Source organism: Podarcis cretensis (genome assembly GCF_951804945.1).
Source record: "Podarcis cretensis genome assembly, chromosome: 16".
NCBI classification, from domain to species: domain Eukaryota; kingdom Metazoa; phylum Chordata; class Lepidosauria; order Squamata; family Lacertidae; genus Podarcis; species Podarcis cretensis.
In genome coordinates, this window is record NC_137186.1 from 24,624,550 (window position 1) to 24,696,177 (window position 71,628).

General features: G+C 47.7%; 1 protein-coding gene across 6 annotated transcripts; it reads left to right on the forward strand.

The window, feature by feature from the left end:
* The first annotated feature begins 25,828 nt into the window (after nucleotides 1-25,828).
* On the forward strand, nucleotides 25,829-47,747 carry CIDEC (cell death inducing DFFA like effector c). 6 transcript variants are annotated; one of them, XM_079957229.1, is made up of 7 exons: nucleotides 35,864-36,019; nucleotides 37,975-38,042; nucleotides 41,555-41,638; nucleotides 43,001-43,109; nucleotides 43,198-43,347; nucleotides 45,717-45,904; nucleotides 47,188-47,747. In XM_079957229.1, the coding sequence occupies exons 3-7, from the start codon at nucleotides 41,586-41,588 to the stop codon at nucleotides 47,354-47,356; spliced, it is 669 nt and encodes a 222-aa protein (XP_079813355.1). In that variant the 5' UTR covers nucleotides 35,864-36,019; nucleotides 37,975-38,042; nucleotides 41,555-41,585; the 3' UTR covers nucleotides 47,357-47,747. The 6 variants fall into 6 exon arrangements, with proteins under 6 accessions (XP_079813354.1, XP_079813355.1, XP_079813352.1 ...); XM_079957228.1 differs by lacking the exons at nucleotides 35,864-36,019; nucleotides 37,975-38,042 and adding an exon at nucleotides 25,829-25,855; XM_079957226.1 differs by lacking the exon at nucleotides 37,975-38,042 and having other exon boundaries at nucleotides 35,866-36,019.
* Nucleotides 47,748-71,628: the final 23,881 nt, after the last annotated feature.

Sequence of the window (71,628 nt, forward strand, 5' to 3'; positions counted from 1 at the left end):
AGCGGTCCCTATTTATCTACTTGCACCCGGAGGTGCTTTCGAACTGCTAGGTTGGCAGGCGCTGGGACCGAGCAGCGGGAGCGCACCCCGCCGCAGGGATTCGAACCGCCGACCTTTCGATCGGCAAGTCCTAGGCGCTGAGGCTTTAGCCCACAGCGCCACCTGCGTCCCCTCCGCTTTTTCTTAGGACGTCCCTATTTTCATCAGAGAAATGTTGGAGGGTATGGAGTTATGCAACCACCAAGTCAAGGAGATAAGTAACTATACAACGTTTAGAAGACATCTGAAGGCAGCCCTGTACAGTGGTACCTCAGGTTACATACACTTCAGGTTACATACACTTCAGGTTACAGACTCCACTAACCCAGAAATAGTGCTTCAGGTTAAGAACTTTGCTTCAGGATGAGAACAGAAATTGTGCTCCAGCGGCGTGGCAGCAGCAGGAGGCCCCATTAGCTAAAGTGGTGCTTCAGGTTAAGAACGGACCTCCAGAACGAATTAAGTACTTAACCCGGGGTACCACTGTATAGGGGAGGTTTTTTTTTAATGTTTAATGTTTTATTATCTTTCTGTATACTGTATGTTGGAAGCCACCCAGAGTGGCTGGGGCAACCCAGTCAGACTGCCGGGGTAATAATGCTAATACTACTACTACTAATAATAATAATAATAAATAGGATGTCCCTGTTTTATTTGAGAAAGGTTGGAGAGTATGCATACCAGTGGTGGGTGGGGCCAGAGGCAAAAGTGGGCAGAGTGATGTGGGCACATTTTATTTTGGTAGAGTAGCTAGTTTCTACACACCCCTCTCTGTCCTCCATCCATCCAGTCAAGTGAGTCACACTACCAGGGCTCAAAACAGTAGCTGTGGTTGGACTACAACTCCCATCATCCCTAGCTAGCAGAACCAGTGGTCAGGGATGATGGGAGTTGTAGTCCCACAACAACCAGGGACCCAAGTTTGAGAAGCACTAGAAGGACGCATTCCTAGTCAGGCAAAAACATTCACCAAGGACGTCAAGCGAAGTTGGTGATGGGTGTGGCCTGGGAGGAAGTGGGTGTGGCTAGAGAGAGGTTTGTGGCCAGGGAGGAGGCGTGGGCTACGGAGAGTCACAAGAAGAGAGAGAGGGAGATCAGTGTGCAGTACACATCCCACGACTGTACCAAGCAATGCACAAATATTGACACTGCCTATCGTGTTTGCATTCCGAGCATCTCAGAAAGCAGATTTCTAGCCCCGAAGGCTGGGAAGACTTCGGCTTTTCTTGGCAAGGCACTCTGCGCCAAGACTGCAGATTATACACACAGCCAGGAGAAAACAATTAAAATAGTAGCAGGACGCCAAATGCATTTTCCTCCAGCCGGCATCCATGCTCAGAAAATAGATGTGGTACAGCTTTGCTGGGACTGTACCACTTCAAGATGCCAGTGTGGGAACCCATGTTTGACACCCCCCCAAATGCCTACTTTGTGGAAAGGTAGCATGCATGGGGGAGAAGAGTGATAAAACTAGATTTCTTCTTCCTGACATGCTAGTTTGGTACACACAGGGAGTCAGTGAAAGCTGGCTAAGTAGAGAGAATGGGGTCACTGCCCCAAGCAGCCTCCACATGCTCTCAGCCAGCCTACTTGCCTTCTCACTTTAATCCAGACGGGGACAAATAGAAGAGGACACCTTCACCCCCGTAGGTCTCCCCTTTATCACATACGCAGCCTGTCAGATGGCTGTTGCAGTTGCTCGAGAGTAACCAGGCAGGACTCCAAACCTGTGTTTTACAGGTTTTATTTTGGTGCAAACTATTTACAGTGAAGAGCCCCAAAGCTCATGTCTGGCTCAATCGCTAGCAGAATCCAGGAGTGGTCTTTTTTTGGACCTCCCCCAACATAAGAGTTTCGTTACCCCCAACCTTCTCCTTCCCTCTTTGCGCCTTAGGCTACTGCGCAGGATGGACGATGGCAAGGGCGGGCGTGTTTCCCTCCTTGCCCAGGAGTGGTGTTAAGGTTCCCACAAGCATCCTCTGGTCCTTGCACCTCTCCCCCACTAGAGGTGGGGCTTTCCTCCTCCCCGGAAGAGGAACTGCTTCTCAAGATTTTCGGAGGCTCCCTGTAACACAACTGCCCTTCTATTCCTCCCCTCTGAGCCGATGGCAGTTCCCTGACACAGCCCAACAAGAAAACGACAAGAATCCATATGAATCAATCTGGCTAACCTGACCCAACAAGCTGTCCCACCCCCCTCAGAAATGCAAACAGACCCCACTGCAGCCAACTGCAGACAACCAATCACACCTTGCCCCCCCATACATCTCACTACAAAGGCAATGTAATAAATGGATAAAAAGAGAACCTACCCAGTTGACGCTGACACAACCCCCCCCCCACATACACTATATAAAAGAATATAAGCCTTGCCACCCTACCCCTCCTCTCCCCCTCCTCTTCTTCCCCAACCTTATACAGCAGTACCACGGGTTACAGATGCTTCAGGTTACATACGCTTCAGATTACAGACTCCCCTAACCCAGAAATAGTACCTCGGGTTAAGAACTTTGCTTCAGGATGAGAACAGAAATCGCGCGGCGGCACGGCAGCAGCAGGAGGCCCCATTTGCTAAAGTGGTACTTCAGGTTAAGAACAGTTTCAGGTTAAGAATGGACATCCGGAACGAATTAAGTACGTAACCAGAGGTACCACTGTACTGTACTCAGCACTAACATCTCACAACAATGCAACCGCTTTGTAAGAAAGAATGTACAACCTGAAAAAAGAGACACAAGGCACCTACTTTTGTAAACCAAGAAAATAATTAAAAAACAAACAAGCAACAACAACAACAAATCCAGACTAGAGGATGGTCTTAGCTGACCTCTTCCTTCTCCTTAGTTTCAGTGTTGCCCTTGTAGAACTCAGCAGGGAGGAGAATGGGGACAAAACTAGAATCAACTGGCTCTGCCCATCATTGGCTCTGTCTATCGTCAGATCTGGCGCCACCTACTGCTGAGCTCCCAGCAGATTTGTGACATACTAAGGGGCAATCCAACTCTCACCTGGATGGTGTGTTGTTGTTTTTTGTTTGTTCGTTTGCAAGAGGGACAGAGCAGCAGATGTCTCCGCCGCCCGAGTCTGAGGAGCGAGAAGGAATATAGGACAGCGGCAAGTTTGGCACATGAATAATTCATGGCCCGAGCGCATGTAAAGGTGGTGGCTGCCTTTTAAAATAACAAGGAAAGAGTATCAAATTAAAGCCATAGTCTGAGCTGTCCCACTTTAGATCTGATCCATTCTGACATGCACCGGGCACAGAGAGGGAGGCAAAGCCCAAAGTGGAGAAATCAGGATGCGTTTGCCAAAAGAAAAGGAGTGGGGAGGGAGGGGAGGAGTGAGAGCAGAGAAGGGACTCCAGGCAAGGGGGGGCTTAGTCCCTATAAGGCCAGGATGGGAAGCAGGTGCTTGGCTGATGCTGCAGAGAATCCTCCAGAATGAGCCACCTCTAGAACATCCCACTCCACAGTGATGAGCAGGTATGTCATTTTCGGTGTCTTGAGTCTTTATGATCACCAAATGGTCCCATCTACACTATATATTTAATGCGGTATCGTACCACATTAAAGAGGCGTGTGTTCCCCCAAAGAATCATGGGAGTTGTAGTACGTTAAGGGTGCTGAGAGTTATAACAACAACAACAACAACAACAACAACAACAACAACAATAATTTATTTATACCCCACCCATCTGGCTGGGTTTCCCCAGCCACTCTGGGTGGCTCCCAACCGGATATTAAAAACACAATAAAACATCAAACATTAAAAACTTCCCTAAACAGGGCTGCCTGCAGATGTCTTCTAAAAGTCAGATAGTTGTTTATTTCCTTGACATCTGATGGGAGGGCGTTCCACAGGGCAGGTGCCACTACCGAGAAGGCCCTCTGCCTGGTTCCCTGTAACCTCGCTTCTCGCAGGGAGGGAACTGCCAGAAGGCCCTCGGCGCTGGACCCTGGTGCCCGGGCTGAACAATGGGGATGGAGATGCTCCTTCAGGTATACTACGCTGAGGCCGTTTAGGGCTTTAAAGGTCAGCACCAACACTTTGAAGTGTGCTCAGAAACACATTGCTACAGTTCACACTGCAGGTTAATGATCAGTTCCTCTTCGCAGGGAACACTAATTCTGTCACACCCCACCTTCTCAAAGGATGCCTGATTTTGTTTGCTGTAGCAAATCCACAGAGGACTCCAATGGCACCTTAAAGACCACTAAATGCATCACAGAATCAAAGGTTGTACACACGCCATACATCTAAAGGACCCCAAAGAATCCTGGGAATGGTAGTTTGTTCAGGGTGCTGGGAACTGTAGCTCTGCTAGGGGTAAACTACAGTTCCCAGCATTTTTTGGGTCAGAGGAATGGACTTCAAATTTATGTCAAAGTGCGGCCAAGCCCAAATGTAGGTGGCAGAACCAGCAAATTGGTTGACCACCTTACGCAAAGTACAAAAGAATGTTATTTGCAGAGAAATGTTTTGCAGTGAGGACTGGTGGCTGGAAGATACTTTCTAAAATGAGCAATCACGGCTGATAGTTCCTAGCTATTGAGTGCATCCCACTTGCTTGCATGGCGGCTGGAGAGGAATGGTTTGGCAACTGGAACGTAGACAGACGTCTGAATCTTTACCTCCAGACGACAAGCAGCAACCTTTGGATGGTGGGAGGGTAAGGCTAACACGCCCTGGCTACTTGAGGGAGTGTGGTGTAGTCTCTCTGCTCCCCATTCCCTGCGCTCCATTTATCTGCAAACGTACAGAAGTGGAAGGACCTGCAACCAAATGCTACTGTACATCCTCAAGTCGGATCCTGCCAGTGACTCCTTCCTCCATAATACTCCATTCTCACCCCAACCCCAGTTTAATCTGCTGGTATGCAACAGTCTATGGGGAAAAATAGCTCAGCTGGTAGAGCCTCTTAATCTTTGGGCGATGGGTTCAAGTCCCATGTTGGGCAAAAGGTTCCCCGGCACTGTGTGGTCCCTTCCAACTCTATGATTCCTGAGCATAATCAGTCTTCATTGGGCCTTTTCCCACACACACACACACACACACACATCCCTGAAAACCTTCAGGTTGCCCTGAGTGTTATGTATTCAGCATTCTGTGTTTGGCTGAGCTTGAGTCTGGACTAAGGATTCTGAGCCCATGTTGTCCAATCACAGAACATTTCAGGATTTGGGCCTCTGCCATTGGCGCTTGAATTCTGAGTCGTGATTTGCAGTTTGGAAGTTTAGACAGCCAATCATGTTGGGAGTGGGAGTGGCCCAGGCTTTCAGGAATGTATATAAGTGTCAGGGGTTCAGGAGCAGAGGCACAGGGGAGAGAGGAAGCGGAGAGCGACTCCCAAAGCAGCAGCTGGAGATCGGGACCAGCTTCTCCACCAGGGCGTAGCGGGGGGGGGGGGAAGAGTCCCATGAATCAGGGCCAGCGTCTCCTCCAGCAGGGAGAGAAGATGAGTCAGAGCTGGCCACGCCTCCATCGCAGAGTGAGGGAACGGAGGGGAAGTCAGGTCCAGCTAGCCCCCCCCCCCGAGGGGGGAAGCAGTGACAGGAGCAGTGTAACGGTCAGGAGAAAGGTTGCTGGCTGGGCGCGCGCGCCAAGTTCAAATGTACAGGTGCGCGGGACAGCAGGAAGCACGGATTGGGAGCCAGGTCCTAAAGCCCGCCGGAGGGAGGGGGAAGAATCCGGGGACTCAGCATCAGAAGAGTCCAGAAAGGGCAACACCCCAGCGGACAGGCGGACCCAGAGGAGGAAAGAGCAGAGGAGGAGGTGGAGCAAGGCTAGAGTCTTAAACTGGTGTCTGGGGGGTGGAGATTCAGACGGAGCTTCAGCGGTCTAGGGTCGAGACGTAGAGCTGCGCGCCGCGGCTTTGAAATGGAAACTGAACCTTAATAAAGACTTTTGTATATAGCAAGAACTGGCGTTGGTCCTTTGTGAGCTGGGACCTTGGGCAGCTCTGACAATAAGCAATTGCTTTGCCTCTGTTTCCTAGTTATGTAGTTCAATAAAAGTTCTTGCTGTTGTTGCTGTGTCTTGCCTCATGGGAACCCACCCACACTTCACTGAGCACGTTGATAACTTCTCGTTTCTCATTTCTGGCTGGGAAAAACTTTTGGCACGCACCACCCATCTTTGCTTATTAGAGGGAATGATTTGCATTATTATTATTATTATTACATTGCCATGAGGCTTCAGGACTGCTGCCTTGCAGGCAAACCTACCATGCCAGAAGACAGCTTCTGGAACTTTCCGCGGCTCACAGAAAGCCACAAAAGGGTTCCGTCTCTCACTTACTATGTGTTGTGTTCAGTTGGACTGATGCAGCTGCGACTTTGATGTATCCCTGGTATGCTGCTGGTGCCTTTTCTTATTATTCAGGGGCCATTTGTCGAGAGCAATCAGCTCTTTCGGGAGTGAATGGCAGACCATTTCCCACATGCTGTAGTGCCTTTGTCATCGCTGATTGGTGAGAAACTTAGGGACATTTTCTTTCTTTTGCTCATCTCCCCCCCCCCTTTCCTTCCTTCCTACTTTGGAGCTCCTGATTAATTTGTGTACCTACCGCATCAGCGCAGGTGTGAGCAAAGGCCTGGCATTGCAAATGAGAGCTGGGAATCCTTCAAGGTGAGCACTGCCTTACTGTATAGAAGATTAGCCCCTAACTAGACGTAATTGGACATGACATTAGATACCTCTGGTGAGGCGTGCATTAAGACAACTTGTGAATGGGGTGGCCGGTGGGGGAGAGTAGAAAGGAAGCTCAGCTGCGCAGTCCTAGATAACTGACTGGACCACAGTCTGGAATATGCTGGGAGAATCATAGAATCACAGAACTGTAGCATTGCAGAGAAGTCCATTCCACCGTCGAATGGCTCTTCATGTCACAAAGTCCTGCCTAAGTATGTCACATGATATCTACTCTCAGGCTGCCAGCTAATGAAGGAGCTATTAGCTAATTGGGCAGTTCATCAATTAAATGCTCATGCACACTGCCAAATCCTCAACTGGTGCCCAAGTCAGGATTTTCTAGAGGCACCCTCATAGCTAGAGATGGAGGCAAGACTCACAGGTCCAGTGTGTGCTGCAGGGCATGATAGCTCAGTAGCTTTGGGAAATGCAGTTTTCCTAAGAACTGCTGACCTTGTAGTTTGCCCTGGGGAAATTGCATTTCCCAAGGGCTTCTTGTACTTTGTTTCCTACATTACTGGTTGGATCTGATCGAAATTCTCAGTGACTAAAGGAATTATTATTATTATTATTATTATTATTATTATTATTATTAGTATTATTATTTTAAAAATAAGAACATAAAAATAAAAATCAGGCCAAAGACCCACACAGCCCAGCATCCTGTTCTCTTATGACAGGGCCCTGCAAGATTATCCATCCAATTAATCAGTAGATTAATCTACCATAATCACTGGGTTAGTCATATGAAGCTTTAGTTGATTAATTGGGAGAGGCGGGGAGTGAAGGGCTTGCTCGTTTATTTTTGATGCCTTGTTTTGTATCTAGAGAGTCAGTGCAATGGGAAATGGATCCAGCAAGTTAATGGAACGAAATGTAATTTACAGATGTCCTTTCCTCTTAACAGTGATTGGCAGTTTTGACTTATGGCATTTCAAGTCGCATTGCTCCCACAAAGAGGGAGCGATGCCACCAACCTAGATGGCTTTAAAGCAGGGGTAGACAAATTCTTGGAGGAGGAGAATAAGGATATTATTGGCCACTAGATACATTGGCTACGTTCTGCATCTACATATGCATATACCTCAGATGCATATACCTCCAATTAGCCGTTGGGAATTCTAGGTGGTGAAAGTGCTGTTGTACTCTGGGACCTGCTTATAGGCTTCCTGTGGGCATCTAGTTGGCCACTGTGAGAAGAAGATGCTGGACTAGCAGACCCTCCAAGTGCCCCTAAGTTCCAGGGACAGTCCTGGATTTACAGAAGTCATCCCAGTTTCCAATTTGATCCGAGATTGTCCCGCTTTTCCTTGGGACATTCCTATTTTCATCGGAGAAATGTTGGAGGGTATGGAACAGGATATTCCTATTTTCATCGGAGAAATGTTGGAGGGTATGGACCAGATGGGCTGTTGGTCTGTTCCAGCTTTTATGTTCTTAGAATTGACTGCCTCAGGCGGTGTCCTAGAACTGAACACATCATCAAGATGTGTTTTCAGGTTTGCTGAAGTATGCAGCCAGATCCCACTAAGTTCATTGGGCTTACTCCCTTACTTAGGAGTACACCTGAAGTCTTCTTGGGGAGCCAGTGTGGTGTAGTGGTTAAGAGCGGTGGCCTCATAATCTGGGGAACCGGGTTCGCGTCTCCGCTCCTCCACATGCAGCTGCTGGGTGACCTTGGGCCAGTCACACTTCTCTGAAGTCTCTCAGCCTCACTTACCTCACAGAGTGTGTGTTGTGGGGGAGGAAGGGAAAGGAGAATGTTAGCCGCTTTGACACTCCTTCGGGTAGTGATAAAGCGGGATATCAAATCCAAACTCTTCCTCCTCCTCCTCCTCCTCCTCCTCCTCCTCTTCTTCTTCTTCTTCTTCTTCTTCTTCTTCTTCTTCTTCTAAAACTCTTTTTCCATCTTATAAATTACAGTGGCTTGGCTCCCGAACACAAACCCGGAAGTAAGTGTTCCAGTTTGCGAACCTTTTTTGGAAGCTGAACGTCCAGCACGGCTTCTGTGGCTCCCAATTGAGTGCAGGAAGCTCCTGCAGCCAATCAGAAGCTGTGCCTTGGTTTTCAAATGGTTCTGGGAGTTGAAAAGACTCCTGGAAGGGATTAAGTTTGGCAACCAAGGTGCCACCATATTGTCCAAGTCTGGTCCATTCTACTTATTAGTGAGTCTTCTTTGAACTCTCTAGCAACTCATGTTTCCAAAAGTATATTTTGCAAAGCAGCTGAGGTCTTGCAAGGGATGCTTTGATGTTCAGCTGCAAATTTACAGGAGACTTTCAAGAATGAAACCTTGCACTCTTTCTTTACCACATTCTCTGACTCCAATAACAATGCACATCTCTCTCTCTCCAGCATATGGCTGTGGCTGTGGTGTTGGCTTCCCAGTCCACCCACCACAGAAACATTCTTGTCCCTCTGCATATTTCATCAAGGTTGCTGATGAGTCTGGAAGTGGATCACTTGCATTTTATAAATGAACTGCATACATGTGTACCTATAAATCATTTACAAAGTACACACCATCTGCATTCATTATGTAGTGTTTGGATAGTGTTTTTGGATGTGGAGCGCATTGCTTAAGTGGTTCGATGGAGAAAATGAGGAAGGAATAAGCAATGGTGGCTGGTGCCCATCGTAACTGGTAGGGCAGAAGGCAGGGAGCCCAATAGAAGGTGGCGCCAGAGAGCCAGTGACAGATGGAGCCAACTAAGTCTAGCTTTGTCCCTCTCCCTGTCTGCTGAGTTCTACAAGGGCAACCCAGAGACTAATGGGGAAGAGGAGGAAGCTGACAGACAAGCTTGTAACCAAGAAAGCAAGCTGGTGAAGGCAGGCAGAGGTTGATGGGACAGTGCCATCTCAATGGACCTGGTGCCCTCCAGATGTTTTGGACTACAACTCCCATTAAGCCCCAGCCAGCAGGGGAGAGTGCCAAGTTGGGAGAAAGCTCCTTTAGATGTTGGAGAGTCCATAACTAACCAGAGCCTGCATTAGAATTTGCTAAGTGAATTAAATGGACTTAACATTCTCTTTTTGTGGTTCCCCAAGGAAACGATTCTCACCATTCATCAAAGGAAGCCCAAGATTCACTTGACTCACAAACTACAGGGCTACAGTTTATGTTTCAGCCTAATTCAGTTTCCAGGGGAAAGCCGAGTGTCTCTTATCCATTCTTAAGACTCTTTCCTTCCTCACACTGAATTTTTTTGATATTAAGCAGGCAAGTTCTCTACTGCTTTCAGCATCAGCTAAAATATTTTTTTTTTTGGTGCTGGTTTAAGCAAGGCTACCCAGACATCTTATTTTATTATGCACATCTGTTAGTAAAAATCTGTGTATATTACCTATATTGTGTCAGCTGCTATTAAAGTCTGTTTTTATTTCTGTTCTTAATAAATATTTCATACCATTTTAGGCAAACTGCTTGGGGATTTATTTTCAGTTACAATAGAAGGACCAGGAAGCAGCCAGGATTATGGGACAGGAATGAACACCCCCTGCACGTAGGTCCGTATATAAAGGGATGAGAGTGGGTCTATGAGAGTGGGTAACATGTTCCCCTAAGGGGTTTTAGGGTCTCCCCCATCCCCATTTCATCCTCACAACAACCCTACAAGGTAGGTTAAATTGAGAGGCTGTAACTGGTGGCACTGTGGGTTAAACCACAGAGCCTAAGACTTGCCGATCAGAAGGTCGGCGGTTCGAATCCCCGCGACGGGGTGAGCTCCCGTTGCTCAGTCCCTGCTCCTACCAACCTAGCAGTTCAAAAGCACGTCAAAGTGCAAGTAGATAAATAGGTACCACTCCGGTGGGAAGGTAAACGGCGTTTCCGTGCACTGCTCTGGTTCGCCAAAAGCGGCTTAGTCATGCTGGCCACATGACCCGGAAGCTGTCTCCCTCGGCCAATAAAGCAAGATGAGCGCCGCAACCCCAGAGTTGTTTGCGACTGGACCTAATGGTCAGGGGTCCCTTTACCTTTACCTTTAACTGGCCTAAGGTCAACCCACTGAGTTTCATTGCTACGTGAAGCACTGGATTTCTAATGGCTACACTGCACTATTTCTGTTTTCCTATTGTGTTGAACTGTACACATGATTTGTGCTGCTTTAGAAAACCCACCCCCTAAAAAAACTCCAGATCACTCAGGCCAATGATGAGGTTAAACATTAAGAGGAATGGGGGGGGGGGGGGAGAGAAGAACTGGCATGATTAGCACCCAGCCTTGGTTACCTTGAGCAATATTCTTCCATTTTCTTACACACTTACACACGTAGATGCACGTCTTGCCTGCCTTCTTGGCAGGTCCAGCGGACACAGAACAGCCAGTTCTTTCATCGAAATGTATTTCCTCTTTTAACGGGAGAGACGTGAGGGACACTGCGTTGCCAGGGGTTGGGGGAAGCAGCCACCAGAGCAGACCTTTATTGCACTGCACTTTGCAACACAACTATTAATATCAGCGGCCAGGAAAGCATTTCAAGAACAACTAAGGTGAAGCCACACAGACTTAGCTGCCTGCCATGATGCTTGTGTGGCCATTATATTCCAAGCCAGGTCATTTGTCAAAGGGTTGCAGAAGGATGGCATGTCTGGGCTTTTCAGCACCTTGGAGAGCTCCCCAGAAAGGCAGACGTTGCTCCATTGGTCAGGGCTGTAACTGAGTGCTTAAATACTGAAGCATGCCTTCTGATTGGCTTAACCCTGCCCCTAAGCTGAGAGCTAGCAAGGGTTTCAAAGGGGCAGATCCCCATACGGTTTTAGTTTAGCATTGCAAGCCACCTTGGATAAAAGTTATATTTTTAAAGGCAAGATAAAAATGGCATGAAACAACAAACTGTCTTTCTTCCAGGGAGTTCAAGGGGGTTCTCAGCCCTTTAAACCTATAACATTAATACAGTTATTATATCAAGTGCTTATATGTTTATGAACGCTGCATTGCTGTGCAAACAATATTTGATCTATTTCATAGAATCATGAATGTAGAGGTCTCAGCTAAAGCATCCATGACACATGGCCATCCAACCTCTGCTTAAAAACCTCCGATGAAGGAACGTCCGCCACTTTTTGAGGGGATTTGACTTTTAGCTGTGTACAGATGCAAGAAAGCAGGGTCCTTAATTGTGTAGTAGGTTTCACTTGTGCTCAAGCAAATGCAAAAAAGAAAGGAAGAAATAATCTCCCCAGTGCAGAGCAATAACACAGGGCAGATCCACAAACTACATTGAAAGCCTAGTCAATGCACATGGCCTTCCCAAAGAATCCTGGGAACTGTAGTTTGTTAAGGGCGCTGAGAGTTATAGTTCTGCAAGGGGTCCCAGGATCATTTGGGGGGAAGCCATGTGCTTTAAATATGCATGGAATATTATTTAAATGTATAGTGTGGCTCTGCCCATAATCATCCCCTTTTTCTTATTTCACCACCACCACCTTATATCCTCAGTTGAGCAATTAATGCTCATTTTTCTGTTCCCTTGCTTTAATTAATAAACATTGCAAAGCCCCCACAGAATGCAGCCTTTGATCTGTGCTGATCCCAAGTCAGAAAGGCCTCTGGGGTCTCTTTACCCATCAACAGGCAGGGCTTTGATCACCAAGAGAACTCAAAACACATCCCAGCCCCACGTCCAACGTTTCCTCCTCCTCCTCCTCCTTTATGCTTTTGGACTCTGCTCCCTGGGGATTCAAGAGCTGTGAGCTCCAGGGAGCAAAATGTCAGGTTTGGCCCTTGACTCAGATGTTGGTACACTCAAGTTTTTTGGGGAAAGAGATGGGCTGACCCCATGAAAAATCCAATGGGGGGAAACCCACCAGATAAAGTGGGAAGTTAGAATTCTCTTTGAAGCAGGAAGAGGGTGCCGTTAGGGCTGCTTTGTAGTATATTCCATTTTTAATGACTGTTTTGGGTTTTAATTGGTTGTTTGATGAGGGTTGTAAGCTTCACTGGAAGCTCTTGTGATGGAACGACGGGGAGAAAGGAATGTAATGGTCAAAACAGCAACCAGGAGGGATGCCAGCGGCATCGTACACAGAAATTCAGGAGCAAGGGAGTGGATTTGGAAAAGCGACCCTGGCAGCGAAGAGTGGCTGTGGATCACATTCACCAGGGGCAGAATCAGTGGGGACTTCTCTGTTAGGGAAATCAGGATAGCGCACCACCAACTTCAGCCTACCCTCACCTGCCTGCAGGTGTGGGAGAAGACAGGTCGGCAGGTCAGTGAGGTTGGCAAGTGAAGCATGCGGGGGCAGCAGCCCCTAGGCAGTGGTTCTCAACCTGTGGGTCCCCAGATGTTGTTGGACTACAACTCCCATCATCCCTGAGCTCTGGCCTTGCTAGCTAGGGGTGATGGGAGTTGTAGTTCAACAACATCTGGGGACCCGCAGCTTGAGAAAGGCTGCCCCTAGAGTATACACATCTCAGTTTAAGAGAACGACACACTACATAGGCAAAATCAATTCAAATCCAATTCAGGTACCAGCTGGGATAAAGATCTCCACTCAGAAGGCTTGTTAAACGGCGATTGTGCTGCAAGCGTTGCGTACAACTTTGCAAATCAGCTTCTTTTTTTTATGGTGCCTTGGGAGTTCTGCAATAAAGGCATTCACTAGAAGACTAGGCTGACCTTTGCGGTGAAGAGTTCTAATTAAGAGACCAGATGCAGCTTGAGTTTGTTTTGATTGATAGCTTGCAGAGTAGCTATTTAGGCCCTTCATGCCAGAGTTGCCACCAGCAGGTGGCCTGTTGGTGGCAGCAGTGCTCACTTGACCTCCAGGTCAAGTTACTGGTTACTAGAGCTGGTTACTAGAGGTGGAGGGGAAGCGGGGACGTTGGAATGGTGCTGACATACCAGCGGGATAGCCAGGTTGGCGCAGTGCACATGCCAAGCCAGGCTCCCTTTGCCTCCCCCTCCTCCCTCCCCTCCCCACAATGGAGTAATGGTCCAGGGTCAAGGGGAGGGCCAGGGTCGAAGACCCGGTGCTATTTCTGCAGTGGGGTCCCTGTCTCCAGAATCCTAGAGGTGCCCAATCAGCATGTACGCAGAGCTTTTTAGCCAATGAGAGGAAGTCTTCTCACCCTTTGTGCTGATTGGAGCCAATCAGAGTGAAAGGAGGTACCGTATTTTTTGCTGTATAAGACGCACCAGACCATAAGACGCACCTAGTTTTTGGAGGAGGAAAACAAGAAAAAAAAAATTCCGAATCCCAGAGACATGTTCTGTTGCATATGCTGACTATGTGTGTGTGTAAGTGTAAGTAAGTGGAATACATACACACACATATAGCCACGCGAAGCCTCTTCAGGGCAGGGGGAGCCTTCATCCCACTGCCCTGAAGAGGCTTCGCACGGCTAAGCCAGAAGCTAGAACAGCAAGAGGGATTGCTGCGCAGCAATCCCTCTTGCTGTTCTGGCTTCTGGGATAGCTGTGCAGCCTGCATTCGCTCCATAAGACGCACACACATTTCCCCTTACTTTTTAGGAGGGGGAAAAGTGTGTCTTATAGAGTGAAAAATACAGTAAGTCATTCTCTGATGATGGGCTCCTGGGCCAATCTAGGGAAAGGTACATAGGAAAAACACAGAGGAGTTGTTGTTTTGTATGCTCCAAAGCTTAGCATTTAGGAACCCTGAAAACACAAGGTGCTTCAGTTTCACGAGAATGAGGTGCAACTTCTGTTATGTACAATAGGAATTCGAGGAAAACGCAACCTAAAGGAAATATTGGGGCACTCCAAATCATTTGCCCATGTATATGTGCAGAAAATAGAACTACAGTCGTACCTTGGTTTTTGAACAGCTTAGTTCTCAAACGTTTTGGCTCCCGAACGCCACAAACCCGGAAGTGACTGTTCCAGTTTGCAAACTATTTTTGGAAGCCGAACATCTGATGGGGCTTTCACTGCTTCTGATTGGTACAGGAGCATCCTGCAGCCAATCAGAAGCTGCGCTTTGGTTTCCGAACATTTTGGAAGTCAAATGGACTTCTAGAATGGATTTTGTTCAACTTCCAAGGTACAACTGTGTCTAAAAGGCAACACAGGCATGCACCCCTTATTATTATTACTGCATAATAATAAGACGATTGTATAATCCTAGAAAGTTGTATAATTTCAGAAGGGGGTGTGGCTATGAGAGCGCGTGGGTGAAGGCACCCAGCACCTCTGAATCTGCCCACTACACTACTGCCCTCTATTGTCAGGCAAGCAGCAGTGCCATGACTTAACAGATGGTGAACGCAGTGTTGCGATTGGAGGCCGCTCTTGATGGAGGAGCGAGGCTCAGCCACCACACCTCCCATCTGAGAGCCTGACCAGGACACTGGCTTCAAATGACCAGTCTGCTCTCCTCCCTCCATCCTGGACTTTAAAAGTTCAGTTGCAGATGTGCCACCAGCTCTTAATTAACAGATCACGCGCTCCCCTCTGTTCTTAAGTGTCTTACATTATTGAAGACATTTTCAGAGCCTCGGGCTGCAGCAGAGAAAAGCCTGGCACAGTTGTGTGTCAAGGCAGAAATGGATTAACGCTGCCGTCCCTTTGCGTGGTTTGTGCCATGAATTATGGACAAAGGCCAAACCCTCAGCTTGACAGTGATCTGTCTCCCAGGCCAGATGTTCCCAGGAATGAGTGGATCAACTAATCCATACATCAAGTCAACTATTTCCTCCTCTCTCTCTCTCTCTCTCTCTCTCTCTCTCTCTCTCTCTCTCTCTCTCTCTTATTGGCCTCCTTCCTTGCAGAACTGTCAGGCAAGTGCATAGGCTGACACAGCTATCCTTAAAAATTCCCTGACGTTTGCAACGTTGTTCTCCAACCCAACTGTACAAAAAATGTGTACGTTAGAGAATACGATGTACAAAAATGTTATTATATTACAGGACGTGATTTGTGAAATGAATATGTATTTGTCAAAACTGCACACAAATGTATTTTTTAGGGGAAACACACAGTATTCATTCATTCATTCATTCATTCATTCATTCATTCATATCCCACCTTTTCCTCCAAGGAGCTCAAGGGGGTGTACATGGTTCTTCCTTATTTAATCCCCACAATAACCCTGCAAGGTAGATTTGGGTGGAATCTACACTCATATAAAAAACCATGTGAAGATGCTTTTTTTTAAAAAAAAAAAGTTTTGAAAAATACATTGAATTTTTGCATCGCTCACTGTCGCCACCTAGCGTCCCGTTTGTATATTGCGCTTTACAACACATTTAAAATGTTTTAGTTGTAACTGTGTAGCTGAGTCCTAGGTTGAAAAAGGCAGCGACTGGCCTCCAAGGTCACACAAAATGAGTTTCATGGCTGAGTTGGGGGGGACTTGAACCCTGCTCTTCCAGGACTTAGCTCAACATTCTAACCACTACATACAGCACCACTGGCTCTTTAAAATGTTGATGAATTTTCATGGGGATTTTTTTTTAAAATCATGTTAGCACTGCAGAAAAAGGAACGAGAAACCAAGATAAAGTGAAATGGGCAGCTGGAATAGCTGGGATAGCAGGCTTGTTGGTTTTTGAATGTCTGATATAGATTTTTTCAATTTCGTTGTATTGTATGGGACAATGACAATAAAAATTATCGTATCGTATTGTCTGGAGCCATCCCTCTCTCCGAAGGCCGCCCCTGAAAAAGAGGAAACATCAGCAGACCATGTCTGAGAAGCAGGAACAGGTTTTAAGATGAAAAGAAATTGAGACACATGTGGAATGGGAGGAAAAATCATTCAAAAGGGGGTGTTCTTGGCTGCCTCTGAAATGGGGTGTTTGCTAGCCATCAGCACAGCACAGAGTTACATGCCAGAGCAGTAAGACCTGGCTATTTCTGTCTCCAGATTAGAAGCTTGCTCTTAGAAGGAGCCAGGCAGGGGTTTCAGTAATTAAATGTGCCGAGTTGGATGTGAGCCTTTGGGCAAGCAAAGAGCTGTGTTTCAATCAAGCGACTCCACTCACTCTAGTCGATGAAGAAGTTCCAAAGGGACCTGTATCAAGCGCTCTCTTTCTCTCTCTCTCCACACAGAGACACTTTGCACACTTCACTCTGCTTTCCCTGCCACTGGAATTAAAGTGAACATACTGTACAGGGAGAGAAACCAAAAGTAAGCAATGCCTTATTTTTCACACATCCTGTCACCTCAGGCAAAAGCGCCTCTGTTCACACGCAGTAGGCCTTGTGAAGGGGACCAGCTTCTTCACCGGTGGTTAGAGCTGTGGTTCCCACCATGGGGCACATGCCCCACAGGGGGGCAATTTGATTTTTTTTGGGGGGGCAACAATTTGAGAATGAGTTATTAAGCATGATTTCTTCTTCTTCTTCTTCTTCTTCTTCTTCTTCTTCTTCTTCTTCTTCTTCTTCTTCTTTAGCGATTTCTTAGTGATTTCTTCCTCAGTACTTCAACTGTCCTCTCGTTCTTTTATTTTTCTCTTTCATGGATGCCATGTTCCTTTGGAAGCTTATTTTGACCAAGTTAATAGCCTTTTAGACTTCCTCCACTTGAATAGTTCACTTTTCGAATAATAACAATTATATGTCATGGGGAGGTGGCATCAGGATTTTAGAGATGCTTAGGCAGGGTAGGGCCAATAAAGGTTGGGAACCACTGGTATCAGAGTAGGACCTGGGAGACCAGGCTTCGAATCCCCTTTGGCAATATGAAACTCACTGAGTGGGTGATTTGGGGCCTATCATTGCCTCTCAGCCTAAACCAGGGGTCAGCAAACTTTTTCAGCAGGGGGCCAGTCCACTGTCCCTCAGACCTTGTGGGGGGCTGGACTATATTTTGAAAAACAACAAATTCCTATGCCCCACAAATAACCCAGAGATGCATTTTAAATAAAAGCACACATTCTACTCATGTAAAAACATGCTGATTCCTGGACCGTCCGCGGGCTGGATTTAGAGGGCTATTGGGCCAGATCCGGCCCCCGGGCCTTAGTTTGCCTACGCACGGCCTAAACCAGCCTTTCTCAACCTGTGGGTCCCCAGATGTTGTTGAACTACAACTCCCATCACCCCTGGCTAGCAAGGCCAGAGATCAGGGATGATGGGAGTTGTAGTCCAACAACATCTGGGGACCCACAGGTTAAGAACCGTTGGGCCCTAAACCAACCCCACGGGGCTGCAAATAAAACCGTATTTCCTAAAGATGACACTGTCTACATCTCCACCAACTCGCTCCTATGGTGATGGCACTAACTCGGAAGTCTTTAAAAGAGGATTGGACAAATTCATGGAGGAGATGGCTATTGATGGCTAATAGCCAGAAGGCCCATGCTCAGCCTCCTGGAGGCAAAAATGCTTCCAACAGCCAGTTGCTGGAAACCGCAGGAGGGGAGTGGGCTCTTGTGCTGGAATCCTGCTTGCAGGTTTCCAACAGGACTCTGCTTGACCACAGTGAAAACAGGATGCTGAGCAGGTTCTCTCGATGTCCTTAAAAGGTAAAGGGACCCCTGACCATTAGGTCCAGTAGTGGCCGATTCTGGGGTTGTGCCGCTTATCTCGCTTTATTGGCCGAGGGAGCCGGCGTACAGCTTCCGGGTCATGTGGCCAGCATGACTAAGCCACTTCTGGCGAACCAGAGCAGTGCACGGAAATGCCATTTACCTTCCCGCCAGAGTGGTACCTATTTATCTACTTGCACTTTGACGTGCTTTCGAACTGCTAAGTTGGCAGGAGCAGGGACCGAGCAACGGGAGCTCACCCCGTCGCAGGGATTCGAACCACCGACCTTCTGATCGGCTAGTCCTAGGCTCTGTGGTTTAACCCACAGCGCCACCCAATGTCCTTATGAACAGCTAATTCTGAAGACGGTTCGCTATTCCTTCTTGCCTTTCCAATCCACCACTGAAATCGCATCACACCTCCTCCCAATTCAAGTTAGAATTGATTGTCTCAGCCGCAGGTACTCTCTCCATCTGGGATGTGGAGAGTGAGAAGGTCCTGTGCCTGGCGCTTAGATACCAGCCCCGATAAGCATCTTCTAAATGCTGGCAGAGAGATCCGATGGATTGTGACATTGTCTCATGCAACAGGCAAGCCGTTCAAGGGCAAGGAGATTCGCCGGTTGGAGAAATTGCTGTTATTTGAAAGCCAGACACGACTCGCTGTCATTGGAACTGACAGGGCAAAGGCAGTGTTGGCAGAGAGTTATGGAGAAGCCACCAGTGACTCTGTAGTTAAAGGTGTACAAAGGACTGCAGCTGGAGATTTACAAGGGAGGAAAAAAAAAGAACTGCTGCCCTTTCTGGATGTGTCCTCGACGCAAGAAGGGCTCTAGTCGAAGGCTGGCAGAAGGATTCAGCCTCTTGGTTGAATATTCTGTCTGTAAAAGAGGTTTTCAGCACAAATCTCTCCCCCTCTTTCTGTCACTGGGTTTGGGAGAAATCCCTCACCTGTCGTGTTTTATTCTCAAGAAAGAAAGGGTTGGGATGTGCAGCTTTTCAAAAGTTCAGGGAATCCAATATTGAAGAAATACCATCTTAGACGAAATACAGTCTTTCAGACATAATGGGTGATGTGTGTTTTTTTTATTATTATTTTAAAAACCTGGATTTTAAATACAGGAATTTTTTAAGGGATCTTCACTGGTGTTGTATAAGATACCATTTTAGAAGGCAGTCCTATGCTGCAGGGAAAGGGGCCATAGCTCAGTGGTAGAGCATCTGCTTTGCATGCAGAAGGTCCCAGGTTCTAATCCTGACATCTCCAGGTAGGGTTAGGAGAGAGACCATCCTATGAAACCCTGGAAAACTGCTGGCAGTCAGTATAGACAATACTGAACAAAATGAATCAATGATCTGACAGTCAATGAGAAATTGCTTTGCATGCAGACAGCCTCAGGTGACATCCCTGGCAACTCCTGGTAGGGCTGGGAATGTCCCCTTCCTGAGACCCAGGAGAGCCAGTGCTAAAGCCAATGGACTGATGTTAAAACTAGCAATGGCTGCTAACCCTGAAGAATATGTGCTGCCTCCATGGCTTGAAGCAACGTACCTCGGAATCCCAGTTGCTGGAAGCAACAGGAGTGCAGAAGGCTCTTGTGCTCAGGTCCTGTTCGCTGGCTTCCAAGAGACTTCTGGTTGGTCTCTGTGAGAACAGGTTGCGTATGAAGACCCCATAGCCGCCCCCTCATTGGGAAACAACACACACAAGGACACAGATATTAAAATGGTAAAGGGACCCCTGACTATTAGGTCCAGTCGTGACCAACTCTGGGGTTGCGGCGCCCATCTCGCTTTATTGGCCGAGGGAGTCGGCATACAGCTTCCGGGTCATGTGGCCAGCATGACTAAGCCGCTTCTGGCGAACCAGAGCAGCGCACGGAAACGCCGTTTACCTTCCCACTGGAGCGGTACCTATTTATCTATTTGACTTTAATGTGCTTTCGAACTGCTAGGTTGGCAGGAGCTGGGACCGAGCAACGGGGGCTCACCCTGCCACGGGGATTCGAACCCTGATCGGCAAGTCCTAGGCTCTGTGGTTTAACCCACAGCGCCACCCACATCCCACTCCCTCGTTGGGAAATAACACACACAAGGACACGGATATTAGGTTTATGTTATTGGGCAAATTTGGCCACAACTTTATTGAATTACAGAATGTGAGCGGTATTGGCTTAGGCATTGATTGGACCCGACTATATCTGACTCCTGCCCAATGTGCAGGAAGTCCGGTATGGGTAAACCACTGGATGGAGGAGCCCTGTCAATGCGTACCAACTCGAGCTCCCCCTGGTGTTCCCGTCGGGGTTGTGTCATGGCCCTAGCCCCCGACCTGGGCTTCGGACAAGATCAACACCACCGGATTCCTTTAATGGAATACCCTTAAGCTTGGAGGGGCAGATGATGGCCACACCTCCCCTCCCCCCCACAAGGTCAAACAATGCCTAACCGCAACCCTAACTAAGTTGTGACGATTGCTACGAGGTAGGCGAAAACCAAGTGGCCAGTGCCAATTTGGCAAGTGGAAAAATTCCTACCAAGCCCCTCGGACAACCAAGGCGACCAACCGAAGTCCATAGCAAGGCCAGTGCCTAACCTGCAAAATAGGGAAGGAGGGCAGGTGATTGAGGAAGCGAGCCAAAGAGGAAACCTCCGGCTCGCTCCTCCAGTTTAAACGGACCTGGTCACACACACACACCCCAGCCAGCCAATCCGCTGGCCGGGCTCTGACGTGGCCAGGATCCACCGGGCAACGGGGAACAGAGCCAGTGGGGAGTGGGTGGTCCATCGCAACTCCTCCCCACTGGGAAGTGGAGCGGATATGCTGGACGAGATAGGCCACTGGGTTAATCCAGGAGGCCCCTCTTATGTTCTTAAATTTATGCTCTGCCAGCATTAGGGAAAGATGGGTGTGGGTTGCCAAAAAAACTCCAAAAAAACAGCCTAGCAGGCCAACCTCCTATACAGTGGTACCTCGGGTTAAATACTCTTCAGGTTACATACGCTTCAGGTTACAGACTCCACTAACCCAGAAATAGTACCTCGGGTTAAGAACTTTGCTTCAGGATGAGAACAGAAATTGTGCTTCAGGATGAGAACAGAAATTGTGCTTAGAACTGAGGCTGTCAGCTTAACCATGTCTGCTCAGAAGTAAGACCCACTGAATTCTTTTTCTTCTTCTTTTTATTTTACAGGTTTTTTTTCCAAATTTCATTTGCATTCAAACATAAAAAAGACAAATATTGGATTCCAGGAATCCCCAGACCTCCCCTGTCTCACTCCTGGTTTCAAATATATATCTTTTCCCACTGCATCTAATTACACTTATCCAAATTTTGTTTATATCCACTTTCAACCTTAAAAATATTAAACTATGTGTCATATCAATCCTGCCAACGTTTTTAATTGTTTACAGTGTTATTTAAGGTACTCTATAAATTTATTCCTACTGAATTCAATTGAATTTACTCCCAGGGAAGTGAGGCTAGGATTGCAGCCTAAAGCCCACCTTGTCCAATGGGACTTTCTCATGAGTAAGAGTAATGGATTGCAGCCTTTAGGCTCTTCTCTTTCTAATTTAGGCTGCAATCCTTACACTTCTGCCCGAAAATAAGTGGCCCATGTGTGTGGGGGGGAATCCCAAACTCATTAAAACACAATATTTGTTGTTGTTGTTTAGTCGTTTAGTCGTGTCCAACTCTTCGTGACCTCATGGACCAGAGCACGCCAGGCAATATTAAAGCACAATATTAAAAGCAGCTTAAAACTACTTAACATTCACATATACAAGGTGGGTCCTGAAAATAGACTCCTCATTTATCAAATGCCAGGGTAAAGAGGTGCATCTTCAGCAATCGCCAGAAGCTGCATAAAGAAGGTGCCATTTGCACCTCTCTGAGGAGGGAGTTCCATAACTTAGGGGCCACCACAGAGAAGGCCCTCACCCACACCAGCACCTGTTGAGGGTGGCGAAAAAATTACCATGACGGCCCCCTGTGCTGATCTTAGCACCTGAGAAGGTCCATAGGAAAGTGATTTGTCTTTCAGGTATTTGAGTCCTTTCAGGATTAGAACACTAACATTGCCTTGAAATTGGGCCTGGAAACGAACTGGCCACCAGTTCCACTGTTTTAAAACAGGGGTTGTGAAGATCTAAAGGGAACCCGGGTGAGTTTTCTGGCTGCTGCAATTGAATTTTCTCAGTTGTCTTCAAGGGCAGCCCCACGTAGAATGCATTGCAATAATTCATAGTGGAAGTTTATACACACACACACACACACAGAGAGAGAGAGAGAGAGAGAGAGAGCGAGAGAGAGAGAGCTTTTTTTCTTTAAAAAATGTTTAGGGGTACTCTCATTTTGACTCAAGAAAATCACCATTTGATAGTTCAGCTTGGGGAAAATAAATACAGTAAATGGACAAAAGTACAAAGGTTCACAAAATGTTTGTATGCGTCCCCCTGCGTCCCCCCAGAATAAAGCACTGTACACACACACACACACACACACACACACAATGTATATGTGTGCTGTTTACAACCCTGTGTACCAGTTCCTGCCAACACACCCAACGAAATACAAAGCACATTGACAAATATACATCAATGTACTCCATGCACCTTAGAAGTGGATGCCAGCTCTCAAAAGCTTATTTTGCCAGTTCAAAATTGTTGAACTAAGGTCTTTGTCACTGCTTTGTTGCGCAACAATCTCCTTAAACGGACACAACCCTTGTGTGCAATTCTTAAAGGCCCAAGACCCCTCTGCATCTGAAGAAGGCAGAGAACATCTCCTGCACACAGCTTCTTTCTTTAATCTGCTCCTTCCTTCTCACTGGAGGAGAGTTAAGCTGCTTTCCCAAAGGGGCTTGATCCTGACATATCTGTGTGGAAACAGAGGTCGGAGTAATCATTTCCACTTTGAGCCAAACTTGCTTTTTTTTTTATAAATTTTTTTATTAAAAGTTTTGTTAATACAATAGAGAAAAGACAGAATAAACAGATAATAGACAGAAAAAGGAACAAACATAAAATTTAACATCTTATAATACCCATCTTTTCTTCATCCTTTAGACTTCCTCACATCTCCCACTCTTGCGTTCCAAATTATAAAACTTTAACAAGCAACTTATCACCCTGTTTCAATTCTTATTGTGCACATTTTCAATGTTTTGTCCCTAACTTTGAATACTTTTATCTAGGTCTTACATACCCAACTTTAACACAATGTTCATTCAAAATTTGTTTTTCTCATAAAATTCACTCATTCTCATAATCTTATCTACTAACTTTATGGGCCCTGTTATTTTCAAATCTCTCATCCTTCTTAGCACTCATACAGTTTACAACGTTTTTGTAGATAGTCCTTAAATTTCTTCCAGTCCTCTTCCACGGCTTCCTCTCCCAGGTGTCGGATTCTGCCGGTCATTTCTGCAAGCTCCATGTAGTCCATCAGCTGCATCTGCCTTTCTTCCAGCGTGGGCAAATCTTGAGTTTTCCAATACTTAGCAACGAGTATCCTTGCTGCTGTTGTTGCATACATAAATAATGTTCGATCATTCTTTAACACCTTCTGGCCGACAATACCCAAAAGGAAGGCCTCTGGTTTCTTGGGAAAGGTGTACTTAAGTACCTTTTTCAGCTCATTATATATCATTTCCCAGAAGGCCTTAACCTTAGGGCAAGTCCACCAGAGGTGAAAGAACGTTCCTTCAGTTTCCTTACATTTCCAACACTTATTATCTGACAAGTGATATATTTTTGCTAGCTTGACTGGGGTCATGTACCACCTATATATCATTTTCATAATATTTTCTTTCAAGGCATTACATGCCGTAAACTTCATACCGGTGGTCCATAACTTTTCCCAGTCAGCAAACATGATATTATACCCAATGTCCTGTGCCCACTTTATCATAGCTGATTTAACCGTTTCATCCTGTGTATTCCACTTCAGCAGCAAGTTATACATTCTTGAAAGTAATTTAGTCTTAGGTTCTAACAGTTCTGTTTCCAATTTCGATTTTTCCACCTGGAATCCTAGCTTTTTATCCAGTTTAAAAGCCTCTTTAATCTGAGCATAATGTAGCCAGTCTCGCACTTTGTCTTTTAGTTTCTCCATACTCTGCAATCTCCAGTTATCTCCATCTCTTTCTAATATTTCCCAATACTTTGGCCATTTGACCTCCATGTTGGGTCTTTTCACTGCTTTAGCTTCCATAGGTGATAGCCACCTCGGGGTCTTATTTTCTAATAAGTCTTTATATTTTGTCCAGACATTAAACACTGCTTTCCTTACAATATGGTTCTTGAAATTCTTATGAATCTTAACCTTGTCATACCACAAATATGCATGCCATCCAAAAGCATTATTAAATCCTTCCAAATCTAAAACATCAGTGTTTTCAAGAAGCAGCCAATCTTTCAGCCAGCAAAAAGCTGCTGATTCATAGTACAACCTTAAGTCTGGCAGGGCAAACCCCCCTCTTTCTTTAGCATCAGTTAGTATTTTAAACTTAATTCTGGGCTTTTTGCCCTGCCAGATAAATTTAGAGATATCTCTTTGCCACTTCCGGAAACACTCCATTTTGTCCACAATCTGTAAAGTCTGAAAAAGAAACAGCATCCTTGGCAATACATTCATTTTTATAGCAGCAATTCGGCCCAACAAGGAAAGTTTCAGTCTTGACCAACTTTCTAAGTCCCTCTTGATTTCTGACCAGCACTTTTCATAATTCTTTGCTGTTATATTCACCCCTAGATATTTTACTTTTTTAACCACATTTAACTCTGTTTCTTTCTGAAACCTCTCTGACTCTGAAGTTGTCAAATTTTTTTCCAGCACCTTAGTTTTTTGTTTATTTAGTTTAAATCCCGCCACCCGACCAAAGTCTTGAATCAATTGTAATGCCCTTTTTGTACTAGATTCTGGCTCCTGTAAGGTCAAAACTAGGTCATCGGCAAATGCTTTAAGTTTGTACTGTTTCGCTCCGACCTGAATTCCTTCCACCAACCGGTCCCCTCTAATCATATTCAGGAGCACCTCCAGGACCGAGATAAATAACAGAGGGGAAATAGGGCAACCTTGTCGTGTTCCTTTTTCCTTTTTCAATTTTAAACTCTTCTGTCACCACATTGTTAACTATCAGTTTGGCCTTTTGTTCTGAATAGATTGCATCTATCCCATTTTCAAATCCCCGTCCCACTCCCATCCCTTCCAAGTTTTTCTTCATAAACTTCCAAGAAATATTGTCAAAGGCCTTCTCCGCATCTATAAATATTAACACTGATCTTGTATTAATATTTGTTTGCAGAAGTTCTAAAATATCAATAATATTCCTTGTGTTAGCAAACAAATGTCTTCCTGGGAGAAAGCCTGCCTGGTCTTTGTGGATCACATCACTTAAAACCTTTTTAAATCTATTTGCTAGAATGTCTGCAAAAATTTTGTAATCCACATTAAGAAGGGAAATGGGGCGGTAGTTCTTAAGTTGTGTCACATTAAGAAGGGAAATGGGGCGGTAGTTCTTAAGTTGAGCCAAACTTGCTTTTGCCCCGCCCCTGAGTGCTTGTCTATAGGATGGGAGGCTGGCTTAATTTAGGGGAGGCGGGATTTGTCCAGGTATATAAGCCAAGCCTCTGTCCTAAAAAGTAATCAGCAAAATATTCTCTGCCTGGGACCAGGAAGCCTGGTAAGTGACTGAAAGGCTGTGACTGAGTCATGGTTTGTGGGTTTGCTAAGCTCTAGTGACCTCTTGTTCTTATCGTTGCTTCCTGACCACAAATAAGCTTTTTCTTTTGACTTCTGGGCTTGTTGCTAAAGAATTTGGGGGCTGGTTGCCAGAACTTTAATAAAGCTGCAATCCTTTGCCTTGCTATAAGAAAAAAACTGCTCCTTTTCCCTTATGGGGTATCCAAGAGCCCATATAGAGTCCTTAAGTGGGTCCCCTATCGGAAGGGGAAATAACAGAGGACAACCAGAGTATATTGAGAAGCAAAGCGGCTAGTAAGCCTGATCTTTATTCAACTGTTGCAACAGGGTCCCCATTCACCACATGCAGGAGGAAGGAGAGGAACCCAGAACGTTGGTGTGCAAGCCCTTAAATAGACTTTTGAAATTGCCCACCCTGTAGCCCAAGACCACCTCCCTAAAACATCCTACATACATCACAGAAGGAGGTGGTCTACAGCAGAGGAGGCAGTCTACAGCAGAAATCCTGTCTGCCATGATACCTGATAATGGTCATTGATTGCATTACCTGGGCAGCCTGGCCATTCTTTGGTGATGGTTAATACTTTAGTTCCTGAGTCCCAGGTCACAGGCTCACCCTATTCATACACAAATACACCCTTGAGACAGGATTTGCAAGCAAAAGGCAATGGGCAGGCTTTCCCCATTTCCTTCCTCCCTGCAGTGAAATATTTGAGGTCAATTTGGGAGAGCTTCAGGATTGCTCTCCTGTACTAGTTCAGACACGTGGTTTATATACTTGTTTGCCTTGTACATTCATGAACATTTTATCTGTATTTGAGACCTTAGAGTTCTTGTAATGGCCTGCATCTGTTCCACTTGTGAGGAAGCTCTAACGATTGGCCCTAACCCCCCCCCCCAATTATTTTTGTTATAATTATTTTGTTTACTGCATTTTATAGCCAATCTTTTCCTCCAAGGAGTTCAAGGTGGCTTAAATGATTCTCCGCTTCCTCGTTTAATCCCCACAAAAACAGGTAGGCTAGGCTAGGAGGTAGCAATTGGCTTAAGAGAGCCTTCTTGGCTGACTGGAGATTTGAACCCTGGTTTCCTAGGTCCTATGCTCTAACCACTAGGCCATACTGGTTCTATATTGCCGTACTGTGAACTTTAGAGCTTGTTGTTGTGGACCAACATGGTTGCCTTTGCTTATTATGCGGTGTAGTGGCAGACCAGGACAGGCAGTGTCGTAGCGTGGGGGGTGCAGGGGGGCCCGGCCGCACCGGGCGCAACATCTGGGGGTTAGGGTTAGGGGGCGCAAATCCACGGGTTAGGGGGCGCAAATCCATGGGTTAGGGGGCACAAATTACTTGCCTTGCCCCGGGTGCTGACAACCCACGCTACGCCACTGAGGACAGGGGAGGCCTGGGTTCAAATCCTTATTTAGTCATGGATGGGGTTTGCAGCCTGACCATGGGTTAGTTGCAACCTCTGAGCCTAGCAGAAATCAGCCTGGTGTCCTGTAAATGTTACTGGGTTTCAGCTCTGATCACTCCCTGGGAAATGACTTATCCTTTAAAAATCAAGGAGCAGAAATGTCAATCTCAATAATAATAATAATAATAATAATAATAATATCATCATTTTTCATGTGTAAAATGGCTGTCTGCTAAAACACAATAACCTGACTGACCGACTGACCTATGGTTCCCATATTTCAAAAAGGTAAAAACTGGGACATCCTGATAGTTCATGAGCTTTTTCTGATTTTTTTAAAAACCAATTTTTTGATTGACTTGCCTAAGATCCAGGACAAAGCGCCGCCCACTTTTTGAAAGCTAAAAACTTCCATCTCTAGCTTTTCTGCATTCTCCACTTGCCCTTTAGAGAACTCAAAAGAATGACTTAATGTCCCCCTCCCCCGCCTTATCGATTATATGCCCTTTTTATAGTGCCTTGATTTGTGTTACGGAATTTGTATGATTTAGCAAGCTTGCTGTGTTTTAACATTTACTTACAGTGACTGTGACATTTACTTTATAATTGCTTTTAAGGTAGTCTTATATAGAAACTTTAGTGTACTGAAATAATAATAATAATAAAAATATTTATAGAAGCTGGTAACTTTGACGTTTGCAAGTCTGTGAGCTAGTTGACGCAAGGACATCTCTAGGCCTCGGTTGATCACCTTTCCTATTTTGGCCGTTGAATGTATGGCTTGGAAGCCTTGGGAAAAGGCTGGTGTGTGGATGAGATGGCGTAATATAAAGTTCTCTCTGACTGTGGCGTTTGATCCGTGGTCTCGCAGCGCACAGTTAAACTGTGGAACTCACTCCTGCAGGAGGCAGTAATGTTCGCAATCTGGATGACTTGGAAAAAATTAGGCAAATTCATGGAATCATAGAATTCTAGAGTTGCAAAGGGACCCCGGGGCCATCTTGTCCAACCCCCTGCAATGCCGGAATTCTGCGCATAGCCATCCGGGGGTGGGCTCAAACCATAGACCTTCTGGTTGACCACCAGAATGAATTATGACTATAGTGGTACCTCGGGTTACATACGCTTCAGGTTACATACGCTTCAGGTTACAGCCTCCGCTAACCCAGAAATAGTACCTCGGGTTAAGAACTTTGCTTCAGGATGAGAACAGAAATTGTGCTCCGGCGGCGTGGCAGCAGCGGGAGGCCCCATTAGCTAAAGTGGTACTTCGGGTTAAGAACAGTTTCAGGTTAAGAATGGACCTCCGGAACGAATTAAGTACGTAACCAGAGGTACCATTGTATTATTCTTTGATGGTATATTAACCTTTATCCAAAGATCACATGGCGCTTCACAACCTAACAGTACAAAACAAGAACACTAAACACACACAGACCCTCCTCCCACAAACACATTTAAAAGGTCATCAGCCAAATCCTGGTTATTAAAAAAAACAAAACATTTTTGCCTGGCACCCAAAGATATGTAATGAAGGAGCTTGGTGAGTTTGCCTGGTGAAAGCATTCCACAGTTGCACTGAACCATTGGAGGAGAAGGCTATATTCCACCTCAACTGTAAGAGGCAGTATGCTTCTGAATATCAGTTACAGTGGTACCTTGGGTTAAGTACTTAATTTGTTCCGGAGGTCCGTGCTTAACCTGAAACTGTTCTTAACCTGAAGCACCACTTTAGCTAATGGGGCTTCCCTCTGCCGCTGTGCCGCTGCACGATTTCTGTTCTCATCCTGAAACAAAGTTCTTAACCCGAGGTACTATTTCTGGGTTAGCCAAATCTGTAACCTGAAGCGTATGTAACCCGAGGTACCACTGTATTGGGAACCGGAAGTTGGGAAGACAGCTGTTGCACTCGGGTCCTGCTTGCCGGGTTCCCGCAGGCATCTGGTTGGCCAGTGAACAGGATTCTGGAGCAGATGGGTTGTACATGCCTGATCCAGCAGAACTATTCATTTGTTTTTATAGTGACATGTTCACTGACCATTATACTAGATATAATCATTCAGATGGGACGCAGGTGGCACTGTGGGTTAAAGCCTCAGCGCCTAGGACTTGCCGATCGAAACGTCGGCGGTTCGAATCCCTGCGGCGGGGTGCGCTCCCGCTGCTCGGTCCCAGCGCCTGCCAACCTAGCAGTTCGAAAGCACCTCCGGGTGCAAGTAGATAAATAGGGACCGCTTACCAGCAGGAAGGTAAACGGCGTTTCCGTGTGCGGCTCTGGCTCTGGCTCTGGCCAGAGCAGTGATGTCACGCTGGCCACGTGACCCGGAAGTGTCTCCGGACAGCGCTGGCCCCTGGCCTCTTAAGTGAGATGGGCGCACAACCCCAGAGTCTGTCAAGACTGGCCCGTACGGGCAGGGGTACCTTTACCTTTACCTTTAATCATTCAGCTGTGCTCTGTACGTTTCCGAGCCCAATTCAAAGTGTTGGTGCTGACCTTTAAAGTCCTAAATGGCCTCAGACCAGTATACCTGAAAGAGTGTCTCCACCCACATCGTTCAGCCCAGACACTGAGGTCTAGCTCCGAGGGCCTTCTGGTGGTTCCCTCTCTGTGAGAAGTGAGGTTACAGGGAACCAGGCAGAAGGCCTTCTCGGTAATGGCGCCCGCCCAGTGGATTGCCCTCCCATCAGATGTCAAGGAAATAAACAACTATCTGACTTTTAGAAGACATCTGCAGGCAGCCCTGTTTAGGGAAGTTTTTAATGACTGATGTTTTATTGTGTTTTTAATATCCGGTTGAAGCCACCCAGAGTGGCTGGGGAAACCCAGCCAGATGGGTGTGGAAGAAGAAGAAGAAGAAGAAGAAGAAGAAGAAGAAGATTTTATTATCATCTGTGTGATTGGACTCAAATGCAATTCCATAAGAATATAATAACCTTACCCGGTCAGGTCAAAGGACCATCTAGTCCAGCATCCTGTTCTTCAGTGACCAACTAGATGCCTCCAGGAAATTCACAAATGGGTCCCGAGCACAACAGCACTCTAACTCCTTGCAGTTCCCAGCGACAGGTACCCGGAGGCATCCTGAGAACGTTATTCTCCTCCATGACTTATCTAAACCTCTTGGAAACCCACCTGACTTGGTGGCCATTGCAACATCTCGTGGGAGCAAATCCCATCCTTCTCACTAGGTGCTGTGTTCAGAAAACTTTTTCTCTGACCTGGGTTCTCCAGCGTTCAGTCTCATTGTGTCTTCCAATATTTTGCGATAAGAATTCTTGCTGCAGTTGTTGCATACATAAAAAAAGTTCTGTCCTTCTTTGGTACCAATTGGCCAACCATGCCCAGGAGAAAGGCCTCTGGTTTTTTCAAGGCCGAGCTCTGGGATTATTGGGGGGGGGGGCGCATGACTTCTCCCTATCCGCCTTCTCACACGGTGCACAACTTCAAATTCAATTTTAAGCTGCAGTATGCATTGGATGTCTTTGAGTCACACACATCCTGAATTATTTCAGCATTTGTTATCTTCAACCTCTGTGCTGCTGCCTCTGCTTCTTGCAATTAGCTATTTCGCAGCTATATCGCTGCTGCCGCTTTGCCGTGCATTTGTGGGGAGGGCTCTTCCCCCTGCAGGCCCACTCTCCACCTTGGGCCTGGGGGCGGGCCCCAGACTCCACCTCAGCATATAAGGCTCCAAGGAGGCCCGGGACACTGCTGCTGCCGCTTTGCCGGTGAGTCTTGGGGAGGACCGCTCCCCCTGCAAGCCCATTCTCCACCTTGGGCCTGGGGGCGGGCCCCAGACTCCACCTCAGCATATAAGGCTCCACAGAGGCCTCGGAACATCACTGCTGCCGCTTTGCCGTGCGTTTGTGGGGAGGGCTCTTCCCCCTGCAGGCCCACTCTCCACCAGGCCAGGGGGCGGGGCCCACGCTCACCACCGACGCAACCTCGGGGACACTGGTGCTGCTGCAGCGGTTGTTGGAAGTGTTCTTATATGTTTTAAACTGTTTTTTTTTTTTTTTGCTTTGTTGTACCACCATAAGCGGTGGTTTTTATCCATGTACTTTTATTTTGTTTTGATTTATTTTGGGTTGGGGTGGGGTGGTTGGGGAGTGGGGTGGGGATTGGTTTTGTTTTCATGTAATTGTTTTGTTTGTTTGCTTTTATATTTTGTAAATGGAGGCAAGTATGAGGCTTGGGATTCCTACTGTGGAGGGGCGAGGGAGGTATGGCGGTGGGGGCAGATGTCATAGGCGAAGGGGATCGAGATACGGATATGCTCGTACCCCTTCCAATCTGCGCCCCATCCCGAGGGACGAGGGTAGGGTGAGCAAGGATTACTCACCTCCGTCACTGGTGTTGTGCAATGCCAGGTCTATAGGCAACAAAACCGCCACCCTGCGAGATTTCTTCACCTCGCAGGGGGTTGACCTGGCATGTGTGACTGAGACCTGGGTGCGCGAAGGGGATACTGTTACCTTACGAGAGATGGCGCCCCCGGGTTTCTCCGTCCTTCACCAGTCGCGGACTGTGGGCCGGGGGGGAGGGGTGGCGTTATTAATCCGGGAAGATTGTTCTTTCAGGGCTCTACCATCGCTATCGATCCCCGGCCTTGAATGTGTTGGCCTAGTGTGGGGCTCCGAGGTGAGCTTGGCTGTCTGGCTGGTGTACCGGCCACCTAGCGCACCAGCAGCCACTCTGTCAGGCCTGCTGGAGGCGGTGGCCGGCTGGGCCTTGGAGTTCCCTAACCTATTGGTATTGGGGGACTTCAACATCCATGCTGATGCCACTCCCTCCTCACAGGCTCTGGACCTGGTGTCTTCGATGGCGACACTAGGGCTCTCCCAGTTTGTTTCGGGCCCCACACATCAAGCAGGCCACACGCTGGATTTGATCTTTGGCGTCGGTATAGATGTGATCATGTTTCCTTCGATGAAGGTGCCATGGTCTGATCACTATGCTCTGAAAGCCAGGATTGACGTTCCACCCCCACCCTGCTTGGGTGGCGAGCCAATTTGGGCTCGCCCGCAGAGGCTGATGGACCCTGATAGATTCCGTCAAGCCTTGCGGGACCTTTCTCCCCCTGGCAACTCATTGACTGAGCTTGTTGAGGCCTGGAATACCCAGCTCCTGGCAGCCATCAATGAGATCGCACCTAAGCGCCCTCTGCGACCCCGCAGAAACCGGGCTCCCTGGTTTACCGAGGAGCTCCGGAAAATGAAGCGGGACCTCAGACGGCTAGAGCGAGTATGGCGGGGTGCCCGTGACGGAGCCTCAAGAACATCTTATAGGGTTTTTATGAAAACCTATGAGATGGCAGTGAAGGCCGCTAAAAAGTCCTACTTCTCGGCCTCCATTGCATCCGCTAGCTCTCGCCCGGCGCAATTATTTAGTATAATTCAGTCTTTAACGTCCCTCGAAGGACAGCCAAATTTAAATAACAATTTGACACACAGCTGTGAGGCATTTGCGAGCTTTTTTGCGGAGAAGGTCTTGTTGCTCCGCCATGACCTCCCTGCCAATTTGGATACAATAAAGGAACTGGAGGCCCCTCGACTGTCCTCGGGTTCAGTATTGGACCACTTTGACTGGATATCCCCAGCTGATGTAGACAGATTCCTCTGAGCTGGAAAGCCCACCACCTGTCCTCTCGACCCGTGCCCGTCCTGGCTGATTAGAGCGTGTCCAGAAGAGGTGCGGGCCCCCCTGGGGGATATCATCAATCTGTCCCTTGGCACCGGGACATTCCCAGGGGAACTGAAGGAGGCAGTGGTGTGCCCGCTCTTAAAGAAAACATCATTAGATCCCTTAGATCTATCCAATTACCGCCCGGTCTTGAATCTTCCATTCCTGGGTAAGGTGATTGAGAGAGCGGTTGCTGAACAGCTTGGTAGGTTTCTGGATGAAACATCAGCTCTGGATCCATTCCAGTCCGGCTTCCGCGCTGGTCATGGGACCGAGACGGCTCTGGTCGCCCTAACAGATGATCTCCGCAGGCAGCTGGATCGAGGCGGGTCGGGGCTGCTGATTCTTCTAGACCTGTCAGCAGCCTTCGACATGGTCGATCACGAACTCCTGGACCACCGCCTTGCCGACGTGGGGATCCAGGGCACAGTCCTTCAATGGCTGCGCTCGTTTCTCTCTGGTCGGGGACAGAGGGTGGCGCTTGGGGGGGAATTGTCATCCCGCCACTCCTTGGTGTGTGGTGTGCCTCAGGGTGCAATTCTCTCCCCGATGCTTTTTAACATCTTTATGCGCCCCCTCGCCCAGCTTGTCCGGAGTTTTGGGCTGGGCTGCCATCAGTATGCTGATGACACCCAACTCTATTTGTTGATGGACGGCCACCCGGACTCGGCCCCAGAAACACTGATCAGATGCTTGGAGGCTGTGGCTGGATGGTTACGTGGGAGCCGGCTGAAGTTAAATCCTTCGAAGACAGAGGTCCTCTGGCTGGGACGGGACGACATGGGACTGAGGGGGCAACTCCCATCTCTTGCGGGGGTGCAATTAGTGCCAGCACCGTCCGTTAAGAGTTTGGGTGTAATCTTCGATACCTCCCTCTCCATGGAGGCGCAGATTGCAGCTACAACAAAGGCGGCATTTTTTCATCTCCGCCAAGCTAAGCAGTTGGCTCCTTACCTCTCTCGCCCTGACCTAGCCACTGTGATCCACGCGACGGTCACCTCCAGACTAGATTATTGTAACTCGCTCTACGTGGGGCTGCCCTTGAGACTGACCCAGAAACTCCAGCGGGTGCAGAATGCCGCAGCGAGACTCCTTACGGGGTCTTCGCTTAGAGATCACATTCATCCGGTGCTATATCAGCTGCACTGGCTCCCGGTGGAGTACAGGATCAGGTTTAAGGTGCTGGTTTTAACCTTCAAAGCCCTATATGGCCTAGGGCCCTCGTACCTACGGGACCGCCTCTCCTGGTATGCCCCACAGAGGAACTTACGATCTTCAAATAAAAACACCTTGAGGGTCCCAGGCCTCAGAGAGGTTAGGCTGGCCTCAACTAGAGCCAGTGCTTTTTCGGCTGCGGCTCCAACCTGGTGGAACGCTCTGTCACAAGAGACAAGGGCCCTGCAGGACTTGACATCTTTCCGCAGGGCCTGCAAGACAGAGCTGTTCCACCTGGCATTTGGTCAGGGCGCAGCCTGACCCCCTCCTCTGGCAATCTTTACAAAGCTTTAGTTTATGGTTGCCATCAATTTTGATTTTAATTCATTTTTATAATGTTTTATAATGTCATACTGTTTTAATGTTGTTAGCCGCCCTGAGCCCGGCTTCGGCTGGGGAGGGCGGGATATAAATAAAATTTATTATTATTATTATTATTATTATTATTATTATTATTATTATTATTTCCAACAACCTGGTAGTAACCTTATCCAGGTGTTGTATATGTGTGATGATGATCATAGCTGTCAACATTTCCCCTTTTTAAAGGGAAATTCCCTTATTCTGAATAGGATTCCTCGCAAGAAAAGGGAAAAGTTGACAGCTATGGTGAAGATCTGTATAGTGCATGAAATTTGCAGAACTCATGTATTGGTGGTCACACATTGGGCAGAATGCTGGAGCTTTGGCCACCAAACTGCTCAAAACCTTCTGGGACATGGGGAGGTAATACCCTTGGAAGCATGAGTGCATCTCTTTCAACCATGAGGACCAGAAACTTGCTATTAGTTCTTAGCACAAGTGCTGCAGTTCCAGCACTGCATTCTGTACTCTTATTCGTCGCGGAGTTTTATTTATTTTATTTCATAAAATGCATGCACTCCTGGATTGTAAGAAGGAGAACCTCAAAGCAGTTTGCAAGAAAGAGAAAACAATTGTATTATCAATAAGAAAAAAATAGCAACGATAATAGAGACTTTCAAAAAGTTAAAAGAACAAGAGCGTTAAAAGAAAACGCGCGTCAACTTCACAAAGCTCTGGCTAGGCTTTTCTAAAGAGGAATGTTTTTGGCAGGCACCGAAAATAGGCAGGCGCTCTCCATAGGCAGGGAGTTCCAAAGTGTAGGTGCTGCCACACTAAAATATGTATTTCTTACAACTGCAGAACAGGTGTTATGTGGCACCAGTCATTGCGCCAGTTCCACCGGTTGAAGTGGTTATGAAGTAAGGTGATCTCACAGGCAGACTGGTCCCAAGCTGTTAAGGCCTTTATATACTCTTCCTTTAGTTTTATTTTATTTTTTTAAAGGCAGCTGCCAATCAATATGTTTATATATGGTGGACAGATTAAGAATTGGAAGTTCTCTGAACCTTATCATTTCTATCTCCTCTTTTAAGCTCTTTTCTGATTTATCTAACTTTTTTCCCTTTCTCTTTTTCATCATGGGATCTTAATCAGATTAACGCTGGGCAAAAAAGACCTTTGAAGTTTTGTATTCCTCTATATAAACTCTAATTAAACTTTTTTTAAAAAAAGATGCTAGCAGAAGAGAGTTGTTGCTAAACCGGGGAGAGCAGAGACAGTGAACATGTGATAGCATCTGGCTAAAGTCTGAGGAGTACAGAGTTCACGGCCATCTTGTGACGGGGAAGGAAAGAGCTGACGTCTTGAGGGTGGAGAAGGGATATTGAAGTCAAAGCCAGTGGTTGGCTCTAGTAATCTGGAGATGGGCATTCAGCTTTCTGGGGTGTAAACAGAAGTCTCATTCTTGCAAGGAGCTGGTGAGGGAATAAGTCTCAGTCTGCACACTGTACCAACCTGAGACTGCAGGTAAGGACCGTAGGGCAGGTAGCCCGTTTTAGACTTAATAATCTTATAGCAAAGGCAGTGGACTCTCCTTCAATGGAGGTTTTTAAACAGAGGTCGGATGGCCATCTGCCAGGGATTCTTTAGTTGTGATTCCTGTCTTTCAGGGGGTTGGACTAGATGATCCTTGGGTCCCACAACTAACTCTGATTCGCCGCAACTTCAGATGATAACGTGCAGGACTGAATCTAGGTTTTTGTGGGCAAACCGTGCTCAGGGGTGGGGCAGCGATTTTGCACTACTGATTCCTGGCAGGGGAGGTTTAATCCAGTTTGCATTTGAAAGTAAACTTCCCCAACTCACAGTTTCCAAATTAATATGCTATGCAAGACATAGCTGCCCTTTGAAATTCGCCCACCTCTGAATTTTGCAATGTGATTCTTCAGCCTAGGAATAAGTACAAAAAGGCACATGCTGTGATAAAGTGTGTGTGTCTGTGTGTGTGTGTGCGCGCGCGCGCATGCGCACAAATGCAATATTAGTGGAAATAGCATTTTAAATTGCTTTAGGAGAGTTTTATACAATAATGTTCCCCATTGCATACAATAATGCTTTGCCTAAAATAATGTGCATATTAACAGACGTTGGCACGAAAATGCTGGTTTCATGATGATTTTTCCCTCCATTGCAAACTGAGATGAGAATGTGGAGGGCTGAATTTAGGACTGGGAAAATGGGCAACTGGCTCCATCCGGTCTCACCTCTCCTGTGATTTTGTGGCTCTCCTTCTTAGCTCTGGGACTCCAGATGTGCTGTGTAGCCAAGTGAAGGAATGGCTACTTGGGTAATTTGTGCAGCAGTTCTGGACTAAGGGATTATCCACATTTAGCTTTTGTCCTGCTCTTTCCAGGCACAGGCCTGTGCTTAAAAGCTCCATGTCAGACTGGTTGGTTGGTTTGCCCAGGAAAACCCGCTCTTTAGTGCTCAATCAGAGCAAATGTCAATTCAAGTTGTCTGCAGATTGCTATTTGCTCCGATTGAGCTTTAAAGAGCAGGGTTTCACTGGAAATTTCTGGAGAGGGGGGGGGAAAGGATGCTTAGACATGGATCTTTAAAGCATAAAGGTAAAGGTAAAGGTACCCCTGCCCGTACGGGCCAGTCTTGACAGACTCTGGGGTTGTGCGCCCATCTCACTTAAGAGGCCAGGGGCCAGCGCTGTCCGGAGACACTTCCGGGTCACGTGGCCAGCGTGACATCGCTGCTCTGGCGAGCCAGAGCCGCACACGGAAACGCCGTTTACCATCCCGCTGGTAAGCGGTCCCTATTTATCTACTTGCACCCGGAGGTGCTTTCGAACTGCTAGGTTGGCAGGCGCTGGGACCGAGCAGCGGGAGCGCACCCCGCCGCAGGGATTCGAACCGCCAACCTTTCGATCGGCAAGTCCTAGGCGCTGAGGCTTTAACCCACAGCGCCACCTGCGTCCCTCTTCTTTAAAGCATGGGCTGTGCCTGAAAAGAGTGGAGGAATAAGCCCTATATGACCTTAGGATTCCTCCTTTTCCTGGGAAAGAGTTATAGCTCAGTGGCAGAGCATCTACTTTGCACAAAGAAGGTTCCAGGTTCAATCCCCAGGTGGGGTTGGGAGGGACCCCCTGCCTCAAACCCCGGACAGCCTCTCCTAGTCCTTGTAGACAACACTCAGCTAAACTGTCCAGTGGTTAGACTTGGTATAAAGCAGTTTCTCTCTTAAATCATCCCTTTATTCCGAAGCATGAGGACTAGAATCTTGCTTTGTTTTTAGGAGAAGGGCCATAGCCTAATGGTTGAACATCTGCTTTGTTCAATGCCCCAGGTTCAAAATGCAGATATGCCTGCGAGTGTCCCCCTGCCTGAAGCCCTAGAGACACTGCCAGTCAGCGTAGACATTACTGAGCTAGATGGGCCAATGGTTTCTAATTTAAAATCACCCCTTTATTTTAGAACCACGAGGAACTTATTTGATGCTATGACGTGGAGCATCAGAATTCGCATGCAGAAGGTCCCATCAGGTGGGACTGACAGAGACTCCTTGCATGAAACCCTGGAGAGCTGCTGCCAGTCAGTGTAGACATTACTGAGCTAGATGGGCCAATGGTTCATTCATTCATTCATTCATTCATTCATTCATTCATTCAGGCTTTGTTGGCATAACAGGATCTGAGTCAGCGTGATGACTCTCCTTTCTCCCTGCCCCCAGAATTGGGTGATGCTGCTCAGTGCCCAGCAATCTGGCCCGATTGCCCAACCACTGCTGTTCCTTGCCACCTGACGCAACTGGACTGGTGAGGCTGGCAGACACTCTGTCCCTTTTGGCAGCCCCACCCTGTCCCTGTTCAAAGGGCAGATGAGGTTCTTTGCTTCTATAAACAGAGAGGGCACTGGGACAAAATCCAGTAGCGCTGGCAGAGCAGCTGGTGAAAGTAAGTAAAAGGCCACGGGCGTTGCTTGACTTTGGGTCGTCTGTCAGTCTCATGCCAGACAGCAGAGCCAGTTATATTATTGAGGTAAGGTAGCTCAGGGGCAGAGCATCTGCCTTGCTTGCAAAAGGGTCCCAGGTTCGAAACCTGACATCTCCAGATCAAGCAGATTCCTATTTCATTCAGGTCTTTTCTTTTTAACCTTAAGGACTAGAAAGTTTATTTTTGGGGAACGGGTTTTATAGCTTACTGGGAAACAGAGCATCTGCTTTGTACAACAGGTTCAATCCTCAAGTCTCTCCAAGTAGGTTGTGTGCCGGAAGATTCACCCCAGTACTTACTGGTTTTCCCAATCTAGAGGGGTTTATAGGCAGCCCTGTTCAAAGATTTAAGTCAGTCGGTTGACAGATCGATTGGGTATCTGATTAATTTTTATTCAGGAACAGGTCCATCTGTCTGCGCCCCCCCCCCCTTCTGAAAAAGTGGCCCATTCTTAGAGCAGCAATTTTAAGGAGGAAAGTTTAGGGAGATACTTAGTTATTTTTTTTCAGGGGAGCAAACTCTTTTTCTGACAGAATGCCTGATTTTAATCACTATTTTAACTGTGTATTTTATTCTTTTTTTAAAAAAATAATTAAATACTTTCCAGATATATACATTTTGCTGATTTTACAATCATTTTAAAACTTGACTTCCTTCCCCCTCTTTCTGTGGTGCCTTAAAATTATTTTTAATATCTTCTGCATGTCTAAATTAACTTAACTTACTCATTTATTTTCTTTCAATATATACTGCAGGTTATTACAATAATCCTGCCAACATTTTTATCTGTTTACAATTTATCTGTAAACATTCAATAAACCATTTCCATTCTTTTATAAAAAGTTTGTTATCTTGATTTCTTATTCTCCCGGTAAGCTTTGCGAAACTGTGTATTTTATTCTGATCTATGAATTTTGTGTTTTTTGCAATGGCTTCAGCTACATACAAATAAACAGGTGGGGCTGGGAATGTCCCCTGCCTGAAACCCTGGAAAGCTGCTGCCAGTCTGTGTAGACAACACTGCGGTAGATGGGACAATGGGCTAACCCAGTACCGGGCAGCTTCCTGTTTACTTCATTTCTGTTGGATTTTTTTTATAGACCCATAAGGACTAGAATCTTGATTTATTCTTAGTCAAAGGGTTGTACCTCAATGGTAGAGCATCTGCTTTGCATTCAGGATTGAATGTTCCCTGCCTGAAACCCTTGAGAGCAGCTGCCAGTCAGTGTAGACAACACTAAGCTTGATGAACTGCTGGTGTGACTCATTATAGGGCAACTGCCAACATTTCTACTTGGGGCTGGAACATCATGTCCCTTCCCTCCCCAACCGCCCCAATTTATGAGCTGCCTTATCATGAGACTTCCACATCTTCTCTGCAATTGGCAAGAACTCTTTGCTGTACCAAAAGTCTTCTCCTTCTGGAATGCGCAGTTTAATTTTGGGTGCAAAGTGGGGGGCACAGCAGGCTGCCTTTCAACTGGGAAAGTCTAATTACTGCATTCCTTTGAACACTACACTCTAAAAACCGGCCCCACTAAAACACTGGAATGGCCTTGGTTTCTTTCCTTATATTACTGTATTTTTTCTGCTGTTCTGAGGTCTCCCTCTTTGGATTTACCATCTTGTGTACAGTGGTACCTTGGGTTACAGACACTTCGGGTTACAGACACTTAAGGTTACAAACTCTGCTAACCCAGAAATAGTACCTCGGGTTAAGAACTTTGCTTCAGGATGAGAACAGAAATCGTGCTCCGGCGGTGCGGCGGCAGCAGCAGGAGGCACGATTAGCTAAAGTGGTGCTTCAGGTTAAGAACAGTTTCAGGTTAAGAACTGACCTCCAGAACGAATTAAGTTCTTAACCTGAGGTACCACTGTACTTGCTGAAACAGAAGGTTTCTGGATTGGCCGGCACCTTATGTTGGAGAGGAATTGCTTTTCAAATTGACATCCTGTATTAATATGAATATTAAAAAGGTAAAGGGACCCCTGACCATTAGGTCCAGTCGTGACCATCTCTGGAGTTGCGGCGCTCATCTCGCTTTATTGGCAGAGGGAGCCGGCGTACAGCTTCCGGGTCATGTGACCAGCATGACTAAGCCGCTTCTGGTGAACCAGAGCAGCACACGGAAACACCGTTTACCTTCCCGCCACAGCAATACCTATTTATCTACTTGCACTTTGACGTGCTTTCGAACTGCTAGGTTGGCAGGAGCAGGGACCGAGCAATGGGAGCTCACTCCGTCATGGGGATTTGAACTGCCGACCTTCTGAGCAGCAAGTCCTAGGCTCTGTGGTTTAACCCACAGTGCCACCTGCGTCCCTAATATAAATGTTAGGTCTACTGATTTTCATATTTATCTGTTTTCTCTTGGATGGCCCAGATAATATTTTGATACAGAGATGGCGGGCCTCTTTTGTCTGAAGAGTCACACCTTTATCTCCCCATCCTTGTGGGCCAAGATTGACAGGTGGGCAGGACCATCCACCTGTCCGTCATCTAACAGTATGATGACCCACAGTCATGGCTTTCCAGAAAGGATTCTGGGAACTGTGTTTTGTTAAGAGCTGTATGAAGGCTCTTTCCCTCCCCAATCTTCAACCCCCAAAGTTTATTGGGAACAGGGCTGGATTGTTAAATCACTCTGTCAATTGTAGCTCTGTGAGGGCAATAGCGGTCTCCTAGCAACTGCGCACACCCTTAACAAACTACATCTCCCAGAATTCCTTGGGGGAAGCTGTGACTGTTTGAAGTTGTATCATATTGCTTTAAATATATAGTGCGCATGGGGCCTAAGAGGACTGCTGACTCCAATCCTTAACGCTGCTGGCAGGGCTGTACACTACACCCTCCAAAAGGGGACGATGCAAAGGGGTGGCAGAACATCTGCTTTGCATGCAGAACATGTCCAGTTCAATCCCTGGCAGGACTGGGAGACACCCCTGCCTCAAACTCAGGAGAGATGCTGTCAATCAGTGTGGGCAATATCGAGCTTAAAAGACTCCCATGAGAGGCCGCTTCCTACAGAGCTCTATTAACCAAGCTTTCTCTCTCCCTGCAGTTTGGACCAAAAACTTCACCCATTCTCAAGGATGGACTACGCAAAGAAGTCTCTGTGCTTGCTATCCCCTCGGTCCCTCACCAAGTAAGTACCTGCAGGGCAGTCCTCGCGACTGAGGGTGGTCAGCTGTGACTGCCTTGAGCAGACAGGGGGGCTATAAATGTAATCATAAATGCATGCTAAAATGCTGGTGAATATTCATGATGACCTTAACTTCCTCCTCCTCCTTCCCCACAAGATTACCATTAATTTATTAATTGCCTTCATATATATGAGGTTATATTTTCTGAGAATCCTCTGGAAAAACAATCTCTCAAAGGATCTCTTGATGGCATTTTACCATTGTACTGTGGAGAGCGTATTAACTTATGGTCTGTGTGTATGGTTTGGGAGCTGCACGGTCAGGGAAAAAACAATGCTGTTCAGGGTTGTAAAGACTGCGGAGAGAATAATTGGGTGCACTCTTCCCACCTTGGATCAAATCTATGCTTCCAGGTGCCATAAGAAAGCAGCAGAGATAGTGCAGGATAGTGCGCAGCCCGGAAATGATCTCTTTCAGCTTCTGCCTTCTGGAAGAAGGTGCAGGGTTATAAAGACTAGGACTAGCCGCCTGAGAAACAGTTTCTACCCCAATGCAATTTTGGTTTTAAACACATTGTAAGGAGTCTGTATGGGAGTATATTGTATTTAAAAATGGGGTATCAGAGTTTTTGGGGGGCTAACCAGGTTGGGATAGCTGGGATAGCAGACTTGTTAAATGTCTTATGGAGATTTTTCAATTCCGTTGTTCTGTATGGGAATAAAGATATCATATTGTGTGTGTGTGTGTGTGTGTGTGTGTGTGTGTGTGTATAGTTTTACAATTAAAGTTACATTCAAATATGAGTTAACATCACAAAAATATAGGATTCCCTGAATTCGTGGACTTCCCTCCACCCTCACCCCCCCCCCCCCGTGGGTTCACTTGTTAGCCTCTTTCCGTTGCATCTTATATTGTCCTCCATTTTTCTTTTAAAAAACCTCCATCATACCTTTAGTTCTTGTTACATTACAAGCATTGTTACAATCCTGCTAATGTTTTTAATTGTTTACAGTGTTCTCCAAGATAAATTATAAATTTTCCCCATTCCATATTAAAGTTTTCATCTTCCTGGTTTCTGATTTTTCCCATCACTTTTGCCAATTCGGCGTAATCCATCAACTTATTAATTGCCATCTAAACAACCAGCTCATGATGGGTTCTAACCTTTGCTTGGAGTAGATCCATTGGAATGAATGCACTCAAGTTAGTCGTGCCCATTCAGTTTAATAGGTCTACTCTGAGTACAACAAATATTGGCTATCATTCAATAACCTCCAACCGGTGCAGTGAGGTGGCTAGTGGCCCTTAAAAATGGGGAACCATCTGAGAAACCAACATTTGATGGATTCCATCCATCCATCCAGGTGTGTGTCAGCCAACGCTCCTCAAGCCCGGCCTTACCGAGTCAGCAACTGTGACCGCACCGTCCGCAAGGGGATCATGGCCGACAGCCTGAGGGATCTCCACGAGAAGGTGAGCGATTCTAGGAGCCCTCTGCCAGGAGCAAGGTGGGATGGGGCAAAGGGACAGGTGGAATTTGAACCCGGTGCTTTCTCTCTAGGTACGCAGTGCCCTACTCTTAGCAGGCAACATCTCCATTGTCCTGGATGAAGATGGCACCACCGTCGAGACAGAGGAGTTCTTCCAGACTCTGGAGGATGGGACGGTCTTGCTGGTGTTGACCAAAGGACAGACATGGCGCCCAGCCAAGGTGAGCCAGTGGGCTAGGCCCTCTGCTGGTAGGACCTGGAGAGGGGTTTCCATGGTGAACATGTTCTACTAGGCCGAAAGGTGTGTGCATAGACTTTTGTCTCTCACGTGTTACGGGGTCTAAGCTAGGGTCACCAGCTTGGCACTCCTGAGGTCTTCCTTCTAGTGGCGTAGTTAGCTGCTTGGGTACCTGGGGCGGTGCACACACCCTGCAGTTGGGGGCCGGGCGAGCTGCCAATGTGGACAGGGCGAGCCAAGGCAGAGCGTGCTGCGTGGAGCCTCTCCGCAACCTCCCTCTCAGCTGTAGGGAAGCTGAGGCGGTGGGCAGACGCAAGCCCCACACTGCTCAAAAAAGAAGCGCGGAGCTTGCAGGCAGTCCGCCCACCGCCTCCCCCTCAGGAGAGATGCGTGGCTCAGGCACGCTGCAGGCCCCACAGTGTGGCACCCAATGCCCCCAGCCTCACCTGGCTACACCTCTGGATTAGGCAGATTTATGGAGGAGAGGGTTGTCGAAGTTGACTAGCCATAAAGGCTGTGTTCTGCCTGCAAAGTTGGAGGCAGCAATGCTTCCCGGTTTCTGGAAATCACTCGAGGGGAACGTGCTCCTGCCATGGCGTAGGAAGGGGCGTGCGGTGGGTGCAAGAGTTTCTTTCCCCAGAAACACATATTTTTGCCGTTTTGTCACCCCCCTCAGTGATGACACCTGGGGCAGCCCTCACCCACCACACCCCCTTCCTTTTTCTTTCTTTCTTTTTATTTCAACAAAACATTTAATAAACTAGTACAACGAAACATTAAATACAGTTTCCCATTTCAATTGTCAGATGATAGTACACATTTTTTCCTTCTTTTTTTTTTAACCCTCCCCTTTGACCCCTCCCCCCAAAACTTGTTCTCTCTTCAGATCTTTAACCATGTGCACAGTTTATTCATTCTAATTTGGATGCTTGGGTTGGCTTCCCCCCAACCGCACCCCTTTCCTATGCCACTGCTTCCTCCTAATGCCCACAAAACCTCTTAAATTCCCCTGACCTCCACTCAGCTATCTCCTTAGTCGTGAGGTGGTGTCAGGCGTGGAGTATCCTCACTTCCCCCAGCAGCTTGAGAGGCAAGAAGAAAGAAAACACAGTTCGTATTTTATGGCTTTTGATTCAGTCATCTGGTTGCAAGACAAAGGATCTACGTCTCCATGCATAGGAGATGTTGGCTACTCAGAGTCCCTCCTCTTCCATCTCCCACAACATCCTGGAAACCTACGGGAAGTCACAGGAGTCAAATCCCTCCGCCTTCTCTGTTCTTGAACGTGGAGGGACCAGCGAGCCCTTGGACTAGGAGGGTCTCCCATACTCTCCAGGGAGATCTCTGCTGTCTGCTCCCTAACTTCTCCCTCCTCCTCCACTATCTCATAACTAGGCATTTCCTCATTCAGCTGTACATCACCCCTGTCTCCCTCTCCTCCCGAAACTGCTGGAGACATGGGGGTCGAAATTTCCCACTCCTCCTCCTCTTCTGAGAGGAGCCGATCAATTCCCATTCCTCCTGTTCAGTCCAGTCCTTGACAGCTGGTGGAGGGAGGTTACCTTTTTCTCCCTTGAAAAACACACATTGCTGAAGGAGGTACAGTAGTATCTCTGGTTGTGAACTGGATCCGTTCCAGAGGCCCATTCACAACATGAAAAGAATGCAACCCGCAACAGCGCACCTGCGCACGCGCGGGTTGTGATTCACTGCTTTTGCGCATGCGCGTGACGTCATTTTGTGCTTCTGCGCATGCGCGAGCGGCTAAACCTGGAAGTAACCCTTTTTGGTACTTCCGGGTCGCCGTGGGACATAACCTGAAAGAACGCAACATGAAGCGGACATAACATGAGGTACGACTGTAGTTGGGAAAAGTGACAGTCTCTATCCCATTTTCTCTTCCAACTCTATGTGCTTTCTTGAGGCGTAGCAAATTCTACTGGAAACAAGTCTTCCCAGCTCGCTTGGGAAATGAAGCGTGCACTTTTTCTGCATCTTTGGTGAGGTGATCTGCGGAAAAGGGAGAGAGAGAGAGAAAGAGGTGATGGGGGGGGCACTGCAGCTGCTCAAAAAACTAAATGTGCCCATAGGCCTCAAAAGGTTGGCGACACCTGCTCTAAGCAATGCAGATTCCTTCTAAAAGAAACTATTTAGGGCCAAAGTTGGTCCATTTTTTCTCTGAATTTGGATTAAGCAAATGAGGTTTACTCCTGCTGCTGCTATTTTAATGTGCACAACATTTTTAGACTACTGCAATGCTTTACATATGGGGCTGCCCCTAGAGACTTCACTGGTACACTTTTAGGTATACAGGCCTATTGTAAGCCTATTTTTCTTTTTGTTTTCTGGCAGACGGCAGGCTACCAGCTCTCTCTGTCCCACAAGCCCCGGCGCAGGATTGACGTGGCCTGTGTAACCTTTGACCTCTACAAGACCGACCCTCGGGACTTCATTGGCTGCCTGAATGTCAAGGCCACACTCTATGGGACGTACAGCATGTCTTATGATGTACAATGCTATGGGGCCAAGAGGATAATGATGTGAGTATCAGTCTGTCTCTCAGCCCAACTGAATTAGGCCTACTGATGGAGGAGAAATTCAATACAGTTCACATTTAAAGACAAACCTTTCTAATTCACACTTCTGGAACTGAAATGTGTGGACCGAAATGTGATCTTTCTGCAAAATTCACACTTTTTGTAGTGCTGTCCTCCAGCCAAGCAATGTGTAAAAAGAAAAAGAGAAAAGCATATGACTAGGGTAAAGTCTGCCTAAAAATGCATATAATACTGAAAATGAGAAAATTGCATTGCAAAAATGTGTATGCTGGGCAAAATTGCAAAGAAGCACCTTTAAGGAGTTTCAAGGTGGCTAACATTCTCCATTCCCTTCCTCCCCCACAACAAACACTCTGAGTTGAGTGAGGCTGAGAGATTTCAGAGAAGTGTGACTAGCCCAAGGTCACCCAGCAGCTGCATGTGGAGGAGCTGGGAAGCGAACCCGGTTCACCAGATTACGACTCCACCGCTCTTAACCACTACACCACACTGGCCCTGCGGAGAGTCCTGCCCCAGATCACCCCGCCCCATGGGCAGCTGGCCCTGCCCCTGGGCGCAGGGCACGTGCACCACCCCAGGTGCCCGATCGGCTTGCTCTGCCGCTGTGCATACCCGCTCAGAACTCTGTTCAGAATCCTACCTGAATGCAAGTCTGTGCTGGTCCCGTGGGTTAATCGAGAGGCAAGGTTCAAGTCCAGTCTGAGGTCAAAGTAGCAATATGGAGGCAGTCCGTAAAAGCTGAATCTGGGTGCAGGGCAGGGTTCAGGCAGGAACTGGCAACCAACAATGTTGCTTCCGCAACTTGGGACTGGGGCTGGCTGGCTTTTATCTGCCTCGAGGCATAGAGCGGCCCCGATCCTCAGGTGACTCGCTTCTCCTGGCCTGGAGGCAAGCACTCCTTCTGCAGGAATTTAGTTCCCTCCACCTCTCTGCCCTCAGCCTCTGCAGCTCAGGGGAGGCTGGAGGGTTACCTGACCCATTGGCAACCTCAGTTTCCTCTGACGGGACTGAGAGTGGAGCACCTACAGGCAATGGGTCCTCCATCACCTCAGGAGCCAGAGCAGACTCAGCTGGTGCCTGCACCTGAGGATCCAGCACAGTTGAGTACCCTTCAGGCTCAAGGCCCGGGCCTAGCTCAGCTGGTTCTGGAGGCGGGGAATCCTGTGCAGGCTGGGATCCCTCAGGTTCAGCCTCCAAGTCCAAATCCCAGGCCATCACAAAGTCAAATCTTTGACAAGGCTCCTCTCTCTCCCCCCCACCCCCAGGGAAGCTCTACGCTGGACCCTCTTCACCATGCAAGCAACGGGTCATGTGTTGCTCGGCACGTCTTGTTACATGCAGCAGTTGCTGGATGCCACCGAGGAGCCAAAAGAGGAAAATGCTTCGCCTCGGTGCCTCCTGCAGCCCCCTCCCACCAGGAAAATGCTGCAGTGATGGTTGGGGAGAATCTTGCCAGCCACTGACTTTCATGCTAGACTTTTGACATCCCCTGCACAATGTAGCCACGTGGACTAAGGTGTTGTAGGAAGGCGCACGAACACTCACGCCCCTGCCTGGCCCTCGGGCAGAAACTGCTGGGGATCTGGGAAGTCTCACTGCTGCTGTATTATTTAACCGCACTCTAATTTATATTACTCTTTAATGGGATATTATCATTGCCATAACTCAAAGGCGGAAGCTGGTTGCCGGGCAGAGCCCAGCCTCCCCTTCACCTCCATGTATTTATTTTAGATATGGGATTTTAGCCTGCATGGTATCAAGTCTTGTTCACGTGGGCTTGTATTGCATTGTTAATAAAGATTGCATTAAAAAGGATTTTCTTAAACCGCCTGTTTCTCTCTCAGATATATGATGTGAATGTGGCCTTGGTGTCCTCCAGATTGTTTTGGTCCACAACAGCCTTCATCCCTGGCTGGGCATGAAAGGGTCTGTCAATTTCACTTCTCTGTTTTGCTTCTTTCCTAATCCATACATTCAGTTCTCTATATTTCTTCATTGAATTGCCGATTTCTTCCTTTAAAAAGATCCTCCTGGAATTTCTTCAGTGTGTTAGTACAAATTACTGCTAATAAACACTTATTCTTTACTAATGCACACATTTTATTTTCATACATATATGTATGTACATGCGTGCGCACACACATTTAGGATGTGGGCGTCTCTGTGGTCTAAGCCGCTGAGCCTCTTGGGTTTGCTGATCGGAAGGTCGGCAGTTCAAATCCCCACAACAGGGTGAGCTCCCATCGCTATGTCCCATATCTTGCCAACCTAGCAGTTTGAAAGCACACCAGTGCAAGTAGAAAAATAGGTACCTCTGTGGCAGGAAGGTAAATGGTGTTTCCGTGTGCTCTGGTTTCCATCACGGTGTCCCATTGCGCCAGAAGCAGTTTAGTCATGTTAGCCACATGACCCAGAAAGCTGTCTGTGGACAAACGCCGGCTCCCTCGGCCTGAAAGTGAGATGAGCGCCGCAACCCTATAGTTGCCTTTGACTGGCCTTAACCGTCCAGGGGTCATATTATATATACTTTCCCTGATATGTGCATTTTTGTAGTCTCTTATGGCAGAACCGCACTGCAAAATCTGGATGTGTGCAAATTTCAAAGGGTAGTTCAGGGCTGGTTCTCATGTTGCAGGAAGTGCAAACCTGACACTGTTTTAGATGCAAATTGATTTCCCCCCTCATCTCTGGGGGTGGTGTGAGTTTGCTGTCCAGCAAGATCTGGAGGGGGGCACACATTGGCTTCTTCCATTTCCCTGCATTAAATTTTCCTCTCCGGTGTGATCAGGGAGGAGTTAGGGATGGGTTACTTCATATTTCTGATCTGTGGTCACTTTGTATTTGACCTAATAAGTAAGGAGGGTGTATTTTTCACTTCCCTCCATTTCTCATTTTACCTAAACATTTAAGTTCAGTTGCAGATCGCTTTGTATTAAAAAAAACCAAACAACCTCTGCACACATTAATTTTTTCAAGCAGTTTCCACAAACAGAACACATTTTTGAACTTTATTTTTGTCGTTGGTAGGTCATCAAAAAACATTGATGGAACCTCTTTTAGCATTTATCTTACATCCACCCTGGGCATTTAAAGCACATTTATAACACTTTAACAGTCAGGGCTTCTCCCACCAAACTTCCCTGGGAACTATAGTTTACCCCTTCACAGAACTACAATTCCCAACACCCTTAACAAACTACAGTCCTCAGGATTCTAAAGCCAAACACTTCACATATCCAGTGTGGATGTGACTTTAGTTTACGGACCATAAAAAAATTCCTGCTTTAGCAAAAGACAAACTGGAGAAAAGTTCAGGCCCTGTTGCTCTTAGCCATTGCACCATGATATACAGAGCTGTGATTGCTCCATTTCGAAGTTAGTGATGAAGCCAGCTATGTTAGAGAGGCGGCCTTACACCAGATTCTCCCCCTAGGAAATGTGTGCAGCGTTTATCCTCTGGCACAGATAATGAAATATAGAACCTATTTACGTCAGGGTAAGTGTGATGTGCCCAACATGCTAAGCCAAAAAGAAAGAAAGAAACAAAAACAAATAAGTAACCTTTGCTCTGTTTTGCTTCATTTAGAGGCATTTAAGGATGCTCAATGATTGGGGGTTTTCCCCCCTGCTTGCAAAATGCAAGTTTGTTTTGAAAGCTCCCAAAAAGAGTTGTACAAGCTAGGCAGTTGTTGGCAGCCGACAGTTGAGTTGATGGGCAGTCCGGGAAAAGGAATTTAACTGGCTTTGCCTTGAGAGCTTGATAGCCTTTCAGAAATGTTTGTAACTACCTGAAATTGCAAGAGTGATTTTGACTCTGCTCTCTATTGATTGTGTAAGTGTGTGTATTCATTTTGCAGGCCTCTCATGTCTCGCCCCCAACCCACCCCCACCCCCCCCATTTCCAGAGCAAGCTGAGCCTTTCCATGTCAGGGAAGATGCAGTAATGAAAACACCTGGAACAAACCAGTGGGGAGCTGCAACAAAATTTTGCAGTGTATCGTATCCCCTTCTCTCCTGTTTGGGGCTCCAGCCACACTGAACAGGGGCCTTCCAGTGCTGCTGGGAGGCTCAAAGGAGATACCCTCCTGAAGCTTTCACACACCTTTGCTATATCCCAGGGACTAGGAACTGGATTCCACCAGTGGGCCGGATCCCTCAGCCTCCCACCTTCAGTGGGCTGGACCACCAACCTCTCAAAAGTTGGAAGGAGATTGCTGCAGCAGCTGGTTGGGTGGGTTGCAGTCACCCCATAAGCTTCATAGCCATGAGAAATTGAACTCTGGTCTCCCAGGTTCTAGTCCAACTCATCATCACCATCATCATAAATTTATTATTTATACCCCGCCCATCTGGCTAGATTTCCCCAGCCAATCTGGGCAGCTACCAACAGAATATTAAAATACAATAACCTATTAAACATTAAAAGCTTCCCTAAACAAGGCTGTCTTCAGATGTCTTCTAAAAGTCTACTAGTTGTTTTTCTCTTTGACATCAGGTGGGAGGGCGTTCCACGGGGCAGGTGTTGTGGGGGAGGAAGGGAAAGGAGATTGTTAGCTGCTTTGAGACTCCTTAAGGGGAGTGAAAGGCGGGATATCAAGTCCAAACTCTTCTTCTTCTAAATAAGTACTGCTGTGGCTGGAAGGTAAACAGCGTTTCTGTGCGCTCTGGCTTCCATCATGGTGTCCTGTTGTGCCAGAAGCGGTTTAGTCATGCTGGCCACATGACCCAGAAAGATGTCTGTGGACAGACGCCTGCTCCCTTAGCCTGAAAGGGAGATGAATTGCCACAACCCCATAGTCACCTTTGACTGGACTTAACCATCCAGGGGTCCTTTACCTTTTTACCTAGTGTTATGAGAGATGGAGAAAAACTTTCCCCTATCCACTTTTCTCCATCCTATATAAGATTTTATAAATTTCTATCATGTTGCTTCACCTTTCCTCTAAACCAGTGTTTCCCAAACTTGAGTCTCCAATTATTTTCAGACTATAATTCCCATCATCCCTGTCTTGCTAGCTAGGGATGATGGGAGTTGTACAGTCATACCTTGGGTTAAATATGCTTCAGATTGAGCGTTTTCAGGTTACGCTCCGTGGCGACCCGGAAGTAACGGAAAGCGTTACTTCCGGGTTCCGCCGCTCGCGCATGCGCAGATGCTCAAAATGATGTCATGTGCATGCGCAGAAGCGGCGAATCGCGACCCACGCATGCGCAGAAGTGGGTTGCGTTCTACTCAGGATGCGAACGAGGCTCCAGAACGGATCCCTTTCACATCAGAGGTACCACTGTATTCCCCAAACAGCCGGAGATGCAAGTTTGGGAGACCCTGATCTAAACTAAAAAACCCAAAATGCTGCATTCTGCTGGTCATTTAGATTGCCCTTTTCCAAATCTACAGTATCTTTTTGAGGGGAGGTGACCAGAGGTCTGGACAGGCAGATTTGAGCCTGGAGACTGAGGTTGCCTGCCCTTCCTCTGCTAAGACATCTCATGATACAAGAAGATGTGAGCTTTCACTTTGCGCAGAATATCTCCTTCAGACAGAGTGTCTTCTCAGCTTTCACCTGGCTTCATCAGCGTTCTCCTTCAAGGACGTCCTTACTGATTTCCAGCAGAGCTACTTGCCCCCCCCCCCCGAGGGGAACAGAGTCAGGGCTTCTCTGTCAAACAGGAGGACACATTTCAGGAAGTGTGAGTAACATTCATTAGCACCCATGGTTGGAAGTAGCTTAGCCGGACAAGGCAGAGGCACTGGCAAGATTAAAAATCACTCTCAGGCCTGCCACCAACCTTACGCTGCCCGTTATCCACAGTGGCTTTAATTAACAGCTACCCTCAGACACTTCCAGCATCTCGAATACCTTGGAGGCCCTGGAGAGATGGAGCCCAACGATAGCAAAGCCCTTTCTGGTTCTTTCGTGCCACACAAGAAATGGTGTCTAGAAAACCTACCAGATATTTTGGACTATAAGTCCAGCAGAACCCCAACCAGTGTGGTTTACTTCTTGAGTAGGGCTGGGCTGGGCAATTGCAGAGCAAGCTAAGAATCAACAGCAGGAGGCAGAGCTAATACAGATGAAGCTGACGTCTGAAGGGTCAAGGAAACAAACTTGGGAAATCCAAAAGTCTGTGCCCAGAATAGGGAAACTGTGGCCCTCTGGATGTTGATGAACTCCAATACCCATCATCCACCCATAGCCACAGATCTCCTATTCTGGGTCTACTCCATTTCATGTCTTCTATCCAGAAGCAAAATAACACCTCAGAGGCATCCAGTACAGATATCCAAAAACTCAGGAGATATTCAAGTGTCCCTATTTTCCAAGCACAGTCCCAGATTTACATAAGCCGCCCCGGTTTCTGATATGGTCCCAGAATGTCCCACTTTTCCTTAAGACGTCCCTATTTTCATCAGAAAGTTATGCAACCCCCAAGCCAAGGAGATAAGTAACTATACAACCTTTAGAAGACATCTGAAGGCAGCCCTGTATAATAGGGAAGATTTTTCAAATGTTTAATGTTTTACTATGTTTTTATATATGTTGGAAGCTGCCTAGAGTGGCTGGGGCAACCCAGTCAGATGGATGGGGTATAAATGTTGTTTTTGAATAGGTAAAGGTAAAGGGACCCCTGACCGTTAGGTCCAGTCATGACGAACTCTGGGGTTGCGGCACTCATCTCGCTTTATTGGCCGAGGAAGCTGGCGTACAGCTTCCATGTCATGTGGCCAGCATGACTAAGCCGCTTCTGGCGAACCAGAGCAGCACACGGAAACGCCATTTACCTTCCCGCCGGAGCGGTCCCTATTTATCTACTTGCACTTTGACGTGCTTTTGAACTGCTAAGCTGGCAGGAGCAGGGACCGAGCAACAGGAGCTCACCCTGTCGTGGGGATTCAAACCACCGACCTTCTGATCGGCAAGCTCTGTGGTTTAACCCACAGCGCCACCCGCGTTGTTGTTGAATAGGACATCCCTATATTGGAGGGTATTATCAGGGCATTCATGCCGTCTGATTCACTCCCAAGCAGTGCCAAACAATGGTAAAAAAAACCCTGCAACGTTTTGTAGTGAAAACCCTTGATTTCATGGCACCCCATAAAATGAGCCCTCGGTGCCCTAACCTGTGGAGTCACGGTTTCGCCAAAAACCCAACATCATCCGAATCACTACCCAAGTGATGCCAAATGCAGGAAAGAGGCCTCGTGCCACGTTTGGTGGAGTAAACCCCTCATTTCATGGCGCCACATAAAATGAGCCCTTGGCGCTCTAACAAAACGATCCCTCTGTGCCCTAACCTGCGAAGTCATGGTTTCGCCGAAATCCCGAAGCCGTCCAATTTACTCCCAAGTAGTGTCAAACAATAGCAAAAGGCCCCCGGCAATGTTTTGTGGTGAAGACCCCTGATTTCACAGCGCCCCATAAAACGAGCCTTCGGCACCCTAACCTTCAAGGTCACATTTCCCCTGAAAACACGACATGGTCCAATACACTCACAAGTGGCGCTAAATGGTATCTTGGTATCTGCACCCGCATCCGCCTTCATCGCTCCCCACCCCAGGGAGGCATTAGGAACAGCTGTGAGCAGCCAACAGGTTAAAGGAGACCGCATCCATCCCACAGTGTCTGAGTGCTGATTGCACAGGTGTGTCCCCTCTGAAGCAATTAATTGAGTGAAACGTGAAGCTAATTTTAGCGTGTTTATACAAAACAACGGCTCTCAGATGAGGAGAGAGAGGTAATACGCAGGCAGCGTTCTAGCTGGGCGGTGATGGAGCTGAGGTCATTAACAGAGGAAAAGGAGGAAGACAAAGGTTGAGCTGTGGTGGCTGGTGCCCATCGGGACTGGTAGGGCAGGAGACTGGGAGTCCAACAGTAGGTGGCGCCACCATCAATGACAGTCTGAGCCAACTAATTCTAAGACAATCATCTATTAATTATGATGATGATGATAATTTATTATTTATACCCCGCCCATCTGGCTGGGTTTCTCCAGCCACTTTGGGCGGCTTCCAACAGAATATTTAAATACAATAACCTATTAAACATTAAAAGCTTCCCTAAACAGGGCTGCCTTCAGATGTCTTCTAAAAATCTGGTAATTGTTTTTCTCTTTGACATCTGGTGGGAGGGCGTTCCACAGGGCGGGTGCCACTACCGTGAAGGCCCTCTGCCTGATTCCCTGTAACCTGGCTTCTTGCAGCGAGGGAACCGCCAGAAGGCCCTCAGAGCTGGACCTCAGTCTCTGGGTAGAATGATGGGGGTGGAGACACTCCTTCAGGTATGCTGGACAGAGGCCGTTTAGGTGTTTCCTACTCTCTTATTTGAATTGTGCTTTTATGGGATTCAGTGTCGATTGCTTTCAGTTACTTTCAGCAATTAACAAATGCAATAATTAATAGAGGTTTGGGCCAATTCATGAAGGCTTTTCATGGCTACTGGTCATGATGGTAGGAGGGAGCAATGCTTCTGAAGCCAAGTTACAAGGAACCAGGCAGAGGGCCTTCTCGGTAGTGGCACCCGCCCTGTGGAACACCCTCCCACCAGACGTCAAAGAGAAAAATAACTATCAAACTTTTAGAAGACATCTAAAGGCAGCTCTGTTTAGGGAAGCTTTTAATGTTTAATAGGTAATTGTATTTTAGTGTTTTGTTGGAAGCCGCCCAGAGTGGCTGGGGAAACCCAGCCAGATGGGCGGGATATAAATAATATATTATTATTATTATTATTATTATTATTATTATTATTATTATTATTATACCAGTTGCTGGAAAGTGCAGGAGGGGAGAGGGCTCTTCTGCTGGGATCCGGCTTACAGGCTTCCCGTAGGTATCTGGTTGGCTAGTATGAGAACAGGATGCTAGATGAGCCATTGGCCTGTTCCCGCAGACAGGCTCTTTCCATTTTCTTATGTTTATCCTTGTCTGGATGTTCATCTAGGAGCCAGCCCCCCCCCCCCACACACATTCTCCATCTCCTGGGGGGAATGCAACCTGGGAGCCAGCATGTTTTAAGAGGCAATTAATACCACTTCTGCAAAGCTGTCAACCTCAAGCGGCCGGGAAACAAGGGAGGCGCTGGGATTTGCAGCGCAACCTGCTGCTTCCGTCTGTTCCTTCAAAGAACCATCTTGTAAAGTGCGCACTGGGAAGAGTAATCAGAGAGGAGCCAAGCGTGGGCCAAATGTGCTCAGGTGTGGCTTACCAGGGAGAAGATGTGCCAGAACGGATGCCTGTCTCTCGTTGCCCAGTGCTGCCTGGCTGAGGGTGCCATTCTTTGTATCCTTCCTTGGGAGTAAGGACAGGAGGATCTGGTGCTGTTAATGGTGCTTTACACCCTCCACACTTATAAGAAATGTTTTTGCTTTTTTAAAAATATGGCAGCACCCACACTGTGGAACTCCCTGCCACTTGACACCAGGCAGGCGTGGCCACCCCAGTACTCTTTACAGCATCTGCTTAAAATGTTTTTGTTTAAGCAAGCCTATCCAGACATGTAGAACACTGATGTGTTTTAACACACTTTCTGGCATATAATTGATTGATAATTGTCCCATCTTTAAACCCTAGAGAGTTGGTGCCAATGAGTGAGAACGACAGTGAGCTAGATTGACCAATGGTCTGGCTCTGATTCTTATATTCCTATGCTTCCTAATTGGCTCAGTCTCTTTGTGGTATAACCAACTATTATAACTATTTCTTAGAGCAATTTGTTGTTGTTACTATTACTATTATTTTGATCATTATTATTCTTTATTAAATTCGTATACCACCCTTCATCCATAGATCTCAGTCCATAATATAAAATTACAATATAAAAAACACAAAACGCATTATAAAAAGATAACAACAAAGAAGACATGAAAGAGGGCATTGGATATCGGATCCCACTTCTCCTCCAAGAAGCTCAAGATGACAGTTCTCCTCTTCATTTCATCTCAACAACAACCCTGTGAGGTAGGTTAGACTGTGAAACAGTGATTGGCCTAATATCATCCAGTGAGCTTCACATGGCTGCTGCAGGGTTTGAACCCGGGTCTCGCAGCGCAACACCCCAGCCGCTCCTCTGCAACAGGTGCGAAATGGCCGCATAACATGGCAGCCAGAAATTCAACAGGTGCAGGTCATCGCATGCAGCAAATTGAGACGTCCTTTCCTGTAGGTGGACAAAGTTTGCCTTGTCCATTTCGTTCTCCAAGGCAGGAACTGAGGCTGTGTCTTGTAGGAAAGGAAGCAACGCAATTAGCCAGCAACTGCCCCCTAATTGAAGGTCAGCCGCTCTTTAATGAAGCCATCTGCTCTTGCCTCTTTCCCTCATTAGTTTTAAGCGTCCAAGAGGTCAGGAGCATGACATGTCCAGTGGTTTAAAGCTTTCAATCTTCCAGAAAAGTTGACCACAAAGTGTCGTGTAGACTGGGCTTTGTTGGTCAAACTTTTGCCAGCCATTAGTACTTCCTCTTCCTCTTCTCCAATGTATTACTGGTCCTTCAATAGCAGGCTCCAGGGTGGGTTGAAACCATTTTAAATTCAGAAGTTAAAACAGATTGTATTCACAAGCATAGGGTGGGTCCTATAAGCACACATCTCAGGGGTGTCCAGCATTCACCAAAAACTGTATGGGGGAAAAGACACAGACACACCTCTGCATGACAAAGCTCTGCGCTCCTGGGACTGCTTTCACCAGTAATGTTATTGTTTCATTATTTTTGTAAACCGCCTGGGCCCAGTATACCTGAAGGAGCGTCTCCACCCCCATCATTCAGCCTGGACACTGAGGTCCAGCGCTGAGGGTCTTCTGGTGCATCCCTCACTGCAAGAAGTGAAGTTACAGGGAACCAGGCAGAGGGCCTTCTTGGTAGTGGCGCCCACCCTGTGGAACACCCTCCCATCAGATGTCAAGGAAATAAACAACTATCTGACTTTTAGAAGACATCTGAAGGCAACCCTGTTTAGGGAAGTTTCTAATGTTTGATGTACTGTATTATCATGTTTTTAATATTCTGTTGGGAGCCACCCAGAGTGGCTGCGGAAACCCAGCCAGATGGGCAGGATATAAATATATTATTATTATTATTATTATTATTATTATTATTATTATTAGTTGGCTTGCTTTTACAATCAAGCAGTATATCAATGGCATGAAATAAAAATTAATAACATTATATATAGAGAGATATATAGATCTTCTTCTTCTTCTTCTTCTTTGGCGATCACTCGTAGCCGAGTAAGATTGTCTTCCATAAACACCGTTTTAACAGTGAATCCGTAAGTGACTGTGGAGACCAATTCTGGATCCATGTGCCCGTCCACTGTGGAGACATTGGATTTCAGTCGGGAGTTGATCATGGTGTGGATTTGTCAAGCGTGCCTTCCTCTTAGCACGTTTCTCCCTTGTGTCCTGAGTTCGAGTGTCTTCAAAGCCCATGACACCTTTGGTAAAGGCTGTTCTCCAACTGGAGCGCTCGCAGGCCAGTGTTTCCCAGTTGTCAGTGTTTATACTACATTTTTTTAGATTTGCCTTGAGACAGTCTCTAAACCTCTTTTGTTGACCACCAGCATTACGCTTTCCATTTTTAAGTTCGGAATAGAGTAGTTAGATATATAGACACACACACACACACCCCAACAATCCTGCCTGGTCCCTCTCCTGAATCTAGCTCCTTACTCCCTAAATCACTGGCCCCCTCCTCAGGCTCAGGCAGCTGTTGCGATCACAATTTTCCTTCCCCCATCCTACTAGGGCCCTCCCTGAGGTCATCCAGCTCCCTGATCTCTTCCCACTTCTCTTCTGGATCTGACCATCTCCAGATTCGGGTGGCAAAATATCTTGGCCCAACCTGGACTCTGTAGCGCCTGTGCTGAATAAAAAAAAAAAGAGCGAAAAGGCTCGACTTCTGTCCTGCTCCTGGTTTCGTGACCCACAAGACTTTCAGCTAGTCTTGAATTTCTCAAGTCTCTCTCAACAGAGTCTTCTTTTCTCTTCTATCGATCCGAAACTGTAACCGGCATTCCAGCAGAGATTTGTTAGGCCACAGTATTAAAACTCCTGCACGTGCACACACCTAGCTTGCTATTATAAGGTCAGCACCAGTGCTTTCATGTTCAGTAAAATGAAATGTCAAGGAATGCGGTTTGAGTCTTGGGTAGAAACGACAGTGGCTCTGCAGCTAGCATATTGCTTCAAACCCCAAAAAGGAATAGCAGGCAAAACTGTGCAGACAAAAATCACAAGTGTTGATGCACCTCTGGCCCCGCCCACCAGCGTCATGTGACTTTCCAAAGGTTGCCCCAAAGGGAATGTGGCCCTTGGGCTGAAATAGGTTTTAGGCAACCAATTCAGACTGAGGACTGGTTGAGTCATTAAAAATAAACTCCTGGCACCCCCACCTGCATCCTCCACCAAACCTTCCACATCTCAGCAGCCTAATTTAGAAGGAGTGAGAAGAATAAGCTTTTTGTTGACCCTCTTGCTCTCCATCCCAATCTTTCAGCGGTGAGAGATGCCAGGGGTCCCAGGAATCTTACCCAGGGTCTGTGTTTCCTTTTGGAAACGAGGCACAACGGAGACTGTAGTGTCTTTAGGATATATGGATTATTTACACATATTTACAGTGAGGGGTTCACAGCATTAACACCCCGAAAAAGGGGTCTTGCTTGGGGTGCAAGCCTTGGATTCAAGCAAAGATCAGCCATGGCTCACATTCTCTCCCTGCCTTTCCAGCATGCAGTTTTTTCTTCTCCTGCTTCTAGCTTACATAACTCCTAAGTCTCTAACCTCTCTACACTAAACTCCAGCCTTCTCTGTTGAGGGTGGGACCCCCGTCCATTTGCCACCTTGCCCCAAGCCCCCATTGTTATGTAGTGAAGTTTCACCCTGGGCCAGCAGGGGGATACTGTATATAGTTTTCACTCAGGTCTGTAGATAGTTTTCACTCAGGTCCACGTCAGTTATTTTAGGTGGGAAACGCTGGGCTGTTGTTGCTACAATGTTGACAGCCGGCTGCCTATAAAAGCAGGCCGGCTGAGCTGTTTGCAGTCAGTTCTATTCCAGTTTACAAAATAAAGAACTACTTGGAGAAATCGCTGTGTCGTCTGCTATGTCAACCCACAACTTAACACTGGCGACGAAGGTGGGATCGATGGACATCAGAGCACAGCCAGATGCGGCCAGCCTCTGAACTGAGCTGAATCACTGAGCTGAATCACAGAGCGAAATCACTGAGCGAAATCACTGGACAGAACCAATTCAGAGCTGACTGTTCTGGCTAAGAGCACTGTGTTCCATCCATCGCCCTTCACGCCAGCATCGGAATCATGGCTTCACTTGTACCTCTACCGCCGTTTGCGCCAGCCTCTGAATCATGGGACTCCCACCTCGCTCGGTTCGACTGCTACCTCCAAGCCAGCAGTATCAAAGGATCGGAAGCGGGGCCTATTCCTCAGCCTCTGTGGGCCTGAGGTGTTTGAGACGGCCCGAGCATTGGTTGCGCCTGAAGCAGTCCAGGCAACACCATGGGACATGATCCAAGAGAAGCTCCGCAACCACTACGCACCAAAGCCATCCAAGATTGCTGCCCGCCATGCATTCTACCACCGGAACCAGGCAGAGGGGGAGTCAATCAACAACTACACCACCGCCCTGCGACAGGCTGCAATGCACTGTGAGTTCCGAGACTTAGACGATGCCCTGATGGATCGAATCGTCTGCGGGGTCCGGGACATCCATCTGCAACGGCGTCTCCTCGCCAAGCCAGACCTCACGCTACAGAAAGCCATTGAGGAGGCTGTGGCCTCAGAAGCTGCTGAACGCTCCGCCCAGGAGATCCGCAAGTCCAGCAGCCCGCGTCTTGCTAGGGAGCAAGTTCCGGTGCATCATGAAGAGGCCAGCAGTGATGAGGCATCCTCCAGTGAAGACGATGACGTGCACCAGACAAAGCAGGAGCGCAGGAAGTTCCAACAGAAGTCCAAGGGCAAACCGGAATGTGCCGGCTGCGGAAGCAACCATTCCCGTGCCAAGTGTTGATTCAGAGACGCCATCTGTAGGAAGTGTTCCAGAAGGGGCCACATCGCTAAGGTCTGCCGATCGGCTCCGTCTGACACCCCCCCTTCATTGACTCGCAAGTCCAAGTCTTCACTCCAGTCTGCCAAGGAAAGTTGTTTCGCTCTCACCAACTGCCGCTGCCCGTCTGGAACCACGATTGGCCAAACCGACTCGCCTACGCGACGCAAGCTGAACGTCACGGTGCTCATTGAAGGAGCTCCATGTGACATGGAGATCGACACCGGGTCTGCCCTGTCCATCGTGTCATGGAGCACCATCAAAAGATTGGTACCCAAAGTGTCCAAAAGGCAACTCGACTCTCACCGCGTACACCTGAGAGACTACCAGGGAAACGACATTCCCGTGGTAGGCGTTGGCCGGTTCCGGATTGCCTTCAAGGATTTTTCGGGCCTGCTCCGGTTGGTGGTGGTCGAAGGTCAGCGGCCAAGCCTCCTAGGGCTAGACTGGTTTGATGCCCTCGGCCTGGAAGTCACCGGCATCAACTGCATCTCTAACGCAGAGACTGAGGGTCTGGTCAAAGACTTTGCCGAGGTTTTCGACGGCACCTTGGGGCAATATACAGGTACGCCCATCTCCTTTAGCCTTGATCCACAAGTCGCCCCCATCAAGCTAAAGCCACGCCGGGTTCCCTTTGCTCTCAAGGCTAAGGTGGACGAACAACTGGACAAGCTGATCGCCCAAGGAGTTTTGGAGCCGGTTGACCACGCCAAGTGGGAAACCCCCATCGTCACGCCTGTCAAGCCAGATGGGTCAGTGAGAATCTGCGCTGACTACAAGTGCACGATCAACAAGGCACTTCAGCAGCACGCTTATCCGGTTCCTGTTGTCCAACACCTGCTGCATTCCCTGGGTGAGGGTAAGCTGGACCTTGCCCAAGCTTATCAACAACTGCCCGCCGATGATGCCACTGCTGAAGCCCAGACGATCATCACCCACCGGGGGGCATTCCGTTGCCGCCGGTTGCAGTTCGGGGTGAGTGTGGCTCCTGGCATCTTCCAAAGCCTTATGGAGCGTCTCCTGCAAGGGCTTCCGGGCGTGGTACCATATTTTGATGACGTCTTGGTGTCTGCAGACTCACACCAGCAGCTGTTTGAGCGCCTCCGTGCCGTGCTGACCAGGTTCCAAGAGGCTGGGCTCAAGGTAAAGAGGGAAAAGTGCCAGATCGCCGTTCCACAGGTAGAGTTCCTGGGCTATCTTATCGATGCCTCCGGCCTTCACCCGACCACATCCAAGATCCGCGCTATCCAGCAGGCCCCCACTCCAAAGAACAAGACGGAGTTGCAGGCGTTCCTGGGGCTGCTGAACTTTTATAACATGTTCCTGCCCCACAAAGCCACAGTGGCTGAGCCTCTTCACCGACTCCTTAGCACAAAGACGCCTTGGGCCTGGGGTCATCGGGAGACGGCGGCCTTCAACGCGGTCAAGGCTCTCCTTTCATCAGACAGTGTGCTGGTACAGTACAGTGAATCCAGGCCACTGGTCCTTGCCTGCGACGCCTCACCTTTTGGCATCGGTGCTGTCCTTAGTCACCGTTTTCCAGACGGAAGAGAAGCACCGCTCGCCTACTTTTCCAGGACGCTATCTCCGACGGAACGGAATTACAGCCAGCTCGACAAGGAGGCACTGGCACTTGTGGCTGGAGTGAAGAGGTTCCATGAATACCTCTATGGCAGGACTTTTGACCTCATCACTGACCACAAGCCACTCCTGGGCCTCCTCGCCGGTGATCGTCCAACTCCACCGGTCCTCTCGCCACGCATGCTGCGATGGACTGTTTTCCTGGCTGCCTACCACTACCGGCTCATCCATCGCCTGGGGAAATCGATGGGCCATGCCGACGCCCTCAGCCGTTGCCCTCTTCCAGCATTTGTGGAAGACCCGGCTCCAGCTTCATCGCTCCTTCTGATTGAGGATCTTCCGGCAGCGCCTGTATCGGCTGCCACTGTGGCCTCCGCGTCTGCCCAGGATCGCACCATCAGCCGGGTGCTCAACTGGGTGTGGAGGGGGTGGCCACAAGGGCCTTTTGCATCGGAGTTCCAGCCCTTCGCAACCAGACAACATGAACTCTCAGCTCATCGCGGCTGTCTGCTGTGGGGAGACCGCGTCATGATTCCCCAGGGACTCCGTCAGCGCGTCCTGGAGGCTCTGCATGTTGGCTACCCGGGAATTGTCAAAATGAAGGCGTTGGCTCGGTGTTACGTCTGGTGGCCTAATATGGACGATGCCATCACTGCCTGGGTGTCCGCCTGTCAAGCGTGCCAAGAGTCGAGGCCTGCACCACCGGCAGCTAAGGGACACACCTGGGAGACGCCAAAGACACCCTGGTCGAGGGTGCACATCGATCTGGCTGGCCCCTTTCACGGCCGGACCTTTATGGTAGTGGTGGACGCCTATTCCAAATGGCTGGAGGTCGCCCTGATGCCCTCCACCACTACCGAAGCTGTCATCCGGGTGCTGCGAGGCCTGTTTGCAACGTATGGGTGTCCTGATGTCCTTGTCTCTGACAACGGACCGCAGTTCACGTCAGGCACGTTTGAGCGGTATCTTTTGGGACTGGGCATCCGCCATGCCCTAACGGCACCCTTTCATCCATCCAGCAACGGGCAAGCGGAAAGAATGGTGCGCTCGGCAAAAGAGGCACTGGCGCGCCTGGACCGGGGAGACTGGCATGAGCGGGTCGCCGAATACTTGTTCGTGCAACACATCACCCCTCATGCGGCCACAGGGCGGAGTCCTGCTGAACTGCTTATGGGCCGCCGCCTCAGGTCACCGCTCGACCGGCTACACCCGGACTTTGCCGTGGCTGAACCCCCAGGCTGTGCCAACGCGCCACGGTCATTTGTCCCAGGAAACCAGGTCTTTGCCCGGAACTATGTGGGGGACATTCCTTGGGTGCCAGCCACAGTAGTGGGAGTCACTGGACCTCGCTCGTACCATTTGACACTCGAAGACGGACGCTTGTGGCGACGGGACATAGACCAGCTTAGGCGCAGGGTTGGGGACTTGGACATTACCGTGGTACCCCCAACTGCGCTTGCGGCTCCAGAGGAGACACGTACAGATGGCGAGGCCCCACCTACACCTCCCTCGCAAACTGCCAGCGTGGAGCCGAACAAGCCGCTTCAGAGGGTCTGCCAGACTTACCACAGACTCAGACCACTCCACTTGTGGAGGCTCCACCCACAGCAGCGGATCCAGGGGAGTTGGTTCCAACACCACCTAGGGTCGCACCACAGCCTCAGCAAGAACTGTGTGGCCCTCTGGACTTGGCTACCAGTCCCCGGCGGTCTGGCAGAGTTTCCAAGCGTACAAACTCATAACAATACAACTGTTAAAGAATTGGGAGTCAGAATTCTTGCTATTCTCCTGCAAATCATGCCATATACAGTGGTGGTGGTGTTGTTTGGTCGTTTAGTCTTGTCCGACTCTTCATGACCCCATGAACCAGAGCACGCCAGGCACTCCTATCTTCCACTGCCTCCCGCAGTTTGCTGGTAGCTTCAAGAACACTATCCAACCATCTCGTCCTCTGTCGTTCCCTTCTCCTTGTGCCCTCCATCTTTCCCAACATCAGGGTCTTTTCCAGGGAGTCTTCTCTTCTCATGAGGTGGCCAAAGTATCGGAGCCTCAGCTTCAGGATCTGTCCTTCCAGTGAGCACTCAGGGCTGATTTCCTTAAGAATGGATACGTTTGATCTTCTTGCAGTCCACGGGACTCTCAAGAGTCTCCTCCAGCACCATAATTCAAAAGCATCAATTCTTTGGCAATCAGCCTTCTTTATTGTCCAGCTCTCACTTCCATACATCACTACTGGGAAAACCATAGCTTTTACTATACGTACCTTTGTTGACAAGGTGATGCCTCTGCTTTTTAAGATGCTATCTAGGTTTATACAGTGGTAAAATGGTAAAGGTAAAGGTACCCCTGCCCGTACGGGCCAGTCTTGACAGACTCTGGGGTTGTGCGCCCATCTCACTCAAGAGGCCGGGGGCCAGCGCTGTCCGGAGACACTTCTGGGTCACGTGGCCAGCATGACAAAGCTGCATCTGGCGAGCCAGAGCCACACACGGAAACGCTGTTTGCCTTCCCGCTAGTAAGCGGTCCCTATTTATCTACTTGCACCCGGGGGTGCTTTCGAACTGCTAGGTTGGCAGGCGCTGGGACCGAGCAGCGGGAGCGCACCCCGCCGCAGGGATTCGAACCACCGACCTTTCGATTGGCAAGCCCTAGGCGCTGAGGCTTTTACCCACAGCGCCACCCGTGTCCCTTATACAGTGGTACCTGTGGTTAAAAACTCAATTCGTTCTGGAGGTCCATTCTTAATCTGAAACTGTTCTTAACCTGAGGTACCACTTTAGTTAATGGGGCCTGCCACTGCTGCCGCGCCACCATCGTGTGATTTCTGTTCTCATCCTGTAGCAAAGTTCTTAACCCGAGGCACTATTTCTGGGTTAGCGGAGTCTGGAACCTGAAGCATCTGCAACCTGAAGCGTCTGTAACCTGAAGTACCACTGTATCATCAGATCTCAACCTAACCACCACTGGCTGAAAAATCGCAGAGTTAAATTCACATCCACAGGAGGCAGTGAGGGCCAGCAACCCAGATAGCTTTAAAAGATGATTTGAGAACTCTGAGAGACCTATTAGCCCTGAAGGCTTTGTTCTGCCTTCACAGTTGGAGACAGCAATGCTTCTGAAAGCCAGTTGCTGGAAACCGCAGAAGGGGAGAGGGTTCTTGTTCTCTGGTCCTGCTTGCAGGTTTCCCACATGCTTCTGGTTGGCCACTGTGAGAACAGGATGCTGGACCAAATGGACCATTGGCCTGGTCCATCAGGTTCTTCTTATGTTCACATGAAAGGACTTTGCAGACCACACATCACAAATTTATCTCTTACCTGCACATATTCCGTCCTTGTCAGGGAGGTCTGGCGCAATTATCACCCACTTCAACTGAACGTTGCACACAATTATTATCCATTTAAATTCATCTCAGTCCTTTGCTGTTGTTGTTTGAAAGGAATCGATTCACAAAAACAGTTCCCCAGCACAATGCCACGCCAAGCTGTGCCGTCGCAGAACCAGCACTTAGAAGGCCTTTTTTTGCAGCCTGATCTGAGGCAATTTGTCGCCTCCGTTGTTGCATGAATGTTACCAGTTTTATGAAATTAGGAGGTGCTGGATTTGAAGAGGGGGTATTATTCTGCAATTAATGAAGCTCTGCCGACAATTCCAGGGGAGGGAGGGACAGATCTAGTGGGGGAAAGGATTTCTATTAGGACAGTAATGAAATTTCGTTCAGCTGAGAATAACAGACAAGATCTGGGTTGTTCTCTGTTGCTCAGGGAGGACAATGGGTGGAGATTGCAGAGAAACTGATTTCAAATGAACATTCAGAGAAGCTTATGTTTTTAAAGAGGTGCCCAGAATGATCCGTGGTTGGGAGAGAATGGACAGAAGGAAGTTTTTATCCCTCTTTCCTTATAATACAAGAACTCAGGGCCATCCAATGAACCTGAATGTTGAATGAATTAAGACAGGAAATAAGAAGCTCTTCTACATAGAATAGAGGGTTAGGGAACTGTGGAACTCAAAGAGGCTTTAAATTAAAACAGCACAAATAAAATTTAAAAAGCTAAAAAAATACAAGACCATGTTTTAAAAGCAATTAAACTCTAATAGAATTAAAACAATATTTTAACACCTCTTAAAATACAGACGCAGGTGGCGCTGTGGGTTAAAGCCTCAGCACCTAGGACTTGCCGATCGAAAGGTCGGCGGTTCGAATCCCTGCGGCGGGGTGCGCTCCCGCTGCTCGGTCCCAGCGCCTGCCAACCTAGCAGTTCGAAAGCACCTCCGGGTGCAAGTAGATAAATAGGGACCGCTTACCAGCGGGAAGGTAAACGGCATTTCCGTGTGCGGCTCTGGCTCACCAGAGCAGCGATGTCACGCTGGCCACGTGACCCGGAAGTGTCTCCGGACAGCGCTGGCCCCTGGCCTCTTAAGTGAGATGGGCGCACAACCCCAGAGTCTGTCAAGACTGGCCCATACGGGCAGGGGTACCTTTACCTTTTTACCTTAAAATACAGACAGCACAGTGCTATTGAAAACATTTTCCATCAAAAAAAAAGTCAGTTCCCAAACACCCTTTGGAATAAGAGTCTTTACCTGCCGGCAGAAAGACAACAAGGAGCTAATCTAGCTTCTCTAGGAATGGAATTCCAGAGTCTGGGAGCAGCCACCTATTAAGCAATTTCATGAAAGATATAGTTATCTGTTGCTTCTAGCCATGATACCTCCCTCCATAGTTTTCTTTATTTCACACAATTTATACCCCACTTGATTATAAAACACACACACACACACACCCAACAACCTCAAAGTGGTTTATAAAGAGAATAAAACTACTGGTAAAAACAGTTAAAAGCAACTATTTAAAACATTTTTTTTAAATCAGCAAAACTAAAAACATTAAAACACGCATCAGCATTCTACATATCTGGGTAAGCCTGTCAAAACAAAACAAATGTTACAGCAGGCACTGTAAAAAAACTAAAATGAAGGCGCCTACTCAGTGTCAATTGGCAGGGAGTTCCAAAGTTCACACTAAAAAAATCAGAACCATACCGATGTGGAACGGGTATGATGCAGCACCTGTAACAGTGACAATTTTGACAATCAAAGTGGCTGAGTGGATGTACATGCGGCAAGGTGATCTTGCAAGTAAACTGGCCCCAAATTCTTAAATGATGTCCTATAATAATAGCAACACTCTGAATTTGTCCCAGTATGAAAGCAGAATGTCAGCTGCTGGGAGTCACATGTGGGGAGAGGGCTGTTGTGCTCTGGTCCTGCTTGAGGGGCACCTGGTTGGCCACTGTGAGAACAGAAGGCTGGAATAGATGGACCACTGGCTTGCTGATGTTGTTATGTCGGAGGTATAGCTAAGATTTTTCCAGGGCTTCCATGCCCCCCTGACCAGCAGAAGCCAAGTAAGCAAAAGCTATGCAAAGTGGTTGGCTTGGCTTTGCATCAATTATACGCAATTTGCAAGGATTCTGCCCCTTCCTGATATGAAATCCATGTTCCCTTTGACACAGAAACGTGCCTGGATGATTTTTATTCCTTCAGCGAAGGAAAGAGGGAGAAGGCAGGGGGACAGACAGAGACGCCTGCAAATTGAGGGCAGGAGAGATTCCCTTATTAGGCAGGGAAGCTGCAAAGACATGGCGGGAGAGATAAAGTGAGCTGACAATCAGAGTAACAGCCGGCAAAACAGCGGCAGAGTTTATTCAATTTGTCGGAAACCTGCTTGGGCAAGATTGCCTTGCACCGAGTCACCGGCTGTAATGGGGAGCAGGCATCCTTTTAATAACACCAAGCCTCCTAACCACACGTTGGCAGGATGGGGCCCGAGCGGAGCAGTCACAGAAAGCCTCTCAGTTCGGGGGGGAACGGGGACGGGTGGCCATGGATTGGAGAGAAATGCCCAGAGGGTGACTCGTTCCCCATGCCTGTATTTGAGAACAGCGACTGGTCAAAAAAGTCTTTCTGCATCTAATAATATATAATTTTTTAAATAATAATAATAATAATTTGTATACTGCCATTCATCCTCAGATCACAAAGCACACCAGACACTCCTGTCTTCCACTGCCTCCTGCAGTTTGGTCAAACTCACGTTAGTAGCTTCGAGAACACTGTCCAGCCATCTCGTCCTCTGTCATCCCCTTCTCCTTGGGCCCTCCATCTTTCCCAACATCAGGGTCTTTTCCAGGGAGTCTTCTCTTCTCATGAGGTGGCCAAAGTATTGGAGCCTCAGCTTCACGATCTGTCCTTCCAGTGAGCACTCAGGGCTGATTTTCTTCAGAATGGATAGGTTTGATCTTCTTGCCATCCATGGGACTCTCAAGAGTCTCCTCCAGCACCATAATTCAAAAGCATGAATTGGCCTTAACCAGCCGTAAGTTGCCCTTCCTTGTGCTCCCCCATGTCAACATTCATCAGCCACCACTGATGCCTTTATTACACTGGCTCGATAGCTTGATCACTGTGTGGATTTGCCAAGCGTGCCTTCCTCTTAGCACGTTTCTGCCTTGCGTCTTGAGTTTGAGTGTCTTCAAAGTCCATGACACCTTTGGTAAAGGCTGTTCTCCACCTGGAGTGCTCACAGGCCAGTGTTTCCCAGTTGTCAGTGTTTATACTACATTTTTTTAGATTTGCCTTGAGACAATCTTTAAACTTTTTAAGTTTGGAATAGAGTAATTGTTTTGGAAGACAATCATCAGGCATCCACACAACATGACCAGTCCAACAAAGTTGATGTTGAAGAATCATTGCTTCAACACTGGTGATCTTTGCTTCTGCCAGTACATTGATATTAGTTCGCCTGTCTTCCCAAGTGACATGTAAATTTTTTTGGAGACACCGTTGATGGAATCTTTCGAGGAGTTGGAGATGGCGTTTATAAGTGGTCCATGTTTCACAAGCTTACGGTAAGGTTGGTAGTACAATAGCTTTGTAAACAAGCGTTTTGGTTTCCCTGGCAAATCCACACTGTGATCAGCTCCTGCCCGGAAACCAATGTCCCCACTGTGGAAGGACGTGTGGATCCAGAATTGGCCTCCACAGTCACTTACGGACTCATTGTTAAAACCGTGTTTATGGAAGACAATCTTACTCAGCTACGAGTGATCGCCAAAGCACATGAGAGAGAGCCAGACAATCCTTAGATAGCTAGAGGGTTTTTCTCCCCCACTCCCCCACACCACAGATAGATGGTTGCATAAGTTTCTGATCTCGGCCTTGGCAGCAGCATTCTAAATGCGAGACCGTCAATGAGCTGAACAATCAGCAGGGTGTGCATGCGGCTGCGTGTGTCTCTCTCTGTGTGTGCGGTGAATGGAGGTGATTTTCCATCTCCCAGCCGCAGTGGAGATAAATGCTCTCGATCACCAATCAGACAACCTGCATTGTCCCCTCTACCCACACAATCTATATTTCTCTCTGCCCTCTCGCCGTTTCTCCGGCCTGAAATTACTGCCAACGGTAAGCCAGGGAGAAGGAGAAGGGTGGCGATGTGAGTGGAATGCAGAAGGGGGCACCTCCGCAAACCTCAGGCACCGGGCCCGAAATGAAGATCTGGAAGTGGGGAATGCTGATCCCAGCAGCATCAGCACCCTGGACAGCGATTCTGATTCTGCAGGCAAAGCACCCTCCTTCTTGCTCACTCACTCTTGTTTTCTGGTCAGTGCCAGATTTATGCATAAGCTAAACAAGCTATTGCTTAGGGCCCCACTCTCTTGGAGGCCCTCCAAAAAATTAAAGAAAAATAAATGGATGCACATTTCCAAAATATAAGATAAAAAACAAATAAAATAAAACCTACATACAGCAAGAGTGTTTTGTGTTGTGTAGGCTCCTATTTTGTTATGTGCAAATGGCTTTAGATACCTATTAGGTCCATAAATTACCATATAGCATATGTTCAACACAAAAAAACAGTGACAATTTGTTGTTGACAAAGGACAGCTGGACATATAAAGGGCCCCATTACCTTCAGTAGCTTAGGGCCTCATCAAACCTAAATCCGGCCCTGATGGTGGTGCAATATTAAATACAAGAGCCTCACTTACAATTATCATTATTTGCTTCCCATATGGCATTCCAAAACAATGTGCAATATCATCACTTCCCTATATAAAAACAGTTATGGAAACAATTGCCTGACTTGTGAGCTAGGTATTTGCAAGAATAGGTGAGTTTTTAATCCGCGGCACCACCCACTTTTGCCTCTGGCCCCGCCCACAACCAACATGGTTCCCCATTGGACAATGTGACCCCGCTGGTGGGAAAAAGTTCCCCTGATGTATGCACACATCTTAGGAACATAAGAGGAGCCTGGTGGATCAGGCCAATGGCCAGCAGCCTGTTCTCACCATGGCCAACCAGGTGCCTGTCGGAAACCATGCAGGACCTGAGCACAAGAGCAAGTGGTATTCAAAAGCATTGCTGCCTCTGACCATGGAGGCAGAACACAGCCATTATGGCCAGTAGCCATCAATATTTTTCTCCTGTAAGAACAGGCATAGGCAAACTCGACCCTCCAGATGTTTTGGGACTACAACTCCCATCATCCCTGAGCACTGGTCCTGTTAGCTAGGGATGATGGGACTTGTAGTCCCAAAACATCTGGAGGGCCAAGTTTGCCTATGCCTGTGTAAGAACTTGTCCAGTCATTTTTTCGTAGCTACCCAAGTAGGTGGCCACCACTGATTCCTGTGAGAGTGATTCCTGTAATTTAACTATGCACTGAATGATCATCCCACTTTTTTCCCTGTGGAATGGGTCCTGCAGCCTTTTGTATGATTTCAAAACCCTGCACAGCCCATTTGACGCGAAGCAACAGTGGTCAGAAGAAAGAAGAACGGGGTGGGAGGGAGCCAGACACAAATGTGTGCATTCACCATCAGATGAGAAAACTCCTCTGTCAAGCCACTATCAAGTCTCTTAAACGCAGCCATTCATCTCTGACTTTTTTGGTGCATTGCGCTGATGAGGTTGAGGAGCGAATGTCCTGCATCCTGTGGACTTCGAGAGAATGAGAGGGATATTAAGTCTGGGAGGAAGTGATGGAGAATGTTGAACAGATGCAAGTGCCTCTTTAAAAACCTGTCTGGGGCCTTTCTGCAGCAAAAAAACAAAACTGAAAATAAATAGCAGTCGTCATGGTCAAATGCAGAACCAACATTCACCTCCCTGCTAGAGGAAAGGGCTGTAGATCAGTGGTAGAGCACTTTCCTTGCATGCAGAAAGTGCCAGGTTGAACACCTGGCATCACCAGGTAGGGCTGGGGGACAATGACGATTCCCTGTCTGAAACTCTGGTGAGCTGCTCCCGGTTCATTCAGACCAGCCTTTCTCAACCTTGGGTCCAGAAAAGTCCTCATTGTCATTGTGCGTTACTTGTCTGCAGGCTCTCTAGAAAAAGGATGTGATTCACAATATTTTCCTGTACATGATCACCAGCTTTCGTTGCAATACATTCGTGTTCAAGGGGGGAAAAGAAGAAGAAACCTTGGGTCCTCAGATGTTGTTGGACTACAGCTCTCATCATTCCTAGCCAGCATGGGCAGTGGTCAAGGATGATGGGAGTTGTAGTCCAAGTACATCTGGAGACCCAAGGCTGTGAAAGGCTGATGTAGAGGATACTGAGCTGGGTGAACCAACGTTTTGACTCATGTTGGGATGTGAATAGATGCTAGGAGAGGATATATTTCTTAATATTCTCCTTCCTTCCTCACGTTTGTGAGTTCAGTAGAGTTCCATCCCTTTTCAGCTTAAATGGGGAGCTTAGATAGGCTAGTTTAAGCCTTTTAGTTTAAGTAATCCAGGATGCATTAAGGCAGACCAGATTCTCCTGGTATTTTCCCTCTTTTCTCCCCCTTAAAGCAATAATAACAGTCTTGCATAAGGTAAAAATAACATTTATTCACTCGGAATACTTGTTGAAGAATAACAGCTAACAGCAGGTTTGTTCAGGCAGGCTGAAAATGCTAGTTCATTTAAAAAAGCATACTTAGGTCTAGCTTAAAATGGTGTCTGAGCATGAAGCTCGGACTTGCAGATGTTCTCACATTGCTGGCAGAGC

Bases quoted from the DNA above. Each gene is read 5' to 3' on its own strand.
- CIDEC (XM_079957228.1), top strand. From the start codon at position 41,586: ATGGACTACGCAAAGAAGTCTCTGTGCTTGCTATCCCCTCGGTCCCTC. The intron at 41,639-43,000 runs GTAAGTACCTGC...CCATCCATCCAG, and splicing joins TCCCCTCGGTCCCTCACCAA to GTGTGTGTCAGCCAACGCTC. The intron at 43,348-45,716 runs GTGAGCCAGTGG...GTTTTCTGGCAG, and splicing joins AGACATGGCGCCCAGCCAAG to ACGGCAGGCTACCAGCTCTC.